Below are 64,841 nucleotides of genomic sequence, written 5' to 3' on the forward strand. Positions count from 1 at the left end.
ATTAAAAATACACATCAAACCTCAATATAATTGTTCTTAAATTCATAACACATACATACAAGTAAGAAAACAAAATGTTAGCTTCTCTTACTTGAATTTAGTAGGTAAACCTTTAGGTTTTGTTCACTTGAATGGATTTGGGAGAGAGTGATTGAATGTATTTGAGAGGATTTGAAAATAATTTTTGTTGTTGTTTATTTGAGTGGATTTGGAGGTAAGTGAAAGTGGACTTGAAAGTAAATTTTTTTAATCTGTCACATCAATCAAATCCTACACTAATTCTCAGAAACGTTGCTTCCAAATTCACTCTCACTTACCTTCAAATTCACTCAAATAAACAACAACAAAAATTATCTTCAAATCCTATCAAATCCACTCAATCACTCTCCCCCAAATCAATTCAAGTGAACAAAGGGTTAAAGTTTTTCCCTATGTCACATTCTTTCTTACCAAACGTAACACTTACTTACACATTTAGTATGTATATATATATTTATTGAATGTATTGAATTACAAAAATTTATATAATCTTATAGAGAATGTTAGTTGATTGAATGTACTGAATGCCATTTTATTGTGTTAGATTTTTTTTGTCCTCTTAAACTTTGAGAACTCTCTAAAGATATATCAACATTTTGAAAGTTTCGTGCATAAATACCCACAAACAAGAAATACAACAACAATTATCTAAAAATGTATAAATATCCACAAATAAGAAAGGGCTTTAGACGTCCGTTCTTTTGGCTTTTTGACGTCCGACCTACCCCCAACGTCTTTGTGGGTGACGTTACTCAGACGTCGGGGGGTCCACAACGGACGTCTATGTAAACGTCCGATGTGTCAGCCCCGACGTCTACGTAGACGTCTGATGTGTACCCTCGGACGTCCACATAGACGTCCAATGTGCACCCCTCGGACGTCCACATAGACGTCCGATGTCTCCTCCCCCCGACGTCTACACAGACGTCCGAGGTGTATCCCCCCGACGGCTATATGTCTGAATGGTTTTGTGCTAGGGATTGGGTTGGACGTCGGTTTGTGCAATGCCAGACGTCTATAGACGTCCGACAGTGCACTAACAGACGTCTACTAGGCGTTTTTTTTTTAAATTAATTTATTTTTGCAATAAAACCACACCTGAAAAGCAGAAAATTGTCCCAGAATAATATAGTATAATATATATATGCGTTTCATATAAAGAAAGTTCTACTTAATGTAAAAAATAATCTAGTACCAAAACTATCAAGATTAAACTAAAACTAAAATTAAGCAATGTTCAACAACAAATAAAACTATTCCTAACTCCATCTTTGCAGAAGATAAGCGGTCCACTCCTGCCTTATCTGCCTAATTGTGTCCTCTGGTATAGGAGATGTACTCTTGAAGCGTTGCAAAATTCAAGAAAGATTCATTATGGTTTCATATATGTTTGAAGATGAATTTGATTTGTAATGTATTCAAGGTATACATCATTACCTCATTCCAGTCATCTGTAATGACAGCTCGAATGATGGTCTTAATCCAACACATCACATAGAAGCCACATTCCCATGAATCTAGCTGCTGGTTACACTAAAATGACAAACTAAATAGTTAAGAATTTAGATCATTCAATAACATAGAAAATGAATTAGAACTATAAATGACTTACAACCTTTGGATACAAAATTTGAACCAGTTGACCTCGAGATTTACCAATAACTCTATACAGATTGAAAACACAAAGTATAATTAATATGACTATATTTATCATAAAAGTTGAAGGTGAACATCAAATTCAAAGTCATTTTTGGAGAAACACTTACCCTTGAAGCATTGTTCTCAAGTCATTTTTCATCTTCCTATGCAACGAACAAAACCATATAATTTTACATTGTTTGGGAATGATGACCATCAGCTGCCAGTGCAACCTATCACAAAGGACAAATAGTTATTTAACTAATTAAGGAAACTATAATAATGAACTTTTACATATAACAACACCTACCCATCAATGTATGACACAAGGTATACGTCTCTTTTTGACTCATCCATCCATGTTTGCAAATAATGTTGTCTGTTTTCAAGTGTGTTACCAGACGGTTGAATGCTCTAAGGTTCAACAAATCCGTACATGGAAGATCGACCTTGGTCTACAACGATTGTGTCCATGTACCTAAAACAACAAAGTTCAAGTGTGTTAGATTTTTTATGTCCTCTTAAAGAACTCTCTAAAGATATATCAACATTTTGAAAGTTTCGTGTATAAATACCCACAAACAAGAAATACAACAACAATTATCTAAAAATGTATAAATATCCACAAATAAGAAAAACAACAATTATCTTAAAATTCTCATAAGAAATAATCTTTTTCTAAAAACTGTACTCTTATATTGTTAGAAATGTGAGAATAACTTACTTTTAATTATTTAAGACACAAAAAAGTGTACAATTTGTAGAGGTTACATCTCAAAGAACATTTGATAAAATTGTTAGGAGAAGTCAAGTAAAATTAATAATTAAGTGTTTTGCAAAAGATAGCTTTGAGAAATACGAATTTTCTTAAACTTTGAAGTTTTCAATAGATGGATATAGTCTCGTTGAAGTGATCTAGTCTAATAACATGTGTCTTTCTTTCTTATTCTTTTGTGTGAAAGAATTTCTTTTATTACTTTAGAACATTTTCTTTGAAAATAATACAATTAGTGAAAGAGATTTAATAGACAATTTTACTCCCTTTTATTTAATTTATTCTTAAATGAACATGAAGGAAGAGAGTGTGAACCTAATAAAAATATATGACATATTATTATAATGCAAATAATTAATTGAGAAGAACTTGTGAATTTTGATTAAAAACAAGGAGAAGAGTGAAAAATCCTCTTATTTAATTTTAATTCGGATTTTATTTCACCCTATATTAGTTTTAATCTTAATCTTATTTGGGAGATGAGTGGTATGATTATTATAGTTATAATTCTTATCAATTATACATTATGTAATATATATATATATATATATATATATATATATATATATTATCTATTTTAGTATATATTATTTATATATTTTATTTTACCTTTAGTTATATTTAAAAATTAAAATAAATATAAATTACTCAAACGTTAAAAGTAACTATATAATGCACATTACAAATTATGTATCACTAACTATCATCATATTTTTCATTTTAAAAAAAGTTATAGAGATTTAGAAGTAACTATTTCATAGAACTTTAATATGCGTATATATGTGTCGTGTGTGTCTTACATAATATATAATATATATTTTTCTATTATCTGTGTAAGCGTATAATAATAAATCATTTTTTACTTAATTATGTTTATGTTTTTAATAAATTTAGGAATTTTTAATTAAATCTCTAAGAAACTTATAGTGATTATTCAATAAATTTATATTTTTCAATTTAGTTTTCGCTGTTAAAATAATTTTTGTTAATTAAATGGCACGACTGTTAAGTGATTAATATAGTTGTTATTAATGGATTGTTCATATGTTATTTTATGATTTTAAATTTTTTTGTATAATATCTTCGTAATAGGTAATTATTTATAATAACAGATATACCATTTGAAAATGACCAAAATGTGAGTTTATTTACTAACGAAGTATAGTTTTTCAGGTATTTACTATCAAACAAAGAATTTCGATGGATCATCCACAATAGCAATGATGAAACTGAAAACATCCCAAAACAATAATAGAAATTTAAATTTTTATGAAATTAACTACATTTTATGAAAGGTTTGTTCTAAAAAAGTGTACACTCAATTAATTTGCAAAATAATCAGTCATTCACTTTGATAGATGGATAACAACAAAGTTTCAATAAGACAAAAAAATGTATGACGTGTTAACTGTATAAATGATTAAAAATTTCCAATTAAAAAAACTATACAATAGATAATTATATAAACATATATATTTTTAATTCCTGCAACGCAAGTTTTTTTTTTTTTTGAAATAAAATGTTTTAGTTTTTTAATAATTTAACTGAGTTTACTTTACTATTTTTTCAATTTAATTTAGCTTTTTAACATCCCAACTTCCAAAGTAGGAGTAACATTGGTATTCAAAGTGGGTGAGTTAAGCAATAAAGACGGTAATAAAACTTTCACAATTCCATCACTTGAATATGTTATATTTTATGACAAAATAAAATAGTATTTAATTTAATTTGTTTTCTTACCCTCTTAATCTAGAAGAAAAAGAATGGTAAAATAACTTCTATTATATTTCATTGATTTAAACAAAAAATAATACATATTTTATTATTACTTATCTAGATGTAACATGGTTTGGAGTGCGAGTCCAGCAATAGATGCGGCCCACAGAAAAGTATCATATCAACAATAATTACATATATATTTTTATTATCAACAAAAATTACATATATAATAATTAACGAGTAAATAATGCAATTATTAGCAATGTGTTTTCACAATCATTTAGCTTTTCTATATTAATTTATAAATGTTTTAATTTACATATAAACTAAATTTTATTTATAGATAGACTGATTTTATTTTTTTATTCTTCCTCTTAAAATTATAGATAGATAAACTTTTTAAAGTACAGACCGTAACCACTACGTTGCATCCAAGTTGGAACTCAGAGCTGGAACTTTGTCGGTGACAACCTAAGTAATTTTCTTCTTCTTACACGTGCTAAACACCATTTTTTTTTTTCAAGTTTAAGACAAAATTTAAGATTAAGAAAAAGCCATTTTCGTTAACCAATTATAATTTTTTTGGTTATGTTTCTTTCCTCATGACTTGCTTTAACAGGAATAATATGTAAGTTATGAATAAATGTTCATCTTTTTTGCATATGAAACTTTGTTTTCATGAGAAGTGACAACCCAACCTAACATAACATCTTGAAAGATGTCAAGATCTCACCATAAGTAATTAGTATAATGTAATGTATTATTTTAATTATATGATGTCTTGTTTTTTGTTTAGGGAGTGCATGAATGAACACATTCCCTATTGTTTTGCCGACAGCATGGTTTTAATAATCTCATCGTTCTAATAAAACTACAATAGTTAGGGTCGTTACAAAACTTGCTTCCTCATCAACCTCTATTATTTTAATCAAATTACCGTCTTCAACATTTGCTTTAAGAAACTTTCAGATCTCACATTTCATTTTTCATTTTTAAAAACAAACTTTTTTTTTCTCTAATAAAATTTGAAAAAATAAATTTGTGTTGTATATTTTACTTTTTGTGAAGAAGGAACATAAAAGTAGTGTTTACCATTCCTACAGATCTGGGTTGAAGAAGCATTGACATGTTAATAATAATAAGTGACTTCCTAATTTTCCCTCCAATCAACAATCTCATAAAAGACGAAATTCCGATCCTGCCCTCGCTTCTAGCCTAAGCAGTGACGTGGCGACATCAGTGAGGAGAATGAGGTAATAACCGTACCAGGAGTAACCGGAGAAAAAGCTTCACCTCGTTCTTCACCCCCTTGTTATATTACTCTCTCTGCTCTCAACGAACATAACAATACGAATTCGAAAGACCTCACACAGATCTATCGTTCTCTTCTTTTTCTCTCTGTCGTTTCGGTCTCAAACGCTATGGCGTTTTGGAGGTCCTTGGCGTTCTCCGCGATTCTTCTTCCACTCTTCATCCATGGCGCACTCTGCTTCTACCTCCCTGGCGTTGCTCCACAGGACTTCCAGAAGGTTCACTCCATTTGCATTTCCATTTCCATCTCACATTACACGCACTGGTTCATTTTTCGAAATTTATCTTTTATTCGCTTCATAACCGCTTGATCTGCGTTTGAATCTGAGATCTGAGATGAATATGACCGATGTTATATTCGTTTTACATTGTTTCTTAATTTTCTTTTTATTTAGGCTGTGATTTTCGGTTTTTGTCTGCATTTTCTCAGTCATAGTTTAGCGACATTGTGGTGTTAGTGTCTCAAGGCCTTTTGTATCTGGAAGTGTTGTTGTTGATATTGTGTGTGTTAATTTAACTTCGATCTGGTGTCGGTGAAAAGGTTTAGTTGCTTCGGTGCGGTGTGTGAGACGCATTTTGATGATTTGATCCGTTCTAGTCTCTGTGATAATGTAAGACTCTGTTGTTGAAATGGTGTGTTCAGTTGATGGAATTTAAGCTCAGTTTGTAATGTAATAAGCATGGAGACTTCTAAATGCTAGCTGTGTTGGATACGTGCTCATGTTAATTGTTAGATACTCAATGGAAGCTTCAATAACTAAATGAGACCTTTTGGTTCCCTAGAAGATAAATATTTAGATTTTCTTATGCCTCTACTCAACAACCACATCTGGCCTACTACTGTGAATGTGCTAATAATGTACTTTGTTCTTTCACTTTGTTGTTTCTGGTTATATTTCTTTTCTATTTGTATCTTTATGGACAATCGCACATTTAAACTTAATAATTATTCTTCTTTGGATGGTTTTTGTTGTCCCCTGTTTTCTTTTAACATATAACAACCCATCAAATGAATTGGGTGCACACAATTATCATGTAATTAAGCGTTCGGTCTTCCTGGTTTATCTTGTTAATATTGTTTTCTACCCTTGTATTCTTGCTGTCCAGTTTTGTCTTTTAAATTAATAATAACGGATATCCAGAAATGCATGGATAGATATATTTATTTACTGACTATCTATTTATATGGTGCAGGGAGATCCATTGCAAGTAAAAGTAAACAAATTAACTTCAACGAAGACTCAGCTTCCATATACATACTATTCTCTTCCGTACTGTGCACCAGAGAAAATATTGGATAGCGCTGAAAATCTTGGAGAAGTGCTTCGTGGTGATCGCATTGAAAATTCTCGATATGTGGTATGTTTCATATGGCATTTTTAATTCTTGCATGGCTAATTATGTTATGGTTATCAACTTAGTTACTGGACATATTTGCAGTTTAAGATGCGTGAACCACAAATGTGCAATATTGTGTGTAAGCTTAAGCTTGATGCCAAAACTGCAAAAGAGTTCAAAGAGAAGATTGATGATGAGTATCGAGTGAACATGTATGGCATTCAATAATTTTCATATGTTTTCATTCCACATCTCTGCCACAATGTTGACATCTTGTAACCTGCCTTTTACTTGCAGGATCCTAGATAACCTTCCTCTAGTTGTTCCCATAAAACGGGTGGAACCGGACTCTACTGTTTATCAACTTGGTTTCCATGTTGGACTCAAAGGGCAGTATACTGGGGTATGCTCTGCATCTTTTAGAACAATGTTTATTGTTGTGAGTGCCTTGTGTTTTCTTGTTCTTACTTTGTTGAAATACACAGAGCAAGGAAGAGAAGCATTTTATTCACAACCATTTGGCTTTTACGGTCAAGTATCATAGAGATACACTTACTGAATCTGCTAGAATTGTGGGCTTTGAGGTTAAGCCTTTCAGGTCAGTATTTTTGTGCTTGTTTTGTTTGGTTAAGTTATTCCATTTAGCAGTCGTGGTTTGTATGTAATATTGATTTTACGAATGTTTCTGTGCAGTGTTAAACACGAATTTGAAGGGAAGTGGGATGAACAGGCCACCCGTTTGACAACCTGTGACCCTCATGCTAAACACACAGTTGTGAATTCGAACACTCCTCAAGAGGTCGAAGAGAACAAGGAAATTATCTTCACCTATGATGTTGAATTCCAGGTGAGGTTATTTTGATTTAAATAGTACATGTATACTTTCTTTGGTACTCAATGATGGGTATTGGTGGATTAAGCCAAGTAGTTCAAAATATTCTTTTATGAATTATGTCCTAGTAGATATTGTTCATCGCTCGTTAATGGGCAGTTTATCTAGTTTAATATAGCTTTTCTTTCTTTCTTGTAGCTTAATTTCTTCATTTTTTCTTCTAACCAAGGGAAGTCTTCACTCCCTCTATTCTCATCTTTTGTCATCTTCTTTGACCTGCTTTTACCTTTTCCTGCATTTAGGAGAGTGATGTGAAGTGGGCTTCAAGATGGGATGCCTATTTGCTGATGAGTGATGACCAAATTCACTGGTTCTCAATTGTTAATTCATTGATGATTGTTCTCTTTCTCTCGGGCATGGTAGCAATGATAATGCTTCGTACACTTTACCGTGATATTTCAAAGTACAATGAATTAGAAACCCAAGAAGAAGCACAGGAAGAGACTGGTTGGAAGCTTGTCCACGGTGATGTTTTTAGGCCACCAAACAACCCAGATTTGCTATGTGTTTATGTTGGGACGGGTGTTCAGTTTTTTGGAATGATACTAGTAACAATGATGTTTGCTGTCCTGGGGTTCCTTTCTCCTTCAAACCGAGGTGGGCTAATGACGGTCATGCTCTTGCTTTGGGTTTTCATGGGAATTTTCGCTGGTTATGCCTCGGCTCGCTTATATAAAATGTTCAAAGGAGCAGAGTGGAAGAAAATTGCCCTCAAAACTGCAATCATGTTCCCTGGAATCGTTTCTGCCATTTTCTTTGTATTAAATGGTCTGATATGGGGACAAAAATCGTCTGGAGCAGTGCCATTTGGAACAATGTTTGCCCTGATCTTTTTATGGTTTGGGATCTCGGTTCCACTTGTTTTTGTTGGTGCCTATGTTGGGTTTAAGAAGCCTGCGACTGAAAGTCCTGTGAAGACAAACAAAATCCCAAGGCAGATCCCTGAGCAGGCATGGTACATGAATCCAGTCTTCTCAATTCTGATCGGAGGAATACTTCCATTTGGAGCTGTTTTCATTGAGCTTTTCTTCATCCTCACTTCAATATGGTTGAATCAGTTCTACTACATCTTCGGCTTCCTCTTCTTGGTCTTTACCATCCTCATTGTCACTTGTGCTGAAATAACCATTGTGCTCTGCTACTTCCAGTTGTGCAGTGAGGATTACTTGTGGTGGTGGCGGTCTTACCTTACATCTGGCTCATCTGCTCTTTATCTATTTCTTTATGCAACATTCTACTTCTTCACCAAGCTTGAAATCACAAAGTTGGTATCTGGGTTATTGTACTTCGGTTACATGCTTATAGCTTCCTATGCCTTCTTTGTTGTAACTGGATCCATCGGATTTTACGCATGCTTTTGGTTCACAAGGCTCATCTATTCCTCGGTCAAGATTGATTAGTTATAGCAATCAGTGGGTTGGATTAATCTACTATACTTCTTGAAGGACGAAGACCATTTGTGTAAGGATTTTCAAATTCAGGTACTGATGTCATGTTCAGAATCAGATGTAACCTATTCTATACAGTTTTGAATTGTGACAACACCGTTATTCTTTTGTTTCAATATCTTTTACTTGCCAGAGTTGTCGAAGTGTAGATTTTAAGGTGTACGCTGCAGTCTTAACTTGGCGTTTTCTGTGTTACTTTCGGAGAATTACAATTTGGCTCCTTGTCAGATGATTTTTTATTATTAGCGGTGTAATAAAAATGATATCCCAACAACGTAGTTCGAACTTATGAGCCTCTGCTGAATTGAACCACTTTTATATTGTTATTACGCACACCTATTTCTTTTACTTACACATATATGTCCATATATGAATTGATATTTTTTTCACATTTGATAAATGACTGAAGGTTGCCTATTTTAGATGTTTGTTCTAATCGAAAATTTGCCAGGCAATAGGTGCTACCATTGTATTCATTGTCTGATGACGTTTGAGGTATTGCTTTCGTGCTTCCCTTTGCAAGCAATATGATATGTCGTTCACAAGTACAGCAGGATTGAAGAAAAGTTTATGCATTTCAAAGCAACTATTGAGTGTCACTAAAGTGTCACGGAATTTGCTTAGCTTGCGTCCTAAGCATCAAAGGAGAAAATACAAAGTAAAGGAATATCAAGTTCTAAACAACTCCAGTGTCAAAATAGTTGCTTAATGTTACCAAAAGAAATGCTTAGGCAGCGAATAAAGTACAAAGTAAGGTAATAAAGTTCACCGTTATCTTTAATTATACATCATCTGTTAAATTCTCAGAAAAAGGTACAGGATAAAAAATGGAACTAACCTTTAAGATTTGCCCATGTTTTTTCATTTTTAAGCTTCTATACTTGATAGATTAACTTTTCTCTGCATTTAACTCATTTGTTAAAAATTATTTTTAATCATTGTACGACGGGCTAATATTTAGAACTCGTTTTTATAGAATTTGTAGTCATGACAATGGCAGGACTGAAATGGAACTGAAAACCCAAATCACGAATCTCTGACAACACTAACAAACGTATCAGAACCAAATGAAACATATCACGAATTCAATGTTATATTTGACAATTTTAAAGAGTAAAAAAAAAAAGCGTATGTACTAAATATTTGAATTTAAGATGGAAGCACGAACAAAATTCTCTCTTACAGTAAGTAATTAAGAATTTATTACTAACATATGTATGAAGTAGAAGAAAGAGTGTGGTCCATTCTACATTCCCCCATACAAAGAAAGAAGATATGAAATGAAAATGCAAAGAGTAGTGTGTGATATTGAGAGTTTGACAGAAGTGGTATACTAGAACATGTTAACTATTTGTTAGGGTGAGTGTCCTGAGGTTGTGCAACTCCAGCAGAAACCTTTGCCACATCCCTAGCATTAGCCTCGGGCTTCTTCTTGGCATACAAGACAGTGTAGCCAACTGCAGCCGTAATAAGCAAACCAGCTATAGCCATTTTTGTGTAGCTGTAAGGAAGTGATTTCCTCTGATGAAGTACTTCAGTTGCACCATGACCTGGGGGTCTCTTTGAGGCCTCTGCTTGTGCTTTTTCTCTATCCATTTTCCTCTTCCTATCTTCCTCCACCACTACCTCTTCTCTATATATATCAAGTCCTTATTATTACCACCACTTCAGCCATGTATAAGACTCCAACTTTCATGTCTCAAATAAACCGTTAAATGTTCTCAAGCCACGTAACACCCAACTCTTATGTCTTCCCAACACGTACCCACTATGTGTCGTTGAAATGGCCTCTTGAGTTCACCAGATTTACCATGCATGCTGCTTCACGCACACATCATGCTACCACTTTTCAGTTCGGAAATTATTATTTATACACATAATGCTAACTTGTCCGTAAGTAGTAATGTGCTTCACATCAATCTATAATATATATATATATATATATATATATATATATATATATATATATATATATATATATATATATATATAATTTTTAAGCATCCCAACACAAATTTTATAATAAAAGATTAAGATTTAAAAAAAAAGCAGTGAGAATTAAACAGAAGGTGGAATAATTAGGTTGTAAATTAAGAATGAAAAAGTGAGTAAGTCGAGTTGAAGTTTTCAATCTGATTTAATTCATCACTTTAGGTCAAGTTGAAGTTTTCAATGCGTTATCGCTTCGTCTAATTCATGAAACTAGCAGGTTAAAGACGGACTGGACGTGTTGATTCTTTAATTTTTAAATTAAAAATTAAAATTAAAATAATTTAAAAGATAAATTCTGATTTAACTTTTTTATTATTTATAAAGATTATTCAATGTGATATCTTACTTTTTTATTTATTCTTAATTTAATTTTTTTATTCAATAAAAGAAATTAATGTGACATTATTTGAAAGATAACTAGTGTCAATAATGTATTTATTTATTTTTTAAAAATTTTGGACTAATCCAACCCTCAGTCTATCAATTTGTACTCACGCCAACCTCTTCTTCCCTTAGTTCTCCAACGCTCGTCTCTACTACGACAACAACCTCGACGAGAAGTGGTTTGCCATATTTCTCTGACCGTAGCCAAACACAGCCTTCTGTGATGATTACCTTCCCTCTTGTGATGACTACACACCCAATTCTTGACTCCTGATAGTCTCAACCCGATTTTTTAAAAAAGATTATAAGATCTCATGAGTGCTTCTATTTTATAAATGATTTCCTACCCTTTCAAAGAACTTATATCAATAAAATTTATTTTGAAATAATGATTTGATTGTGATGCTTAATTAAGTTTCATATATCTCGTAAATTTAAAATTTTTTAATTGAGAAAAGATCTATTAACTACTTAAAAAACAATTATATTTTTCAATTTTTAATGTTTAATTTTTATGTTAACTAAATCATGCTGTGATTAATTGAATGATATGATTATTATATTTTCCATCACATTTCTTTTATAATCTTTTAATTTTATAATATCATGTTTGATGATTTTATTATTGATTTAATTGTTTTTTTTTTTCAGTGTAGTGTGTTAAAGTTGATCTTACATTTTAAAAAAGTTTCAATTATAATCAAACCTGATAAAATTTACTTTAACCGTTACGTACAAACAAATGAAGTTAAGTGTTTGATGATACGGTAAAGACAATGCTAACATGACAAAAGAGCATGGTAACGTGAAAAAATCATTCCAACAAAATTAAAAACAAAAATAAATTATAAACTTAAATATAAAAACTAAATTATTAATTAAATCATTATAAAATTATAAGTTTACATGTAATAAACAAACTATATCATCTAAGCAATTGTCACATACCTCAGTTATCATAGATATTAAACAGCTTGAAAAATATATTCCTTTTGATAAAATAGTGGTATTGAAAATGTTATTAACAGGCTGTGTTCTGAAACAGAATGCACCGTTTGAATCCTCCATTTTTTGGATTCAATTACAGAAGAAGAGTGATTCGTATTCCCTTCCTCACAATTTAACCACTCAGATCCCATGCAGAGCACAGACACCCTGCACTACCTTCCAAAATTCCAATTAATTTTATCATAATAAGTGTTTTTGACCGTTACTATTCAGAGGGCACCCAAACACGTCACAACATAAAACAAAATTTAGTGGACCCCACGTCATTCTTCTTCCCAATGTCACTAAACGGCTAGTTGCTGCTCTCCGCAACCATAAATACGACACACTCAGAGGTTCTCTTGCTTCAATCCAACACACTACTTCCATATTCATCGTCTTTCTTATTCTCTTCCTTTTTTTCTCTCTAACTCTGAGACATCAAGGGAATAGTAATAAGAAGTTATGGCTGTATTTTCTTCAGTTTCTTCTTCTCTTTTGCTCACCTTCTTCCTCCTCTTCGGTCTCTCTGTAGCTAGGGAAATACTGGTTGGAGGTAAGACTGATGCTTGGAGGGTTCCAGCCTCTGAATCAGGCGCACTTAACCAATGGGCCGAAAGGTCTCGGTTCCAAGTTGGCGACTTTCTCGGTAACTATTTGCTAGCTTTCATTTCCCAAACTTTTTCCTTTTTAGTTTCTAATGATCTTGATGCTATGTTTACCTTGGTATGTTTTCAGCACATAGCTTAAATTTTAAACATTTTCTGTTGCATGTTCTTGATTCAGATCAATACTAAGATTGCAAATATTGCAATTTTTCAATAAAATTAATCATGGCATTAAACTTCTTTTAAAAAAATGACCTTTTGTTTTCTTTCTTGTATAACCATTAAAGAATGAAGGTTTTTTGTATTTTGAATCAAAACAGGGTATGGTTTTTGGGTACTTATGATAACAATCAATTTAATCAAATGACTTTTGAACTTGCTTGTTAATGTGGGGAGTGCCTAATCTTCTGACACTAATATAAATTTGAAAATTTTGTGTGGTCAGTTTGGAAATATGATGGTGGGAAAGACTCAGTTTTGCAAGTGAGCAGAGAGGAGTATGTAAACTGCAGCATCTCAAACCCTATAAAGGTGTACAGTGATGGAACGACGAAGGTGAAGCTTGACCGTCCTGGGCCATTCTACTTCATCAGTGGGGCAAAGGGTCACTGTGAGAAGGGTCAGAAGCTTGTGGTGGTGGTTTTGACTCCAAGGGGAAGGTCCAGTGGCATTGTTTCTTCACCAGCACCTGCTCCTGCACCTTCTCTTGCTGAGTTTGATGGTCCTGCTGTTGCGCCTACTAGCAGTGCCAATGCTTTGCATGGGGGCATTGTCATGGTGGCTCTGGTTGCTATGTGGGGAATTTTTATGTAAAAATAGCTTGAGTTCTTTATTTGTACGTTGTGTTTGTGTTACTCGGTGTGTCTGTGTGTGGGATGAGACAGTCACATTGAGGTGATTGTCAGTTGTTTTTTTGCAGGAAATATATGATTAATTTGTACGTTGTGTTTGTGTTACTCGGTGTGTCTGTGTGTGGGATGAGACAGTCACATTGAGGTGATTGTCAGTTGTTTTTTTGCAGGAAATATATGATTAATTTTTTAAATTTATATTATATGCCCATTCAAAATGACGTTGCACATACAAAATGACGTGGCACAAAAGTAGAATAGAGGTTGAAAACAAGTGAACTTTATTAAAAAAAATGTTTTATATCAAAATTTCTGTTACAACAACTTGAAACAGCAGCGTATTCGAAATCATAAAATCCAACTCTAAATTCGAACTTTTCAATCTGGAGATTGGAACTGTGTAGATGCTAATGAAAGGACCTTTTGTGATAGTCAAAATTTGAAAATTAGCATTCCTCAGTCACTTGCAGTGTCACCAATCCAAAAGTCTCCATAAACACAGCTCCTTTATTCACATAAACTGCAGAAACAAGGCAAAGTCATAATAGTAATGAAAGATAAGCAAGTTGAAATTTATTGTTACATTTCATTCACATAAACGCCATTTAATAATTTATTGTTACATTTCATTTTACAAGTTGAATTCATATAAGTCTGTCATACGAGTCTTTAAAGTTTGACAACTTCGAATGGAAGTGAATTTCAGTCATACAACTTCATGATGTATATTAACAATAACATATATCATTATCACACTTTGTAGTTTTGTGATACAGATTGTTCAAATTAACATAGAACTTATAAAAATAAAATAACCAAGAAGAAACTATCATTTATTATTTTACTCGCATTACATGAGGATTGCATCCCCTAAAATTAATGATTTATTGATATTCTCAAAAAAAACCAAGGGCTTAGCTAAAGATGCACCTAATTTTCAGACCTAATTACTCAAATTTCACTCCCTAACGAACAATTACTTATCATCAAAGAAATGTCTTCTATGAATTCATAAATATTTGTCTTTTACCGGAACAAATTCACACTTTCATTTGTTGCAGTTTACTGGTATATGAATGCTTAGATTACTCATGAATAAAAAAATAAAATACTTTCTTTTCTTCATATGCACACAGAAACAAAGTAAAGTTAAATGTGTCACACATACCAATTCGCTTCAAAACCAGCCAGGGAACAGGGGCCTTCATATATACGAACCAGGAATCATATTTCAATCAGTCACATTAATTACTCTAAGTTGTAAGTCACAGAAGAATCTCCAAATATATATATATATATATATATATATATATATATATATATATATATATATAGGGAATGAAATTCTAGTCGCAATTACAGAGGAAACTATTTTACCAAATATAACATAATGACTGGTTTCAAATACATTTTAAAATGTTGAAATTTTATTCTGCTTCCACATTCAAATATATAATCTATGATTTTGAATCCGTTGCTCTAATTCAAAAAGTACAAGACTATGAGTCCACCTTGGACGTTGTTAGTAGTTTGAGAGGATAGATGTTTTTATGTATGATTACTTGTAAGATTGTATTAGGTTACTATTCTGCATAAAACTTCCAATAACGTTTAAAAATTGAACTATACAATGCAACTTGAGCAAAAATAGACACATGTTGCATCAGTTACACTACTAACAGTTCAGACAAGATTAACATGTATTCCAACTTACCCCGTGTTTCTGTGAACTGGTAAGTTTTAAAATTGAAATTATCAATTTTTAACTTGCAAAAAAGTTTACTTATGAGAATGATCTACACATATGAAGACATTTGAAAAACTAAATATCGAACTTCGACCATTAAATATCAGTACAAGTACAAGGTCACTCCAATAATTAACTGCAACAAACAAATATTTCAAGCTGCTGGTTAAAATTGTGTACCAGCAGTGCATCTGCGAATATCCAAAACCCCCCTAATATGTGTGTTGGTTCAAAATTCCTTATTCTAATGACAGAAAGTAATTCTTAACAGCCATTACAAATCACAATGCAGTTACGCCATTGAAATATATAAAATTTGAGAGACAACAAAGTTGCATAGTAAACAAGGACATCATAGAAACTGCAAGAATTTGAGAAAACTAAGGTTCAAGTACCTCATCATCATCTGAAATATCAATTACCATCCCCTTAACATTTCCACTATTATAACCAAGATGTTCCTCCTTTACTTTCTCCAGGGACTCCATATCATCAATTTGAATAGATGGCTCTTCAGAAGATGGATACTTCCTCTTTTTACCAGCCTGCTCCTCATAGTTCATCTCCAGTTCCTCCTCTCCATTTATGTTCCTAATGTCTTGCTCCTGTGCTGCAAGAAACAACCAGTTCTTCAGACAGACATGAGATTCAAAATGAAAGACACACACGCAAGGCGACATAAGGAGTGTTAAAAGAAGAGACTATTCAAAAACCAAATCCTCCAGTGCAATCATTTTTTTTATAGGTACAAAACAAATTAAGGGGATGATGCCTCATTCGGACACAGGAAAAGTCTCCACACTTAGAATACCAGCAAGACTCAAATCTACATTGTCAAATGTGTAATCCTGTTTGTTTCAGTCAATTATACCCTCCAAGTTAATACAACCAAATTCTAAAATCAGACAACTGGAACAAAGAAAATAGCCAACCCTGATAACGAAACCTTAAAACCCCAAATTGCTATTCTCAAATCAATGCAGCATGGATCACTCATTCTCAAGATGAAAACTCAACAAATTGCTAAAAACCACGTGAGGTACCTTCACTCAACAGCGGAAGTCGCTCCAGTTTCTTCTGCAATAAGTTTAACTTGTCCTGGAGGAACAAAAAAGCAAAATCATAAATCAAGCAACGCAGCACAACAGAAATCAACAAAGGCTGAAACTTGAACAACTAAAACACCATGCAAGACAGTTTAGAACATGTCCAGAAGAGAAAAAAAACTCACAAGCTCGGATTTGACAGGATGATCATTTGGGTTAACTCCTCTGCATCTCAACTTCACTGAACACGAAAATGAAAAAAGAAATTGAATTGAAGAGAAATAACTATATTAACAGAAAGGAGTGAGCGATTATTGTTTTAAGGGGAGAAAAGAGCAGACATGAGTAGAGGGTGGAAGTGAGTTTGGCCAGTGAGAAGAGTGAGTGAGCGCGTTCGAGAAATGGCAGTTGAGCGAGAAGGTCAGGGTCAGAGAGAGCGAGGAATTGGGGTAACTCAGTCTCCAGCTGTTGAAGGCTTCCCAAAGTGCGGTTCAGAGTTTCCATCACTGCTTCTGGTACTTCTATGCCATCAATTTCGTTTCCATTCACCATTTTTTTTCCCTCTTCAACAATTCATCTACTCATGCAATCACAGAAGACGGAAAATGAGATACAAAGGTTAATCTACTGTAGTTAACTCGTGCATATATATTTTTTTTTTCAAAATTGAATTTGTATTTCTATGGTATACTTGATATAATTGCTTTCAAACATAGTGGATTAAATAACAAGATTAAGATTCAATTTAAACGTTTCAACTAGAATGGTAGCCTAATAAAAGATTAATTTTTGAGGAATTCTACAAATTAAATTTGAATTAAACAATATGTTATCTGGTTAGTAAAATGAGACTTATCAAAACAAGAATGGTATTTTCTTTCTTCTAAGATATTACCAAACTTTTGTTTTTTGTTTTTTTTTTTTAATTAGATTGTGTCCGATTTCAAATATGAATGAATTTATCTTTGATTTAAATCAAAATTGAAAAAAAAAAGAATAGAAGACACATAAAATAAAAAATATATAAAATCCAGCTCTTCAATTGAAAAAATAACGTAAGTAGAAGGAATGATGAAATATTATAAAATGTTGCATTAATTTAATTTTTTATGTTGTGTTTATTAATTTTTAATATCTATTATTTTTATTTTTATATCATAATTTTATTTTAAAATTATAAAAGAGTGATTATTGTTAATGCTCAGTTAAATAAAATTCGATATAAATAAGGGTTATAGTAGTTTTTCAATAAAACACAAATTGAAATTTGAACTCTAGTAGTAATCAACTAAGAATTACTTCTTTAAAATGTAACAATATAAAATTATAAAATATAAGAATAAAATTTTGATGCCCCGTTAAATATTAAAATACTACGGGTTTAATTATTTAACATACTTTTTTAATTAACTCCACTATTTGCTAAAAAATACTGAATATCGATTTATTAATAAATTCGCTCAAATTTTATCCTTTTAATGAATTTTATACAAGGTTAAAGTGAAATTCAAAAATGGTCAAAAACAGTGACAAATAGTTGTGTCCGGAGAGAATATGCACTGTCAATAACTTCGATCAGTGCATTCCCGAGTAGATTTAGCTACTCAATTTCAACTACTTCCTGTAACGAGTTAAAGAAATATTAAACCATGATTTGAACACAATTGCAGTCAGCTTTATAAATTTAATGCTTCTGCTGTGAGAAACCAAAATTTAATCTTGATTCGAATATATACGAAAGTAAATTAAATTACACCATGCCCAGTTTTCCAAAGCTAAAGTTGAAGTGTTTTCAAGAGATAATAAGATTTATGATTTAGTGGAGAAAGATGGACTTTATAAAACTGGGTCAATTCAATACACAAAGACAGTTACAGCATGTCAACATTTTATCATGATAAAATTAAATATCAGCTCCAAAACTGCGAATTTAAATAATGTTTCAGATTAAACATAAAAAAAAAACTGAAAGACTGAATGCTTGAGCAACTAACTGTTGGGACATAACATTATCATGGAGCAATCCTAAGTGGGTCACGAGGGAAAAGCGATGTTTTGCGAATGTTATTCAAGCCACAGAAAAGCATCACAACACGTTCCAACCCTACTCCGAAGCCACCATGTGGCGGTGCACCATATCTGGAAATTATCAAAATCAAGCAATTGGTTTTTGCTAAACAATTTTTTAATTACCAGAGGTAAGTAGCAGGAGGCACAAACACATAATATGAGAAAAGAGTAAGAGGAGAAAAATAATACCTGAAAGAATCAATGTATGTAGATATTGTCTTCACATCAATGCCGCAAGCTGCTGCACGTTGTTCCAAAAATTCTGGTACATGAACACGCTGAGCTCCTGAAATTATCTCCTCACCTAAGGAACAAGGAACCCACAGTAATTCAAATCAGAACAGGAACAGAAACCACAGCCATATATATATATATATATATATATATATATATATATATATATATATATATATATATATATATATATATATATATATATATAAGCATGACAATTAAACCAGACATACTAAATCAGTTGGACAAGATTGTCATGCCAATGCAATTTATGACAAAAAATCCTTGCCTACCTCGAATAAAGACATCAAACGAGTTGCTGTATGATGGATTGTCATAGCAAGGCATTGTATAAAATGGTCTTACAGCCAACGGATATCGATGAAGGATATAGAACTCTGTGCCATACCTACATACAGTAGCAGCAAACTAGCTTAAATAACAGGTCACGTTAAAGGATAATATTTGGTGGTAAAAAAAAGGTAAGAAAAGGACTTACTTCTCCAAGACTAGTTGACCCAATTTCCTTTCCGCTTCAGTATTCAAGTCACCAAAAGGTTCAATTTCTACTCCAACATCCTGCGCATAGCAAAACAAGCAGACTGAAAACTCCCACTATTCTACAGCTTAAGTCAACTTTGGGTTGAAGTTACGTTCAACGTGACTGAAATCTAACCATCACAACTCAGACTTTTTGGTGGATCTCACTTCTAAATCAACAGAGGTCCTTAAATGGGAAGTAGAACCCATCAAAACTAGTAATTTTCAACCAATTCTGGCAACTAGTAGATAGTGATAGAGAGGGTGTTCCTAGCAATTATTTTGAACTAAATAGAATTTCAACTAGTAATGAAAAAGTGAAAGGATGAGCTTGAACAAAAAATAGCTTAATTATTTAGGTTTACATTACCATGGTCTCCCTGTGACATTTATTTATAATATAATTTTAGAATTGAGGTTAAACATTATTTTAATGTTCAAATATTGAATTGCATGACTTTTGCGAATTGTTTGTGCACTAATAATAATATACAGATTAAAATGTGAGATATACTTAAAGTAGCACTTTAAACACCCCTTCCCTTCTTCTGTAGGTGTTATGAAATAGACAATAGAATAAAGATGTAAGATTCAGGCATCACCATCATCCTATCCACTTCTTTTATATACCACTTGCTAGTAAATTAAGTTAGGAATTTTAAACATACCTTGAGCATCTGAATCCCTTCTTCATATGTTAGGCGTAGTGTATTCCGCAGATACTGCACATTCGCAGGGCTATTGTCAGATCAGAAACAAGTAGCACAATATCTATTTACATCTCACATTGCACACTACATAACAATCGACTACATAAGATATTTATGATAATACAAAATAACCACCTTTAAAGGTTCAAACGGGTACTGAGACCCCACAGCTTCCAGATCTTTCTTACAATGTTGGTTCAAACTGTCAAACATTGCAACAAATAATCTATCAACTACATCCATAACCTGCCAAGAAACTCAAATCATCAGCAAATCATTCTAGTCCCTCAAATGTTTCATCAAATTTGCCAACAAGCCAAATATACCTCAAAATAATGCTTCTTAATCTCCATTTCAACATCAAGACCTGTAAACTCACACAGATGCCTGTGAGTGTAGGAATCTTCTGCTCTAAATACAGGACCAATCTCAAAAACACGGCCAAAATCTCCACATATAGACATTTGCTTGTGAAGCTGAGGTGACTGGGCCAGGCATGCAGGTTGGCCTTTGTAGTCAAGTCTGAAAACAGAAGCTCCACCCTCACTAGATCCAGCAATCAACTTTGGAGTGTGGATTTCACAAAAACCTTCAGATAATAAGAACTGTCTAAATGCCTGCACAATTAAGCAATTAAAAGTTAATCAAACCATTCGGCTCAAAGTCCAACTACAATTGCATAGCTTAAGTGAGAGTCTCAGTAATCAGTATGAAATTTTTATTTCAATAAACATAAAATTGAAGACCACTGTAATAGCTAAAATAAATTTATAAAGTCTTCAGAATATCATCGGAGATACAAAAAATAAATTAATACATTAGCAACGTGAGACTGAACACGGAAAATTCCTTGATTAGCTGGTGTTCGCACGTCAAGCACTCTGAAGTTCAACCGTGTGTCCTGATTAACCCGAACAAGTTGCTCACCAGCCTGCAGCCATTAACAAGCACATAAAGCAAGACCGAAACAATGACAACGCATTCGTCAAACAAAATCAGAGACACATAAACAGGAAACATCTTTAGTAAAGAGAACCTGAACAGCCTTCTCAATTTCAACCTCACTCCGAGCAGCATCCTCAAGATTGATCGGCAGAGTAGGCACAGCCCTACTGATACAATACAACTTCCTCACTTGAATTTCCACCTGCACCAACAAACCAAGCCATAAACACCACAAACTCCAAATTCAACCATTAATTTTAAACCTACAAGAAAAAGCAAACATGAAAATACGTATCTTCAAGTAACAATATTTTCAATTGGCAATCACAATCTTCAAATCTAACCACTTATCTTAAATGTATCAAATCTTCAAATAAACAGAATTATAACATTATATACCGAAAAATCCCATTCAATATTTTTCATTTTTCATACTAAAAAAAATGCGTGTCTTCAGAGTCTCTGTACACCTGCCACTACAGAGAGCATTGAATCGAAGAGGAACCAACGTAACCTACAGACTTTACAAACCCTAATAACTAGACAAACCTGCTGCGTGGCGCCTTTGATGGGAGCGGCGGGGATCGAAACAAGGCCTTCGACATCGACAATGGATTCGCGGTTGAGCGCGGCGGCGAACTTCACCATCTGCGGGCTCACCGTATCGGGCTGCGCCTGCACCAGACACTGAACCGTGTAGCCGTGTTCTCTTATGACCAAGAATGCCATCTTCTTCCCGACCGGTCGAATCGTCTGTGCCCTCCCTCGAATAAGCACCGTCTTGTTCTCCAGCGCAGCGCCGAGCGCCTCCACGCGGGTCCACTCGCCAACATCAGTGGGCGTCTTGGACTGCAGCTCGACGAGCGGCACATCGCCGTAGTTGGCAGCGAGGGGGTCAGCCTCGTCGACGGAGAGATTTGCAGTGGCGGCAGACGCGGCGGCGATTTCCTGGCGGCGACGAAGCTTGTCCTGCTTGGCGGCCTCCTTCTTGGCTGCCTTTTTGCTAATCTGGGCCTCCGATGCAGCGACGGCCGGGTCTTGGGACTCGGAAGACGACATCGTTTTGGTGTGCGAAATTCGGGTTTTGGGTTTACTAAAGACTTAGTTATAAGATTAAAATGTTGAGGCGATGAAATAAAATTGATAGGTTTGTGGTTTTTTTAACTGAGGAAGAGAATATATATACTACGAAAGTGGATCGTATATTTATGTAATTTGAAAATGGAAATGCAAATCCGTGGTATTGGCACGCAGGCTTCATACTTTTTTTCTTCTTTCTAACACTTTATAAAACAATGTCTTGCTCTATTATTTTCTTTTCCTTTTTCTAAATTTTTCTTTTTGTCAATCCCTGTTGGCTAGGTTTTTCTTTTATCAAAAACTAATTAATAAATCCTAACCACAACATCAAAAATTACATTAAAGTTAAAACTTTGTAGTCAGTATAAAAAAGATGATGTTGAGTCGATTTTTTAACCAAACTACAAGTACGAATTATTTCTTTCCTTTCTAAGATTTATGTAAGCAAAAAATATGTTGAAAAACTACCAATTTAATTCTTTTGAGTGCTTTATTTTTTATTTTATTTTTGTTATAATTAACTCAACTGTAAATTTTTAATTTATAAATGATATTGAGATGAATTATGTGCAGGAAAATATAACGAATAAAAAATAATTAAATAATATAAGTGTTTTTTTAAAAGAAATTTGACATGGCGTATAAGAGCAATTACTCGATGTTATGTTTATAAAGATATTGATAACTAGGTTGATGTTATTAGGGGTGATTTTAATCAAATCGAACCCTTACAGTATTTTGCATAAGGATAATGATATTTTGACAACATTTTAACATTATTTACGTGTTATTCTGTGATTGGTCCAAAATTACTCCACAATCAATAATAATAATCATAATGTTGGAAGTCTCACATCGACTAGTGATAAGGCCAATTTATAGTTTATAAGTGGGCAAACCTTACCTTACAAGCCGATTTTGTGGGGTTGAGTTAGGCTTTAAACCCACTACTAACATGGTATCAGAGTCATGGTTAGAGCCTATCCTAGCGAGTTGTAAGTGGGCATTCTATTCTTCTATTCCACCCACTATCGGACCGTTATCGGACCACCCAATTTCTACTATCACGCACGAGATGTCTATACCTCGGCGTGAAGGGGGTGTGTTGGAAGTCCCACATCGACTAGTGATAAGGCCAATTCATAGTTTATAAGTGGGTGCAAACTTCACCCTACAAGTCGGTTTTGTGGGGTTGAGTTAGGCTTTAAACCCACTACTAATAATAAACACCAACAAGGACCAATCACAGAATGACATGTAGATGATGTTAAAATGTTGTTAAAGTATTGTTATCCTTTGCATAATTGTTTATGCATTTAATAGTTGTGTCGGTAAACTATAACGATTAACAATATTTTAGAGTTTTGTCTTACTTGGTGTGCACAGAATAATATTGTAGAGGACTATAAGCATTCATTAACTTATTGTTATTCATTAACAATATTTTAGAGTTTGTATCACAAAAAGAACATCATCGATCAAAGTTATCTTACTTAGTGTATACAGAACAATGTCGTTACATTATTGCATAGGACTAGAAGTATTCATTAACTTATGTCATCGACTAAAGGTAACTAAGTTGGTAAGTGATGGATTTCAATACATTGTTAAGGAATAAGTTATTAAATTTCTTCATATCATTAGACAATAACGTTAACAATCGAATTGTTTAATTCTTTTTCTATCCGCTTGGGGAAATTGTTTCTCGACATTTTCATAATATGTTGAATGCAATTTTGATGTTGGAGAAATAATTCTTCATTAAACTATTTAGGATCGAAGTCGAACCTCATTTTAAACAAAAGTCAATTTTTTCCATAGTTGAAGGTAATATTGTACGAACTATAGTGTAAGTTGACATGCATAATGTATTACTTCTTAATCTTATGACCATTTTTTAACCCTATAAGATTGTTTAAGTGTCATAGATGACACTCATGTACATGTAAAGGTCCCACGTTCAGATGTCCCTTATTTTTGCGGAATAAAAGATTTGCAGCTTGTGATTTTGATATTAAATTCACATATTTAGGAGTGTTGATCATGTCATTAGACAAGAAGTAAGTACAAGACATCCGACAATGTATCCAAAGACAAAGTTACTATTGATTTGAATGATGACATGGAATACATATTAGAGTATTAGGAAATAACACAAATTTCCTATATTCAAATTTGTGGGGAACAACAATAAATGCAAAATAATTACACACAATATTGACAATGGAATTCAACCAATTATGCCTATGTTTTCGAGTTTTTGTAAACCTTTTATTTGAAAGAGAAAATTATAAAATAGATGTTTACAAAACACAACTCACAACCCAAATAAACCTAGAAAAATAGAATATTATTCTTCATTTTCTCTATCTTACCTCTCTTTTGTTTTATATTGGAATGAGTAATAAACTTTATGCACAAGTATTTATACATAATGAAATGAATATAATCTGCACATCTTATTATCTATATTTATGTAGTATTCTCAATTAACTGAGTTTTAATTTCTCTCTCTAAAAACAACATGCTTTTCTATCAAAACTATTTTGTTGACTAATTCCAAGAATCTCACACTTGAAGACTAACTTCAATTTGTATGTTATTTTAGCAGTCAATTGAAATTGAGCATAACTTCAATTTGTTAATGGTTACTACCTTTATTGACAATTACTACCTTTGTCAACATATTTATTGGATTCTTATTTCCTATAACTTTTATAACCATAAAAACCTCATCTTCAATCAAAAATTTGATGAAGTGATAACGAAGACTAACATGTTTTGTTCTAGAATGAGATATTGAATTCTTTGTCAAATGATTGCTCATCAATATACAAAACACTATTCTAGATAAATCTCAACTCTATTAACAAACATTGAAGCTATATTAATTCTTTATTGGCTTTTGTTACTACTATATGCTTAACCTTTATCCGGGATAAAGTAAAAATCTTTTGTATTTATGACATCCAACTAATAGTTGTTATACTAACTCTCAAAATGTAACTAATGATACTTCTTTGATGATCAACTTCATCTCCAAAGTATGCATCTATGTAGCCTTGTACTTTTAATTCTTCCTTACTAAAGTACAAACAATTTTTTGGTGTCTCTAGATTCCTTAAAATCCATTTGACTACTTCCTAAAGAGTTTTACCAAGATTTCACGTAAACATGCTAACAAATTTATAACATATTTGTTAATGTGATCAAATTAATGCTACTTTACCATAGCAACCTCAGGACTTCTAAGTCAGTAGTTAACAAATTAGTTAGTAAAAAATCAATCATAAGTCGTCTCTCAATGAACATTAAATTCATTCCTAATAAATTATTTCTTATAAAAGCTATACAAAAAGGTTAATAAAGTAAAATAAAATTAATATAAGAAGATAAAGATAACCAAAATAAATAAAATATTAATTAAGAAAATAATAAATGAAAGCAAGAAATAAAATGATAAAAAGAGAAAAAAAAAAGAAAATAAGTTGATTTTAGTGCTTTTTTTAAAATAGGATTCATTATTGGTTATTTAAATTATCTTTCAATTAATTATTGTATTAGATTTTTAAATTAATTATTGTAAATTCTCAATTAATTTGTTTACAATCTCATTATTAATCAAAGTATATTATCAATTAAAAATAAAAAGTTTGCATATTAAACATAGTAAATTTAATCAAAGTAGATTCTCAATTAAATATTATTATTAATTAAAGTACATTATGAATTTGTTCAAAATTGATTTCTAAGAAGATAAAGATAAATATAAAATAAAATAAATATAAGAAGATAAAGATAAATAAAATACATAAAATATTAATTAAGAAAATAATAAATGAAAGCATGAAATAAAATTAGAAAAAGATAAAAAGAGACAAAATATAAGAAAGAAAATAGGTTGATTTTACTGCCTTTTCAAAATAGGATTTATCATTAGTTATCTAAATATTATTGTTCAATTAATTATTGTCTAAATATTATTTTTCAATTAATTATTATGTTAGACTTTCAAATTAATTAATTTAAATTCTCAATTAATTTGTTGACGTTCTCACTATTATTCAAAATATGTTCTCAATTAAAAAAAAACTTTGTAGATTAATCATAGTAAATTTAACCAAATTACATTCTTAATTAAATATTATTATGCTTAATCATGTTTATTCTTTTACCTCTTATATTAACTAAAAAGTTAATTAACCAAAGTACATTATTGATTAATTCTTGTTAAAGTTTTCATCTTTAATCAAAGTATATTATCAATCATTAATAAAAACTCTTCAATCACATGAAAGTTTCTAAATTTAATTAAAATAGTTTTTCAATTAAAATTAAAAACTTTTGGATTCATATGATTGATATGTTATTATATTTAACACCATGTAAACTTTGTTACAATGTAAAAATTGACGTTTACTTGATTAAGAATCAAAAGACATAGATAAAAAAAATCACAATTATAATCAAATGAACAAATCAATTATTACATTTATAGATAAAAAAAATCACAATTATAATCAAAAGAACAAATCAATTATTACATTCTAACATCAGAATCCATTAAGAATTTATATGAGAATCAATCCCAAAAGTTTAGTCATCCATTGAATTTATAAATAATATAAAAATAAAAAAATAAAGGGTGGAGAACATGAAAGATGAGACCAAAGACGAAATTAGGCCACTCAAAGGGTTTATAAGCTCCCTTAACATGTTTATTCAAGTATCTTTATATAGAAATTGAATTGGATTTTGTTTCGGCTTTTCTGTTGTTGTAATATTCTTTTAGATAATGTAATCTCCTCTAATTTATCTTCTAAATAATCCAATATCTTCAATATATATATTTTATTATCCTTGAGATCTAAAAATATTTAAGATTTTCGCTAGATTAAAAAAAAATTGACAAATATTATGTTTTTATATTTACTCATATAGTTAAATAAGTTAATTATTTTAAAATATTTAATAAACTATCTAAAGATATATTTTCTCCAAATTATCTTTTATCATACACATGTATCAATTATTGTAGCCATTTTTGTAGAAAAAACAGTAAAGTCCAATTTTTGTTGCTTGTTCCCTCTTTTTTGGCTTAGCCAAATTTCTTGACTTTTCCATCACTTTATTGTCTTCTTCATGTAATGTTTGACTTAGATTTTGTGGTTTTGATTTTTTCATATTCTTGGATTTATCTTTAAAGTGTCATGAAATTTTAATCAATTTATTTTGGACACCTCCATGAGCTCAACTTAATTGCAGTTACACTAATATACCTCAAAATATTAAAAAAAAATTATGCAACTAAAAAATTGTTTTTAACATGTTTTTCTATCTCATGCTCAATAAATCTAATTATAAAAAATCATAATTAAAACAATCTTTTAAAGCATGAGAAACAATTAAGAATCCAAAATTAAAGGCTAAATAAAGGCATAAATATGCACTAATCACAAATCTCACTACATAGCTAATGTCTGGCCTTATATAGACCATCACATATATCAAACTTCCAATAGTTGAAGCATATGGAACCTTAGCCATGATTTCTATTTCTTCATCTATATGAGGTAATTGAACATTGGATAGACGAAAATGACTAGCCAATGGTGTTCTAACTAACTTGATATCTTCCATGTTAAATCTATGTAAAACATGGTTGATGTACTATTCTTGAGATAGTCATTGAACCCTTTGAAATATTTTAATAATCTTTATGAAAAACTATTGTATAGCCTTCTACCGCCAATTGACTTAATGAGGTTAAGTTCCTTTTAAGATAGAAATATGAATAATATTATTTGATTCACATATTGATCCATTTAACTTAATCTTAAATGCACATTTACCAATAATCTTATAAGATTGTTCATTTTTAAGGCAAACTTTACCATGAATTTTAAGGACATAATTCTAAAATAATTCTCTCTTTGATGTGGCATGAAAGGATGTTCCAAAGTCTAACATCAAAGACTCTTCCTTATTCTCTAAAAAACATATCAATGCATCATCTCCTCCCTCTTCACTTTCAACAAATTTCAACTTATTACCTGTAAGGACCTCATTTTCTTAGTGGTGGGGACACCCACTTCTTGCATGATTGGAGTGGAATTATTGGGGGAAGGGAGAAAAGGAGAGGTGTGCATTTACGGGGGAGGGCTTGGCAAAAGAAGGCTCTCATTTTTGGCATGGAGGAGAGCATCCAGAGGAAAGGAACCCTTCCTTCCTTCCATTTTCAACCGTCCAAAGAGCACCCAAGGTAAGTTATACCAACGTTAGAAGAGCTGAGAGGAGGATCTGGGTTGGGCTTCTTGTGAGAGTGAAGTTGTTGCATCAAGATCTGGGAGAAGAAGTGGAGAACTGTTGGAAGTTGCAAGGAGATCATGATCTGCACGTCTGGGGGAAGATAGATCCTAAATTTTACAAGGGAAGTCTTCAAGAGGTAATGAGAGTTTGATTTATTTCTTTGATTTTTGAGATATGTTGTGGTTGCTGCAAATCTGGGTAAAAATTTGGGAAGAAGGAGATGAAGATAGGGGTTTCTGGGTTTTCTCTGCATTCTGGGCGATTCTGCAGAATTCTGCATAATGCACGTTCGTCCAATTTTGGTGAGTCAAAATTGGACGTTCGTCCAATTGGTGCTCGACCAAATAGTGGTCGGCCAAAGTATATGAGCGTTCGGTTTTGGTGTTTCAAGGTAACGAACGTTCGTTAGTACTATATTAGACGCTCGTCCAAATCGTATTCAAATAGTGAATTTATGACTTTAGGCGTTCGTCCTGAACTTAGTATTCTAGTGAAGTAATCTCCGGCGTTCGGTTTTGTTAGATTAATGATAGTGAGCGTTCGGTTTTGGGTATAAGTGAGCGTTCGGTTTTTGGGTATAAATGAGCGTTCGGTTTTTGGGTATAAGTGAGCGTTCGGTGTTTGGATATAACTGAGCGTTCGGTTTTTGGGTATAAGTGAGCGTTCGGTTTTGGCTATTAGTGATTGTAGACGTTCGTCCTTCAATTGATATCATGAGGAATAATCTTTAGCGTTCGGTCTTCGTGTATTACAGATTGTAAGCGTTCGGCCTTAAGTTAGCATTCTTAGGTTTGAATCCTGAACGTTCGATTTTGATGTATTAGCATGCATTTGGTCTTAAATTGATATTCGTGAATTTAGATCTTGAGCGTTCGGTATTGACGAATTAGTGATTATGATCGTTCGTCCATAATTTGGATTCTCGGATTTGGATGTTGAGCGTTCGGTTTTGGGTATTAGTGATTACGAGCGTTCTACCGTACTTTGATATTCTAGGTTGGAATCTTGAATGTTCGGTCTTGATATCTGTTAGTGACTGTTAGCGCTCGATCTTGATAACGTTTTCAGTTAGTGATCGTCCATAGTGAGCGTTCGATCTTGGTGATGTTTTATGGTTAGCGATCGTTCATATGGAACGGTCGTTGTCGAGGACGTTTGTCCTCAGGTGGTACCAGTCATAGGTAGCGTTCGTTCATGATGAGACTTGATCTTTGTGCGTTCGTTCAAGCAATAGTGGATTCAATATGATGTTCGGTTTTAACGTTCGGTTATGGTTGTGTTGAATCTCTTTAGCGTCCGTCCAATTAGCATAGTGGCGTTCGTTCAATTAGCAGTGGCGTTTGTCCAATTAGCATAGTGGCGTTTGTCCAATTAGCATAGTGGCGTTCGTCCAATTAGCAGTGGAGTTTGTCCAATTAGCAGTGGCGTTCGTCCGATTAGCATAATGGCGTTCGTCCAATTAGCAGTGACGTTCGTCCAATTAGCATAGTTGCGTTCGTCCAAATAGGAAGTTCGGTGTCTTAGCGTTCGACCCAGTAGCGTTTAATCAATAGCGTCCGACCTATTAAAGTTCGATTTAGTATGGCGTTCGGTGTTGAGCGTTCGTTCTAGTGTTTGATCTCAGTGTTCGTTCTAAGAGTGTTCGGTCAATTTGTTCAGAGTTTTAGCGTTCGGCTCAATAAGATATGATTCCCTAGCGTTCGTTCAAATAGGATCCAACCAAGTAGTGTTCAGTGAATAACGTTCGGCAGATAGCGTTGTCCAGTAGCGTTCGTCTAGTAGCGTTCGACCTGTAACGTTCGTTCAGTTGAGTTCGGTGAATAGTGCTCGTTCAAATGTATTTTACTAATAGTGTGGATTCTAGGTTGAATGGAATTATGCGTATAGATGTTTAGAATATATGTTGTAATGTGATATGTGTGAATGCATGACATTGATATGAGATTATGCATTTGCTCATGATATGAGTATTGTGGGGAGGTTTTGTAATGGTATAATGTGAGTTGTGGTATATGAGTATGGTATGAATCTCATGGAGAGATTCTGAAATGTTATGATATTAGTGTCTATGTTGATGTTGAGGGTCCCGCAGTTGGAGGTTATCCGGATACTCTAATAATCATCCAGTCTCATGTAGAGAAGGATGAATTATGTGGTGAGAGGAGCAGGAGGTCCTGGTCTATGTGCCGGTTTTGGACATAGTGAGGGGACTAACCTTGTGAATAGTATGAAGTATTTTGGAAGTGAATATGTAAGAAAAAGTAAAAGTTATCATAAGTGCATAACCTCCCGTGACCACTCATCAACGTATCATCCGGATGAGTGTCTAGTAGGAATTGTGGTATGATGATATATGAGGATGTCTGACATAAATTTTATATGATGTTTATATCAAATCATTTATGCATGTTTTATAATTGTTGTGTTGCATGTTAGCTCACCCTTACTTATTTGTGCATGTATCGGAAAAATCTTATTTTTGCGATGATCGTATAACGTATTTGTTATACGGGAGCAGATGAAGGATTGTTGCGTGATCCTGTGCAAATGAAGGAAGAGATGAAAGACCAAATTAGAATGATTCAATGATATCTTTGCAGTTAACTCTGAACTTAAAACTCATGTATAGATTTGTGTATGAGGTTACGGGGTGTTACCGTAAATGTATTATTACCATATTTAAATTTTGAATTTTAAAGGGTGAATTTTTGGGATGTTACATTAATGGTATCAGAGCAGTTCATCCTTAGGATGACCTCTGTGTTGTGGGTTTGTCATGTTTTCTCTCTGAAGAATTGAGTGTAAATGATATGATTTACCATTTCCTCCGAGTCTATATAGTAAGGTGTGTATCTAACTAGAGGTTTTGAGAACAGAAAACGTCTTGATAAGAGTAATGAGGGTGCACACTCATGACTTTTACCATAGATGATTTTCCTTTCTTAATTCTGAAGGTTAGAGATAAGAAAGAGTTAGAATTTTAGTGTTATTTCCTGTAATAATTCCTGTCTTGCTCTTGTTTTTGTGGTAGTGTAATGTGCTCGATAGTCGTAGAGGAATGCAAATTCAAGGACAACTTGAGTTGTATACCTTTATTGGTATTGGTTTGAGCCTTTGAGACAAGTTCTTGCCTCGAAGATAGGAGATTGAAGACTAAAAGTTAAGCTTCGGTGGACAGGTGAAGATATTGGAGATTAGAAGTAATGTTATGGGTGAAGAAAATTTCAAGAAACAAAGTCAGAACATCTTATATCATACGTTCGCAAGAGGTTCAGAAGTTAGATTAAGAGAAGCTTTAGATAAGCATGGTTGTAGTAAGGTTTGAGAAGTGAGTTGGGTTTAGTATATCAGTAACGTCAGCAGTCAGAAGAAAGGGAGGTGTTGGTGAGAAACAGAGTGGCATTGTGTGAGATTGGTAACATGGATCAATGTATCAGTGATGGTTGGAATCTGAATAAGAAAGTGGTGGACGGCCTAAAGTTCAAGTTAAGAAAGGAATAGGAAATTCTAAAGTGGACTAAGGGGAATAAGTATCAAGAAAGGAAGTAGAAGAAGAAGATTTTGAGAAGCAGTCAGATAAGGCATAATTTTCAAGTTGAGAGAACATAAGGTCTTTGAAGAAGAATGAAGTATTGTAAGGATCTCAAGTTAAGTGAAAAATTTGAAGGACATGATCAAGTTTTATCAGCAAGTGGATGACTCAGAGTCAAGTTTAGTTGGATGTTTCAAGATTAGTAGTTCACATAGAAGAAATGTTTGAGCTTAAGCTAAGATGAAAGGTTTCAAATGATGAAGGAAGAAGTACCTCAGAATGTCGGTTTGGTAGGAAAAGTATAAGATTAGAGAATTAAAGAGCACAATAGAGGAAGAAAGGAGAAGAAAAGGGTTTTAGAACAGTTGGTAAAGGGTGGTTACAGTATAAGTGGTGAAAGAGGGCATTGTGAATGATCAGAGTATGGGTTGGTTGAGACATTCATAGTTATGAAGCTGCATGTGGTGGTAAAGTCAATTTTCATCAGGTGTGGTTATGGTTTTAAAAAGAAGTGTTGAGTTTAAGGAGAATAAATGATTATATATCAAAAGAGGATTAAGTTAAAAATGTGTAGATTAGGGATTGTAAAGTCAAATAGAGTTTAATGAAGATAAGTGGAGAAGAGAAGATTTCTCAAGGTTTTTGTGAGGTCATTGAAGTTTTGAAGAAGGTTCTTCATGGGTGAACATTTTTCTGGTTACAACAGTCACAAGGGAAGTGTCCCTTGATTCAATTAGTGAGTAAGGGAGTTTGAGGATCAGAGTAGCGTAGTGGATGATGGTGAGCATGTTATTGTCAGTAATAGGCATTCATGAAGAGCTTTCATAATGGTGGATTTGGTGGTTTGTGAGGGACGAGTTCTTTGAAACAATATTGGTGTTGTTATATGAGAATGAGTTGGGAGGGTTTGGAAATCTTTAAGAGTCAGAAGTGAGTTTAGGTATGGAAGAAACGGGTATCAGGCAGATAAGATGAGTAAGCCTACGATTCCTCAGGTGGTACCAGTCATAGGTAGCGTTCGTTCATGATGAGACTTGATCTTTGTGCGTTCGTTCAAGCAATAGTGGATTCAATATGATGTTCGGTTTTAACGTTCGGTTATGGTTGTGTTGAATCTCTTTAGCGTCCGTCCAATTAGCATAGTGGCGTTCGTTCAATTAGCAGTGGCGTTTGTCCAATTAGCAGTGGCGTTCGTCCAATTAGCATAGTGGCGTTCGTCCAATTAGCAGTGGAGTTTGTCCAATTAGCAGTGGCGTTCGTCCGATTAGCATAGTGGCGTTCGTCCAATTAGCAGTGACGTTCGTCCAATTAGCATAGTTGCGTTCGTCCAAATAGGGAGTTCGGTGTCTTAGCGTTCGACCCAGTAGCGTTTAATCAATAGCGTCCGACCTATTAAAGTTCGATTTAGTATGGCGTTCGGTGTTGAGCGTTCGTTCTAGTGTTTGATCCCAGTGTTCGTTCTAAGAGTGTTCGGTCAATTTGTTCAGAGTTTTAGCGTTCGGCTTAATAAGATATGATTCCCTAGCGTTCGTTCAAATAGGATCCAACCAAGTAGTGTTAAGTGAATAACGTTCGGCAGATAGCGTTGTCCAGTAGCGTTCGTCTAGTAGCGTTCGACCTGTAACGTTCGTTCAGTTGAGTTCGGTGAATAGTGCTCGTTCAAATGTATTTTACTAATAGTGTGGATTCTAGGTTGAATGGAATTATGCGTATAGATGTTTAGAATATATGTTGTAATGTGATATGTGTGAATGCATGACATTGATATGAGATTATGCATTTGCTCATGATATGAGTATTGTGGGGAGGTTTTGTAATGGTATAATGTGAGTTGTGGTATATGAGGGGACTAACCTTGTGAATAGTATGAAGTATTTTGGAAGTGAATTTGTAAGAAAAAGTAAAAGTTATCATAAGTGCATAACCTCCCGTGACCACTCATCAACGTATCATCCGGATGAGTGTCTAGTAGGAATTGTGGTATGATGATATATGAGGATGTCTGACATAAATTTTATATGATCTTTATATCAAATCATTTATGCATGTTTTATAATTGTTGTGTTGCATGTTAGCTCACCCTTACTTATTTGTGCATGTATCGGAAAAATCTTATTTTTGCGATGATCGTATAACGTATTTGTTATACGGGAGCAGATGAAGGATTGTCGCATGATCCTGTGCAAATGAAGGAAGAGATGGAAGACCAAATTAGAATGATTCAATGTTATCTTTGCAGTTAACTCTGAACTTAAAACTCATGTATAGATTTGTGTATGAGGTTACGGGGTGTTACCGTAAATATATTATTACCATATTTAAATTTTGAATTTTAAAGGGTGAATTTTTGGGATGTTACATTACCTCCCAATAAGCTACTCAATTGTGACAGTAGGATTCTAACTTTCTGGTAGGAAAGACAAAAGTATTAATGCTCATACTTCATCAAATTCTATTCCATTATATTTCAATTTAGTTGTTACTATTGAGTTCTTTAAGATATTGCGTTGATGTTGTATCTTTTGTCATCCATAAATTATATGTTGTGGTTGTTTCTTTTACACTATTGAATGTAACATTGCAAGATAATGTCAAACGAATAACTCTTAAGGCTTACCTATCAAAAAACACCCAATCTTCATCTTTCATGACTTCTAATTGGTTTCTCGAAAGACATTGATATACATTTAGATACAAAATAATCTTTAATTTGCATCTTTCAAAAATCAAAGTTCCCATCTTTAAACTTTTCAATTATCACCTTTCCTTGTGTAATCATTGTTCTCACTCAAATATAATTCCTTTTAAATCATTTATAAAAATAAAACTTATTAATAATTTAACTATGATTCCAGTTGTTAAGAAATAACATGTATTTTCTATATTCATATTTGTGAAAAATAAAATAAACATAGAATAATCACAGACAAAATTAATAACGATGTTAAATGCCAATTATGTTTACGTCAAGGTTGTTGCAAACATTTTATTAGAAAGAAAAAAATTATAACAATTATGCTTACACTTTCTAATATTGTTTTCTTAATGCCAAGAATACTATTTTCACTTGTCTTTTTCCTTAAATTCATATTTTTTTGCATTTCCTCAAATTCTTCACCAAATCCATACAAGGATAGTTGTACACAACCACCTTTTCATCCCATGACACTTTCTTTTTACTCTTCTTTTCATTGATGGAAAAGTTCATAGGCACTGACTTTCCCACCACTTCCTCCTCTCTATCATTGCTTTCTTGCTTCAAGTCAGTCTGCATCAAATAATTTAAAATCCATTAATTTTATTTTCTTTCATTCAAATAAACTGAGCACAATTATATTCTTGGTTGAAGATGAATATTAGTTTGTTAAATAGAAAATTATTAATAACACATTGAATAAAATTTGTCAAAAAAATATAAACTATATTTTTTGCCACTGTCATTTGTTATTGTGTAAAATTTACCGCTTAATAGTTGTTCATAAAGTTTAATTAACAATAAAAATATTTGTTTTATAAAAATAATATATTTAACACTTATTTCATATTATAATGGTACACAAGTCCAGTCATCATATGTCTAAAGATTGAATAATAAAAAACATGAGTGAAATTCACATAAAAAGTTAATATCACCCTTAATAAAAAAAACTAATAAATATACAGAAATTATTTTTTATAAAATATTTAATTTCTCACTTATAAATAATATAAGAGTTAAATATATTTTTAGTCTATAAATTTAGACATAAAATTAAAACTTCTTTTTATTTTAAATTTTGTTACATTTTAATTCTCATATTTAAAAATCAATGAATTTAATTTTAATTCTCATATATATAATTTGAGTTAAAACATATAAAATTATGTAAATAATTTAAATACAAACTTGAAATATTTAACATATTAAAAAAATTAAGTTAGAAGAAATATAATAAATTCATTTTTAATGATAGAGAACCAAACTCTGTGAAAATTTAAGACTATAACGATTTCTAAATTTTTCTCTAAATTAAAAAATTTTAAAACATATTTAACCTATAATATAAATAATATAAAATTTAAATTCACACTTAAATTTTCTTACTCATAAAAAACATTGAGTTAATATTTTGAGCAAAGACAATACCTCAATAGCAATGCAATTAATCTCCTTCCCAATGGGCACATCATGAATATCTTCTTTGTTTTGGCCATTCCTATCTGTCGGTGTTTCGGTAAAATACTTATACTTTTGTCTCAAAAATCTGAAATCAGAAAACATAACATTATTCAATAAAATGTAAGATATAACAACAACAAAGATACTAACTCCAAGGATTCATACCCAACTTCTTCTACAAGTTTGTTTCTCTTACACTTTTCTGTTTGCAGTTTCCTTTTCTTAGAAAAATACTCCTGTAATATTTTCATAACTTTATTAGCAAAAACATCCTTCCAAATTTAATATTTTCTACTCGTATAAGAGAAAAATATTCAATGCCATTCAAACATGATTTATGTATTCATATTTCCCATGTAAACAGGTTAACTTTTTTTAATTAAAATGTTACTAAAACTTTTAACTTAGCACATACGTCAACGATTTTAATAAAAATAATATAAGTTACTATTTCCAAGAATTATGAATTTTTGGTATAAATTTTTTTCTATTCTACCGATCTTTCAAATCATGTTTTTAATCATAAGAGTGAAATTAAGAGTTAAGTATGGTTTTGATTTCTTAACTTTCAGTAAAAATTATAACTAATTTTTCTTTGAAACTTTGATTCAATTTAATCTCTCAACTTTAGAAATGTGCAGATTTAATTCTATTAACCAAATTTTGTTAAATTTATTTAACATTTTAAACATTTCATGATAGTCTATGAGTTGTTTACACTATTTGATGTATTTTTTTCTTTAATAATAGTTGAGAAACATGTTTAACACCTCAAATAAACTTATTAAAATTTAATTAGAAGAACTAAATTCACACTCTTATAAAGATGAGACATTAAATTAGTCTAAAATTTTAAGAGAAAACTAATTATAATTTTCACTAAAAATTAAAGGATAAAAACATATTTAACCTTTAAATTAATTGGAATAAAAAATAATTCTAACCTTTTGTATATGAAAATAATCTTCCAATAGCGATTTGTATTTAAGATTGTTCTTCGCATCTTCAATGGAGACACTAGATTGACGACCCTTTTTCATATTTGAACTTCAATTTGAGTTTTTAATTCAAGAGGAATGAATTTTGTATGAAAAAAAAAATCACAACCTTCTGCACTTCTTCTTTTTGCTGAAAATGATCTGCATTGATAAGGTTTAAACACAATAATTAAAATTTGAATTGAGAAAAAAAAGGGATTAAAAAAAACATGAACAGTACAACGATCATAACCCTAGACGAAGAAGAAGAGAGTCTTTCTGTGCTACTTACTGAAAATGAAGAACACTTTTGTGTTGTTTTTGATGAAAGTAAAAAACTTAAATAGATACTCGAAATCATGTTGAAGATAAGAGATAAAAAAAAAAGATAACGATAAAAAGTGATAGAGGGAAGAAAAAAACTAAAGTATCATATTTTATGATTCTTGTTTTTATTTTTGTGTTTCTTTTAAATTAGTAAAATAAAATAAGTTTAGTGTAGTTTTGAAAGTTTGTAATTAATTGTAGAGAGCGAGCGAATGAAAAAATAAAAAATAAAAGAGAAAAAGAGGTATCTATATTATGTCATATCTTCTAATAAATTCTTTTTGATAAATATCTTTCAATAATTTTGGTTGAAGATATATTGAGAGGGAAATTAAGGTGATAAACGGTTAAGAATATTGTTGGTGGTGAAGTTTTTTTATTCGAATTTTAAACATGTGTTACATATTCCGAAAGAATTTTTTATTTTATTTTGTGATATCTATGTAACTAAATTTACATAATATTGTTTGGTGTTAATATAATATATAATTTAATTTTTTCTTTGTTTTCATTAATTTGTTTTTCATTAATGTTATTATCCTACCGCAGAATAATAATTGTAATTTTAAGGTAAAGGTAATCACGTTATATTACATTTATTAATTAGAATCAAAGACGTCAAAATGCATCATTCCATTTTGTCTATCACATATTTGGTTATTTAATAAGTTAATTTAATTTGATTTATTTATTATTGTGTTTAAGATATTTTAGTCAAGTTCGTTTTATCAAAGGATTAAATGAGTTAACTCGTATAATTAAAAAAAATATATATAATTTTTTAATCTAATATTCTATTAAAAATATTAATGTTTTAATGTATAATAAAAATTTAAAAAATCTAAATAATTTTTATTTTTTTAAAATAATAAACAAATCATTCATTCCAAAACTAAATTATAATTTTATATTATGCTTTATTATCTTAAAAAAAAGAAAACAATTAATCAATGAAGTATTATAAACATGAATCTTTCTTTTTCAAAATTTTAAAATATAAAAGATTTGTTTAATAGATCGGGATTATGTAAATCTGTTTGATTTACGGACTTTAACCTATTTTCAACGCTATAATTAGATTGTGCCATAAATTTTAAATATTATTGAATATTTTTAAGTAAAAATAATTACATTTTTTTAACCACAATATTGGGTAGAAATTATTTATTGTTGGATATAATAACTTACATAATGAAGAAGTAGACGTGTGACTTGATATTTTTTTCCCTGAGCGGAATTAAAATTGATTTTCTACCATTATTTTAAAAATGACATTTTGCTTCTTTTAAACTTAAAAGGTCATATATATATATATATATATATATATATATATATATATATATGTGTATATATATATATATATATATATATATATATATATATATATATATATATATATATATATATATATATATATAAACCAAACCTAATTAATAAATAAATTACAGTAAAAGTCTTTCTCTCGGCGATTCAAAAACATCAGTTATAGGTATAAAGAAGAAGTAATGTTTTGAGAATTATCTAACACCATATACAAAGAAAGTAAATTATTTTGTATATATTAGATTCAACCAATGATTTATAAAAGTTGAAGAAAGAAAAATAGTAATATTATAAGAAAGACGAATATTTTTAGTTTAATAAATTAAAACGTACATAAGCTGGACAATGGGATCTCCCTATTAATAATATTTTCTCATTTTCTTAGAATAATTACTAAGAATATATTTGCACCATTATGATAATTAATAAGAATATATTATTTGAAAATTTTCAAACTATCTTTCTTTATTCTTTTTATATATGCATATTTTTTTAACTGGTTATCCTTTTCAGTCTACCATCTTTCTATATTTAACTCTAAACTGTGTCAATATTTTTTAATAAATAAGCATTTAAACTGTTTACTATAAATCCAAAATATAATTGACATGTTTGAAGATATTTTCTTGTTATAAATTGTGTTACAGCATAATTTAAATGCTAAAAAAAACTTAAATTTTTTTAATGTGTACAAATAAATAATTGTCCTATACAATGTACAAACTAAATCACCAGTTTAAAAGAAAATAGATTGATAGAAACTTTTTATTAACATTTTCTTGTCTTCTTCAATAATTTATTTATATAAATTAGAATAACCATCTTAAATAGATAATCTTTTCGAGCAATTCTTCAACGAAAACTATTATAGAAAATTTTCTTCAATCACATTTTCAATGTTTTTTTTCTTGGTCTCTACTCTTTTCTACTATTAATTTTAATTATAAATTGAAGTTAATGTTTCTTTAAAAATAATAGCAAAAAATAGGTTTAATTATTATTATTATTATTATTTCTAATGCTTATTTACAAAATTCACTTCGATCTTTCGTTTTATAAAAAGTAAAGACAAATTAATAAAAATAATGCATATGTATACATATTTCTCTTAGGTAATAAAAAACAGTTATAAAAAAAATAACGGTTAAAAAGCATTATCTAAACCCTTAAGATAAAATTGTAAAAAAAAAATACACATAAAAAATAGTTATCAAATTGTTATCTTTTTATATGTTAGTATAGATAAACAAAAAATGACATCATTATACAATTAACAATTAACACACTTTTTAATTTAATTATTAAAACATAAAAAATTACAACAGAATAAAAGGCATGAAAACAAAAGGTATATTAGATAGGAGTATTTTACATTAGAAATGTAATCATTATTTTTTTAATATGTTCACACTAAACTAAAAATACCATAATTTTGAAGCAGAAAGTAAGATTTAATTATGTAAAATAAATATTTATTTTATATATTGCATTTAGTGATTTAAAAAAAACCAGTAAATAGCTTAGTTGCAGTGATTTTAGGAACTATTTTTGAGCTAGAATATTTTTAAATTTTCTTTTTTCGTGAGAGTGATTTCGATATTTTCTTAAAGTGAGATTAACTATTCTAAAATTTAGCTCAATTAGAGATACAAGCGGATTACATTATCATAATAAGAGAAATTTGAATTAAGTTAAGATTAATTTTGTTATGTAATTGGACGAGTTAATGAAAAATGACAAATAAAAGAAAAAGATGGAATATTGGTAAAAGTGAAAGTGGCACAAGGAAGTGTTATATGATTTTGTTCCCATAAAAGGAGAAAGAAAATGCAGTGAAGCAATGAAGCTCATCCACCAATGCTCTAAGAATAGGAATCAGATTCTACTAATAATTTTGAAAAGCCAAGAAGCAAATCTCTGCTGCTACCTCCTTAGAGCCAACAATTGGAACCAAATTAAAGTATTCATCACCACACCCATAAAATACAATATACAATACTAATATATATTTATGCTTTCATTTAATTTATAAATTTAATTTTTTATTTCAATTTTGTGTTTTTAAATGTTGTTCTAATTAAAATTTATTCTAAGATAATTAATTGAATTTGAAATATAAAACCATATTAAATATTAAAAATAGTTTTTTAAGTTGTATATATATTTGTTTATGTAACTATAAAAAAAATAAACTAAATTTAAACTAAATCTTTTCAAACATTGAAAGTAGCATAATTTTTTTAATATCTCATAAATATTAAGAAATTATCTATATAAATCTCATTAATACAATTCATATTCATAGTCAATCTTAAATATTCACACCAATAAAGTTTACAAATAGATCTCTAGTCTAATTTTATAAAAAAAAGACTAGGGAAGACATAAGATGGTCCACTCTCTTATATAATTCGTACAATCATTGTCCTTCTACGTCTTAACTTTTTTTTGTCGTGTTATTTTCATTTTACATATGTTTTTTAATACCTTCATGGAGTGTTAAAGCCTGCAGGTTAACTTTCTTTTAACTTCAATAATGAATTACTAGGTTTCATTCTTGTTATCTTTATTAAAACAAGATTGTAGACAAGATCGTCTAGCCACTCGTGTTTTGAAGTTTAACAAACAGTGTTTAATAAAATAACATTTAATCAAATAAACCATTTAGGATAAGATTGTTAAACATTGTAATCATATTAACATTATCCTAAACGCTTAACGTTACTCTAAAAACAGAATCCATTTAAACTAAGTATATTTATCTTACCTAAATGCTTAACCTCTAATGTATTAAATGCATGTACGGATAATACTTGTTTGTGTGTTGTTGTGTTCTCTTTATTTGTGCATATCACAAAAGTACAATTTTTTTTCAAATGTTCTGCATTGAATCAGAAGAACATTAAGAGATAGAAAAATATTCTAGGAATGTTTCTTCAAGAGTTTTATGCTTTGCTAATCTGTACAAGTTATCTCTACAAAAGCACATAGCATTTGATTTCGTACCAAAAAGCTACCTACCTACGAGAAAGTCAATGCTTCTGAGTAACATATTTTTTTTCTGAAGAAGATTATATAAAGATGATTGGATGAACAAAAGATAAGAAGAATACGCTCTAAATTTTTATGCTATTATTTTCTCTCAAGCTTTCATCGTCTAACACTATCTTTGAAAAAAAAGTTTATTACAAGTCTTCAGATTTATTTTTATAGAAATTTTATCCTTTCTACGAGAGTTATAATTTGTACTTGTTTTCTAAAAACACCTTTGTTGTGTTTGTATATTCATAAGTGAATTAAAACTCTTGGTTGTTTAACTCAGTGGAGTTAAATGGTCTAGTCAGTTAGACTAGTGAGATACCAGAAGTGGTGAATCTCTTCTAACTAGTGGATTAGATGTAAAATCAGGAGTGGTTAAACCCGTTGTAATCTTTTGAAAGATTAGTTGAATCACTTAAGAGCGCTTAAGGAAGAACTGAACATAGCTCAATTTGGAGTGAACTAGTATAAAAATAAGTTTTTCTTATTGCTTTTGGTTTTAAAAGTTTTTCTAAATGCTTTTAGAAATATTTAAGTATTTAATACTTATTGTAGACTGTCTAACTCTACAAAAGCACTTAAACACTTATTTATTTGCAAAAAGTTTTAAAAATTCTATTCGAATCCCTCTTTCTAGAGTTTTTATTGTGTTTCAATATTGAATGTTATTGATTTGATAAGTCAATTTTATTCACATTTATCAATACCAATCTTAAAAGCAACAAATAGAACTTAAGATAAAAAAATCAAAACAAACTCAAATAAATAAATCAAATGAATAACTCATCACTTCCTTAAAACCTTGTAATTCATATTGAAATTACAAGAAAATCAACTCCAAAAACTTAACACTTGGTGAATGTATAAATTTTCACTCAGCATATTATCATTTCAATGATATCATATGTTTAAAAAATATATAAATATATATATATATATATATATATATATATATATATATATATATATATATATATATATATATATATATATATATATATATATATATATATATGACTTTGCTAACTTATGTAACCTCTTAAAGTATATCAAATTTTAGTTGACAAAAATACCTTCATATGGATTCTAAGTTTTAAGATTAAGAGTATTTGAATAATTTCTGATTTTTTATATTTTATTTTAAATTAAAAATAAAAATTACTAAAATTTCCATGTGTTTAAAGTGTGTCTTCTTTTATGCATAAGGATATTTTTGTCAACTAAAATTTGATACACTAAGACATTACATAAGTTAGCAAACCCCATATATATATATATATATATATATTAAATAAATTTTGACATGTTCATCACCAATACAACATTATATCATCATGTATAAATGCTTTTAGACTCGTTTTCTTTGAGCAACCTTACTTCCCTAACATGGTTATGGTTTGAGCAAACTCTTTTTTTTAGCAACCTTACTTCCTTAACAAAGGAAATCTTCATTGTTTAAGAAATCATATACCACTTGAACAATATCAACTTTAAAGGACAAAGAATATATTTGACATCACTCTTACTTGAGCTACCATAGGATTGGTTCAATTATTCCCTTGCTCAAATTATCACTCATCATTTAAGTGTCCACCTCTTGAGCATTATCTCAATGCTTAATCAATAGCTCTTGGCGAATAATCCAACAAATTTTAGAATCATCATTTACACCACTTATTCAATAGTTAAGTGACCACATGTCGCATCAGCTAAGATACCAGCTATATTATCCAACAAGTTGTAGTAACCTTATGAACCACTAACCCATTTCAATTCTAAATAAATAAATAAAAAACGCAAACACAAGAACAAAACATGACAACCCACCCATCCAAAACCACACAATAGAGTAGACCCAATACAACTATTCAATATAATCAAAATCTAAAATCAAAGCACAGCGCAAATGAATTTGCGAACACCAATCGAATTTAGGATTCAAATGAGTTGTTCACTGTAACCTTGGGAAGCCTCGTTGGAGATGAGAAGACACAATGATGGTCGTAGGATGACAGTTCTGTCACCTGATAAAAACTGTGTGAGCTCTAGATGCCAACGAACTTGCAATGAGCTCGAGTGGAGGTGGTTCCAGAGAAGGGTCAATGCAGAGGAGGCGCATAGGTACAAGCTGAGTTTCAGGTGATGGACAATGCAAAAAAAGGTGCACGGTGGAGGCTAGGGTTCCAAGGGAGGACCAATGCAGAGGAGGAGCACGCAGTGGAGGTTAGGTATTAGAAAGTGGGTTTAAGCCTAACTCAACCCCACAAAATCGACTTGTAAGATGAGGTTTGCATCCACTTATATATTATAAATTGGCCTTATCTCTAGTCGATGTGGGACTTCCAACACACCCCCTTCACGCCGAGGTATAAACATCTCGAGCGTGATAGTAGAAATTGGGTGGTCCTATATTGACCCGACAACGGGTGGAATAGAAATGCCCAAGAAATAAGAAATATCGCTAGATAGACTCTAACCATGACTTTGATACCATGGTCGTGGGATTCCAGGGAGGGCCAATGCGAAGGAGGCGCATGATGGAGGCTAGAGTTTCAGGTGATGGCCAATGCAAAGAAGACATGTGCGATGGAAGAGCACACAATGGAGGTTAGTGTCCTAGTGTGGAGGAGGCACACAGTAGAGCTATGGTTTTAGGTGATGACCAATGTAGAGGAGATGCGTGTGGTGGAGGTTATGGTTATGCAAGGAGGAGTACGTGGTGGAGGGCTAATAAGGGGGAGCGCAAGAAGAATGACTCTTCTTCTTCTCTACGAGTGAGATTTAGCTGGTGAGACAACAAAACTTCTTTCTTCTTCTTTATGAGAGAATTTGAGTGAGTGAAAAAAAAAGCAACACTAAACATTATTTTAATTTTTAATAATTAATTATTTTTAAATCCATACGTAAAATTAATAGGTAAAAAAAATTCACTTACCTACATATCTTGTACTATTACCTACAGATAATATTTTTTGCAAAAATTCTTGTTCTAACGTGTCAAATGTAAATATATATTTTAGATACAAAAAATTAGTAGAAATTTTGTTTTACATTATTTATGAAAAAAATTCGTATATAACTTTAAAATTCGTATGTAATATTTACTTTATCTATGAATCTAAATTTGTATGTAGTTATGTGTAGATAATTTAAATTTGTTTTTTTAGATATCTTTTCAAAATAATGACTTAGAAGTAGTAAAATGACTTATAATAAATTCAAATACTACTAGACGTTTTAAGAAAACATGTTCTAACATAATAACACACACTTATTTATTTATTTATATATATATATATATATATATATATATATATATATATATATATATATAACTTCGTTTATTATTAATATAATCGCCTTTTAGAATAAAATTATTAGCTTCAAAAGTATGGTACATGAGAAACTTATTATAACTTGGTGATAGAAAAAAAAATACTAACGTTATAAGGGAAAAATATTCTATAAAAAATAGCAAATTACCTTATTACACAAGTGAATAGATTATCTAATGAAACTATATCTTCAAATAGTAATGTTACAAGGAAAACATATTTTATTAAAAATTAAAAAAAAAAACAAATTTTAAATAACATGCCTAAAACTAAAAATGTTAGGCAAAAAAATTAAAATAACTTTTATAAATAATATTAGATTTAATAGTCTTCCACTTAAAGATGTATGCTATCTTTTAGTCTATCCTTTAAAACGTCAAAATTAAAAGTTACAAATATCCCATAAAACGGATGTTTCGCATTAGTCATCTGTAACATTTAATTTACACCAACTTTTAAATTTCTAAAGTCATCTTACAATAGTCTCACTATCATATTTTATTTTACGTTAAGAAAATGATGGTTCAACAACTTTTTTCTACATACACGTAATTGACAGCCTTTTCGTAATAATATAACAGTAGGAACATTTAAATTAATCAGAAATAAAGTAATTAAATAAATGATTGTCAAGTTGCTATATAAATAATACTGGTTGTCAATACATTACTAGTCTCTACTTTATGTAATTTTATTACATCAAATATTTTTAATATTTTCTTGCAACTTTTGTTTCAATCCAATAATCATATTAGACTTAAGCTTTAAATTTTCGTATTAACAAATTTACTTTTCAAAACTTAAAAAGTAAAAGTTATTTTTAGGTTTAAACCCTCAAATGGTCCCCGTATTTATATGGGAATCTCAAATGGGTCATCATATTTTCAATTGTCTCAATTGGGTCTATATATTTGCAAAATATCTCAATTGGGTCCAAATATTTGTAAAATTGAGCCAATTTTGCCATAACCGTTAAGTTGTCACAAACTGTGTTAAAATGTGTTGAGATGGATATACTGAGGTGGATATTTTATTAAAAAAAAATATGCTGACAGTGATGACATGGAATTTAATAAATTAAAAAAAATAGAAAAATTATATGCAAGCAGAAAAAAAAGGGGGAAAATAGCCTGCATTCAGAAAAATCACATAGACCCAATTTGAAAAACCATTCGAACCCTCACCACTGCCCTCATCATCCTCGTCGTCATCTCCTTTGCAAAACTCTAGTCCCGGAAAGCCGCTGCGAAGACGCTACCACGGTCGAATCGCGCCACTAAAAAATCCTAAGTCGTGCTTCCATGACCACAACCAGAACGCTCCGCACCTCCATCAAAGCACATAAACCTAATCGCGTTTCTCCTTATCAGGGCACCATGCCTCCGCCATTAAACACCACCGCGAGACATTGCACGGAGGCAGCACTAAACTTATCTAATCCAATGACCTCCACAATTTCTCCATCTTTTAGCTGCTGTAAATGTTACAATAGTTTTTTATTTCTATCATTTAATCAATTTTAACAGAGAATTGTCTCTGAATTGGAAAACCTGGAGTGGAGTCGAACGAAAATTTTAGCAGAGAATTCCTCAATTTTATCATTTAATCAATTTTAGCAGAGAGCCTTATTACATTTAGAGAGAGCAACAACAAACTTGGTATCAAAACCCACAATAAGAGTGAGCATGGGAACGAAAATGCCACCCCCACCTACCCCTCCAACGGTCCCAAAAGCTGATCCAAGAAACCCAATAACCGTGGCCAACGCAACTCTCCACCCCACCTTCAATTCCTGCACCCCCAATAAAGAAAGCATTAGTCTCTTTTCCCAAAACGATATCGTGACAGATAAGAGATGAATGTGTGACATATAGGCCATTATTGTCGCTACATTAGGCTTGTGATTCTCGCTTCGAACAAGCTTGAGAAAGAGTCTAAACGCCTTCTCAGTCCAACCTTTCTTGCACAGGCCATTAATCAAAGTCGTGTGCGTGTACACATTTGGCTTCCAACCTTGCCTAACCATCTCCTCCAACATCTCAAACCCCTGTTTCACGCTACCCCTATTGAAATCTTTTTTGCAGTCGAGGTCGGCGGACCAGCAGCTGGCCGCCGCGGCCAGTGGGGCGATTCTGGAAAGGTTTCTGGTGGCCGTAGAAGAAGTAGGAGAAGAAGCCGCCACATCGAATTGTTGATTGTACAACAAATCACCCATTCAATTTAATATAGAATGTCACTTCATGTAAAAAAAATACATCTCAGCACAGTTAAACGGCGTCAGTGAAAAGTTAACAGAGATGGCTTAATCGGCTCAAATTTACAAGTTTATGGACCCAATTGAAACCGAAAAAAAAACAATGACCCATTTGAGATTCCCATATAAATATGAGAATCATCCGAAGGTTTAAACCTTATTTTTATAATAAAATTTTGATCTGTCTTAAATTTCACATTAGACTCCAATGAGGTCTGCACCTTCATAAATTTATTCCATAAATCAATTTCAGACTAGCAAAACATTTAAAAAAAATCATTTAGCGAAATACATAAAATCTCCAGTATCACAACATTCTTTCTACACCTCTCAAATTTTTTTATATTTTTCAAAAATATCTTTAGATTAATTTTTCTTTTGCTCACTCCTCACGAGAACTGTTAAAACCAAAACAGATATGAAAATTCGTTCGACTTTCAGACATAAATATTCATTGACGAATACATATTCATTTAGTCTTCAACGAATGTCCGTTAGCGGATGTCGATATCCGTTGAAAGCTCAACAAATCTTCCATTTTTGTTTATTTTTTTAATGGTTTAACCATGATAATTCAATTTTCACTTAAGAACAATCATGAAATAAGATGATACAGTGATGATGGTGGAGGAAGAAACTCTCAAAAATAAGATAATAACACAATATTAGCATCTATTTACGAGAAACCACGACATAACATGACACGATGATATTTTTTAAATTTTTGTGAAAATATATGTTTCAGTTCAATAATAACCAAAAAAACAATAAAGGATATATAATCTCGGTGGTTCCATAGAGTCGCTTATTGAAGAAGCAAAACAGACTCTAGGAGAGTTAAAAGTAAACACAAATTTGAAAATGAATGCTAGTTAAAGTGAAGATATAACTCTAGATTGAGCAGAAAGGAGTAGTCCACACTATATATACAGTACAAGTTGTTGTGCAAAAGCCTAATTTCAGTACTCTCAATTCTCAGTTCATTTGAAGATCATTGTTCTTATGTTGGTGCACTGGACTGGCTCGGTTTTTTTAACTGCACTAAAATCATGGTCATGTTATCACATCCATCACCAATAGCTATTGTTGGTGCCAAACATCGATCCAACACTCTTTCACAAACCGCAGAAAGTTTTGTTTCCTGTCAAACAAAATGGTAATCAGATTAAAATCCTAGTGCGATAAATAGCAACATAGGGTCCATAGCTCAGTGGTAGAGCATTTGACTGCAGATCAAGAGGTCACCGGTTCGAACCCGGTTGGGCCCTTTTTTCTCTAATTTTTGTTATTAACACTGTAACTAATTATGCATCCCCAGTTTGAAAAAACTGCCAATTCTCTCTAACTTATAACAAGTATAAACAACAATTGATATTCATGACAGTACCAAACACTGCATTAAATATCATCAAGTATAAGCAACGATAGTACATTATTCATTTAATGTATGTTAGGAAATTTTATAACTTAGAAACTCACAATGAGAAGTTGTTGGCGTACGAAATCAACCAATTGCTGGCTTGACAAGCAATCCCTGAAGCAATAAGAGCCAAAAATTTATTATATGGTTCGGACCACCAAATGTTTATGGTCTTGGTTAATCTTAATGTCACACATAATTGAGTTTTTGAATCATAAAAAAATCAATAAACTCGTTTTAAGTGTCATATAGAGATTGGTCAGGAAGTGTAAATTCTCAAGAACATATAATTCTCCCCAAAATAAATAATAGAGAACATTCAGAACTGAAACGGGGATTGAAAAGTATAATAGAATAAGAAGTATACCATATGCCATCACAAGCTAGCACTATAAATTCATCTTCATCAGAAAGTTCAATCTGTTATAAAATGACAAAAATAATACTCGGTCAAAAGTTGAAAACTTAAGATGGTAGAAAATACTTAGAATCTTGAGTTTTAACCAAGCATTTCATTTTTGGTTATTCCATGTTGCAACCATGAAACTGTGGTAGAGTTGATCGATTTAATGTATCACACATGAACAAACTTACAGTATTTATGTCTGGATTGGCTGTCACCATTTGTTTTTCAGCAGGAAGGAATCTATTCTGCTTAAACTCCATGTCACCTGCAGAATAGTGAAACATAATGAATGGGAACCATATAAACCATGACCCATATACACCATTACCAAAAATCCTCTTAAAATTTCACATCGATTAGAGATAAGATCAATTCACAGTTTCCAACTAGGTGCAAACCTCACTTATAAGCCGATTTTGTAAGATTGAGTTAGATTTAAAATTTACTTCTTAAGATGGTATCGGATAAATGAGTTAGAGTCTATTCTAACGAAATTTGTTATTTATTAGATTTGTTTTTCTAGTTGTTATAGACCGGACCTGTTTCGTAAGGTTGAGTTAGACTTAAAGTGCAATTCTTAACAAATCCAAAATAAACTTATATTAACATGTCACAAAGAAATTACCATCCAGAAGAAACAAATACAAATATATGAAATCTTCAATTTTCTATTTTAAAACCAGCTAAAATTGGAGGAAGCTTTAATAAACATTCATAACAGCTCACTTGCTAGTAAATAAGTACCTATAGCTCTTGCAAGGCTTAAACTCCCATTAACTCTTCCTGCATGAATAAAACCACCGGCTTTTATGATTCTTTCCTTCTCAGTATCAAGATCAGGTTTATGATCTATAGACAAATCGTAAGCCTGCAGATAATATGAACAATAGTCAGAAAATTGTTGTAATAATTGTACACAAAATCTGTTATTTTAAAGATGAGAATTTCCATCTTGAAGTTACCTGACCCTTCCTACATATTACACAACGTGAATCACCAGCATTTGCTACAAAAAGTTGGTTGTTTCTAATAACTGCAACACAGGCAGTGCTTCCTGAAGTTGGTCCAGCAAAATTAGAATGAGGACCCTGCTTACAATACATAAGACATATTACTGAATGCAACAAAAGAGACACCAGAAAACAAAAATAGAGGTGCAGAGAAACTATAATTTCACACACACAAAACCAACACACTTGGAGAAACACCACTCTAAATCTATGGACACTATACTCTTTACAAGGTTTCAAAAACTGGTCTGTGATCACCATTTCGGCCAAAAAATCAAGGTTTTTAGGCTCTCTGATATGGCATTGCAACTTTAATTGTGACTGCATTTATCCACAGTTTCCTTCAATGTCAAGAATTGCAATAAACCCATAGTCTTGACCACAATTTAAAACCTTACCTCTTTACTTAAAAAGCTATAAGGGATGTATATAACCCACTGATGAGTTTTTTCTTTTTTTTTTTCTTCCCAGAAGATTTATTAGAGAGAGATTATATATCCTAGACTTGAGCCCAACTCTTAAATTAAAAGGGATTGACACTACTTTTAACTTAGAACCTCAAGGTATGAATCTTTTTTTTTATATGGTATTTAATTTTATCATTTCTATCCAATGTGAAACTTAGACTCACATGGATTATTCCCAACACCCATGAAAGTTATGATGTTAAAGAAGGACCTTCAAATGTCATACCTACCTCCTCAAAGGCCCAACTATCCTCTTGAGCCTTATATTCTCTGCTTCGTGGAGACCAAATCAATCCTTCTATCTTACCATTGAACTTGTTTATCTTATCACCCAAACTTGCCAATTCCCTCCAGCCCCTTTGACCACGCATCATCTCATCCATCCTGCAATTATTACAAAAATGCTATCTCATTACTCATTTGCTTTATTTCATTTTATTATGGTGTTTTGCTTTAAGGATTAGAAGAAAATAATGAATGCATATGGAGCTAGTGAACATTTCTTTTTTGCCTATATAGGGTTAAATATGTTTTTAGTTCCGCGAAATTGGAATTTTTCCCTGTCCCAAACTTTATACATTTTGATCCCAAACTTTGAAAATGAATAAATATAGTTCTCTAAACCTAACGACGTTAATTTTTATGGGTTTGTTAAAGGGTGTTCCAAGCTGACATTTGAATTAGAACGTGTCAAAATTGTGTAATTTTATGGGTTTGTTAAAGGGTGTTCCAAGCTGACATTTGAATTAGAACGTGTCAAAATTGTGTAAGCAACTCAAACACCGTCCTAAGAAGTAGACACCTCAAAAAATTCTAACACAGCTGGGTTAAGAAGACTATGTCCATTCATTTTTAAAGTTTGGAGACCAAAATATATCAAAGTTTTGGATAAAAACAAATTCCAATTTCACGTCCAAATTTAGGGACTAAACATATTTAGCCCCAAATTTTAATCGCACATTTCCTATGTAATCTTCACTTCTATAATTTTAATGAAATGCAGTAAATTGAACGTATGCTATACTTTATACAGTGAAAATATAAAACCAGCATCAGTCTCTATATTCAGAAGAATCCCTTTTAGTAGTTAGACATAAAGTTCACTTTTTTTCCTCTAACCTGAAAAATGATTCCCGAAGAGAGGTTCCTATATCTCCAGCTATGTATGCTTCACTCTTGACCACCTGTTGGTGAAGATACTTAGCACAAAACTTGGCAACCACCTTACCTGAAAATTTTGATCTTAATTTAGGATCCATAACATATTTCTGGGGTAAATCACTCAAGAAATACTTACAAGAGTAGAAAAATGAAAGAACCTATTATGAATGAATCAAACTCCTGTCATAAGTTACAAGTTAATATAATTTCTGAACATCAGAATATGGAAAAGTTCGATGAGACAAATTGTCAAAAATTTAAGGAGCAAAGTTAAATTTAACTTATGCAAGAACTTCAGACCCATATTACCTTGTTCACTTATTTTCTTTTCTTTTTTCGTGAATGCTTACCTAGAAGTATATTAGTCCACTTACATAAATTAGAGTATGATAACAAAGTATCATGAAATAACTTTTATCTGTGGTTCAAATAAAAGTATTGAAATAAGTGGCAACAAGAAACTAGTCACCCAAAGGTTAACTAGATGATATCTATGAGAAAATAAGAAATTTTGCTCTGAAAATTGTACCATTTAGGAAAATAATTTCTGCAGAAGTCTCTCTTTTAACTGATCAGAGAAATTGGAGAGTATTGGTGTTTCCATTTTCTGCTTTTCAGGGGTTTATTTAATAACTTGTAGTAGCATCTCTTTTCTTCAAGAATATATCATATTATACTTATCTTTTTTCAATTACAGGGGTTAGAAGGGTAAGATAATGAGAGAAAAATGAAACAGAAAGGGTAACAAAGTTGTAAAACTGAAAAAAAAAAATTATTGAAACAGCAAGTCCTTTTTAATATGTACAGAATACATCAGTAATAAAATTGTAAAACTAGTTCTAAATACTCAAACTTGTTCAAGCCTTACCTCCATGACCATCATAAACTCCAAAAAAGGAAGTGGATTCATCCAGATCAAGATGTGCAGCATGCTAGCAAAAGAAAAGAGAATGGAAAAACTTAATAGCAGATTAATGTTCAACTAAAGCAATCTATGCAACACAGATAATTAATGATACATACATTCATTCCAGAAAACATAATTGACCAGACCAAAAATCTCATTGTCCCTAAAACATGAGACTGAAGATAAAATTGCATCTTCAAATGAAGTCCTTTTTTGTGCAGACAAAATTCAGTATTTCTCACAGACAAGATAATGAATTTAATAAACTAACTAGCAACTTTTCCAGAGACAACTCACTGCATCTTCCATTGATGCACGCCAGCCTTGCATTGATGATAAACCATATCTAAGATGATCATTTTCTCCATCATCGGAAGACTTTTCAGTTTTGGGAGTGCTGAGATTTGTTCCCATTCTTTCTGAACAAAACAAAACAAGCATTAGTTTTATTTCTTCAAGCATGAAAAATACGAAAATAAAACATTGAAAAGAAATTTGGATATCATTCTATAATAGCTCTTACAAAGAAAAGAAAAGCCATGATGCTCAAAGACAAATCTAATGTCTACATTAAAAATTACGAATAAGCTGTTCTCAAAGGGGAAAGTAGAAAGAGTGAAAGAAAATGTCAACTGAATGACACTTCAACGGGGAGAACAGTTAGAAGCATAACTTTTGCAGTTCTAGTACATGGCAGTAGTACTTCAGAAGAAAGATAAGGATGAGGTAATGATTTTCAGGCATGGCAGAGGAACTAAGAAGAAGACTCCAGTCAGCAAAAGGGTTTTTTCTTTTTTTCCTTTTTCTCAGTGGCAGGGTTAGAAAATAAAGAATGATCTGAAACTAAAACAATGCAACACAAGAAGGAGCATAAAATTTCAACCCAAAATAAAATATAAAGAGACAGACCAAACTGAATTCAAGCTATATATAATGAAAGCTGAATAAAGAAGAGCCAGTGCTCAATATGGAAAAATGACCACAAGAAAAATTGGAAATTCTTGAAGTCTTAATTGTGTTGAGAAATGTACAAAAAGTAATGAAGATCAAGATTAATCAACAGTAAAGAGAAAAGCAAAGAAGCAGTAATCAGAGACCAACAGAGGGTAGAATCCATAATCAAGGAATACCCAGATGATAATATGAACAATAAATTAACAGTAAGAGTTCACAGCTCATAATTCTGTGTTTTCTAACTTGAAAGTTAAGAGAAATATCTAATGAGCAACGGTGCACAAGACTTTACTTTTAATTCTTTCTTCCTTTTTTAAACTTTTGAAAAGTATGAACAAAGTTCAAATGGGAAGATTCAAGAGCGCTACTAACATAACAGGTCAGAGGTATGAAGAGAGTGAGGTGTTGGGTTTGGAGTTCGACAGAGAGGTGAAGGAAAGAGAATGAAGAAGAGAACACAGAAACAGGTACAATTACTACCGCTTCTATTATAAAGAAAGAAAAGAAAAAGAAAAGAAAAAGAAAAGAAAGAAAAAGACTTTGTGGCAAAGAATGATATTTCTTTATTCTGGTTTAGAGCCTCTGAATTTGTCAGACACTGTTCATCCACCGAACACTTTTTTTACACAATTTCATGTATTCTTACAACTCAGTCTCTATTATTATTATTTCTTATATATTATAAGGCATTCTTTATTTCTTATAGATTATAAATTAGAAGATATATATTAAAAAGTAAAATTGTAAGAAAAGAATCTCCTTTACATGAAATTATTGATTGATATAAGGAGTTTTGGAGTCTCTGTTGTTTTGGTCTCCTTAAAAAAAGGAGTGTCTGCAATTTACACACTTGTACTGTTCTTAAAAACGAGACTTACAGAGTCAAGATGAGAAAAAGCAAGCTTGGTTTCAATGAAATTAATAATTGCTGCAGAATTTAGGAAGAAGTCATTGACGAGGAAAAAATCTGCAGAAGACAGTGACATGTAACAATATGTAAATATATTTATTATGAAGAGGAAGATAATAGAAATTTGAATGGGTGGAGAAAGATAGAGATAAAGCAGAAGCGAAGAATAGAATATGAAAAAAACATAAGAAAATTGAAAAGTGTGGGCACTATAGTAAAGGATGTGTGGTATGAGTAGTTGCTATGGTGTCATTGTTGTTAATGAAGGACAAAGACTTCTCTTAGTCAAAGTCTTTGCCAAGCTGAGGTATGCTGCCTTCACCATAACATTTCCATCAAATATTTTAATCCTTTTTAAAGTAAAAATCATTTCTTTTCTTTGAGACTATTTAATAAATGCATGACCACACCATGTCAAATTATATATAAAAAAGTTTGATAAAAAAATATTATTTATGTTTAGGAGTTTTTAAATGATTTTTTTTTAGGATTAAATATGTTATTAATTTTTAAATTTTGAAGTAAAATTGGAATTTGTTCAACATTTTAGTCTTTAAATATTAAATTAAGATAATTTTCTTATTTTAAAGTTAATTTTTTTATGTGTTAAACGATTTTTGAAATTAATATTTGAACATATGAGTTAAAGATGTATTAAAAGCCATACACAATTTAAATGTTAATTGAAGATGCTATTTGGCTGTAAAAAAAATTTAAGACAATTGAGTTAAAAAAATTATTTTTATTCATTTTTTAAGTTTGATAATCAAATTGTATCAAAATTTTCAAAAAAGACTAATTTTATTTTCAAATTAAAATTTAAGACTAAAAATATATTTAATTATAATTTTTAAAACTAGATTTTGAATTGAGAAATAATTTATATATATATATATATATATATATATATATATATATATATATATATATATATATATATATATATATATATATATATATAAGGTTTAATAGTCATACATTATTTAAAATTTGAATTTAAAGTTTTAATGAACTTGAAATAGATGATTGATATTTATAAAAATTTATATTAATCTAAAATTATTTTATATTTATTGTAATGTAATGTATAATTTTCAAAATATGCTAAAATATAAATGACTTTACGATCTTATTGTTTTTGTTCAGTGTTAATACAATTTAATATGAATAATTGTAGTGAGTGGTGTTTTTAGTGTGTTAATTGTGTGAGACAATTCAAAGATGGTAATTAAATTTGTATTATGTTTAATCTTTGATTTGTTTAATGTGGCGACAATGGGTGGTGTAAATAGTTTTTATTTTTGTTTTGGTAGAAGGTTTTATGAATGGTTGGGTTTGTTTTAGGCTATAGACTATTACTTCCTCCACTCCATCAGATTTCTTCCTGCACCCTATCATTTTTGGAAATTATTTTCCGAAACACACTAAATATTTCTGGATTTTTTTTTTTAAAGCAATCTTCCTCTTCTATTACAGAATTTTTTTTTCAGGAAAACTTCTTAATTGGGTGGATGAGAAATTTGATGTGATGTTAATAAGAAAAGTTAATAAATAAAAGAAAGTAAAAGTTGAAGTTTTATTATTTTGGGTTAAGAGTACATAGAAATCAAAATGAATAGAATGAGTGTTTGAATAAGTGCATAAAGATTAGTTGAGTTTGGGATTAGATATTAGGTATGGATATTAAATTATTTGATTGGACTTTAGTGAATGTTGGGTCTTTCACTATGTGATATAGATTGAGTGATTATATGAAAATATGATTTAGTTATAAGTTGTTCTTATATCTATATATTTTATACCCAACGATGGTTTTAAATTGAAATTCTTACCTACAAAAAATTGTATAAATATGTTTTGCATCACTCATAATTTAAGTAGATTAAAGTAGGGGTTGACTCGTTTCTTTTTACAACTATACTAATTTTATATATACATATAAAAGTGTTTCGGCAGGATTTAGAACCCTAATCCAAAACATTCAAAATTGTCTGCTCCGATATCCAATTGTGCTGTCTTCTCTCTTCTCCTTGTCCAAGCCGCGGGGAGGGTGCCTGCAAAAGACACTCCGACGCTCAAGTCAGTGACTTCGCGTCGTAATCTTGTAATCAAGATTTTTATCATAACTCTAAGTTCAGTTCAATACCTCTACCCTTTCCGAGACAAATATTTATAAATTATAATGAGCTTACCATTGGGTCTGACTCATTAACCACCAATGAATGACTATTAATTGTCAATAAATGACAATTATTTTCATTAACTTCCCGATAATTATTACCATTAATTACCTTAACAGCTCTTTTTACCGATCGGTTCGACCTGAGAGGTATCATCGGTCGGGCTGACTCTTCTGCACTTTTACCGTTCGGTCGACTATGAGTCCATAGTAACAAAAAGTATATATATAAATTTGATTTTATTTTCCTTTTTAATAGCATTTTTTTACAATATGTTTCTTTTATTTACCTATAATAAATAATAAATTCTTAGTTTGTAACTTTTTTAAATTATGTTTAAATTAATAATTTGTTTTTATTAAGTTGTGAAATGTGAGATTAAAAAGTTATGATGTAATTTTTAACTTTTTTAATTTATGTGGATTGGTATATAAATGTACAAGTCAAACCAAACTTTTTAACTCGTAAGTTTTATGTGGTCGGTCTGCCTCAACTCATTTGATAGAAGAAATGGAGCACGGTTCAAAACGGGATCATTCCTATAAATTAAGTATTTGATAATTATTTTGAAAAATAGAAGTATGTCATAGTTAAAAGTATATTAAATATATTTAAAAGGACTAAAATTTTATTTTTAAAAATTCATCATTGAACAACCATCCAAAGCAAGATGTTCCGAGGAAAGAATTTGTGCAAATTGTTAAAGTTTTTACATCTATAGGAAAGCTATGCAAGTTATTGCATTCACTCAAACAACGTCTTCTTGCATCCTCCACCTTTATTTTGCTCATTTCAATCATTTTCCATTAACTAAATCCAATATTTATCGATTTTATAGTTAAAAACAAATCCTCAACAAATTTTAATTTTATTGAAAATCTTATATTGTTTTAAAAATAAGATAAATTTATAGTATATAAATAAGTATAAATTTTATTTTACTAATATATTTTGTAAAATTAAGTTAAACTTAAAGTTGAGTTCTTAATATAATGAACTAAAATCTATTCTAACTATATTTATTATTTATTAGGTTCATAATATTATCATTGAAATATTCATTAATATCTAATTCTATGTTTAACATCTACACGTTTGAAATGTGTTAGAAATTCAACCTAAACAAGAAATAAAAAAACGAATTTGTATTGAAATCCTCGTTTCAACAAATATTTTTATTGAGAATATTATTCTAGATAATAATTTTTCGAAAAATATAAAAGTTTTAAAGATTATTTTCGTTATTCTTATTATAATAAGAGGTGGAAGAAACAATTATAAAGTGTAAAAAGTAAAAATTCGTCGAATGTTTTTTCGTTCCCAATTTGCAAAACAATAAACATGCTAATGGGTGCAATGGTTCTGTCTCACAAACCTTCATAAAAGAAACCAGCTTGCATAGGCCCACATTTACATGGATAACTTTCACTAAGTAGAGGTCCATAAAATAGAAACCAGAAACTACATTTTTAGGGTTTTGTCACATAGTGTTTTTGGATTGTTGTTTAGGTGTGAGTAGTGAGTTTTTGTCACATAGTAAAAGGCTAGCTTAGGTGCAAGTGTTATTATGGTGGAACAATAATATAGATTTATGTTTTTAGTATCTATTTATATGTGTAGTGGGTGTTGGTCACATAGTATTGAGTTGATGTGTGGAAGATGATGTGTTGATATGATGGAAAGACTAAGGTGAATATAAATTTATGGAATCGTAACTTTAAATTGTTCACGGAGGAATTTTCAGTTTTTTTTATGATTTATTTATTAAAAGACTGTAGATTTGATTGTATCTTTATATAAATAGGAAAATTTTAAAAATATTAGGAGAATGAATAAGTCATATATATGGAATAAACTTTTTCTCCATTACTTTTTTTTTTTTGCTAAAGAAGTTTTGAACAGGGACATTTCAAATATTTTATGTAAGAAGCTTATACTTTCCATAGTTGATTCGAGAGGGATACAATATTTTTCTTATACTCTATATGTTGATGATATATTTGTTTTCTATAATGAAGATACTAGAATCTTGTAATATTTTACATCTTCTTTGCAAGCATATGAAACATTCTCTGGTCAGTGGGTGAATCTTGTTAAAAGCCAATTTTACACTACTAATGCTTATTCTTTTGATGAACATTTCAAGAGGCTTCTCTCTTGTAATAAATTATCTCTTCCTTTTATTTATTTGGGTGAGCCAATTTTTGTGTAGGCACCAAAAGGCACATTTTTTTTCAACCTTTGGCTTATTAGATTCGTAATAAGCTCACTTCTTGAAAAGAAAGGTTACTTAGTATGATGAGGGAGAATTCAACTTGTGAATTCGTTGAATGTTGGTTTGTTGTCTCATAACTTTCAAGTTTATAAATAACGTATTAGACTACTTTTTGAGGTGGAACAATGGATTCAAAAAAATTTTAGAGTGGGGATACACAAAAATGGAAACTGCTCATTATTCAAGTGTCTATCTGGTGTGATTCTAAGGTGAACGAGTTTGTAGGTTTCTAATATTCAACTAGAAAATAAAGTCTATATGTTACATTTAGCTTGAGAGTTTGATTATGACAAAATGAATTGGATTGAACCCATGCGTATTCGATTTCTTAAGTCTAAATATAAAAAATATATGTTTTTTAAATCATTGTCAATTTGGCTGGTATTAAGGTTGTATATGATGTTCTTCTTGAAAATACATTCTAGACGCTAGGTAAGGATGATTGTATTAATCTTTGGAATGATTACCGATGTTTTGACATTTGTATATCCAAATTCGATACGCTTCCTTATTTTGATAAATTAAGGTTATAATATGTTGTTAGCTCGGCTTGGACAATTACTCACAGGAACTATCTTGCTTTTATTGCAAATTTATGTGCCTTTTCTTTTTTTATGGTTAATGAAGATAATGATATGTCTAATTGAATTTTGGATGATACTAGTGTGCTTTCTTAAAAAATTGCAAAAAATGTTTACGCTTTTTGTATGGAATGTGTGGTTTAGGGAATTTGATTTGGTTGGATGTTGTGCCATCAACTAAAATTTTAGTTCTTTTAAAGTTGTTGTATGATAGTTTGCCAATTGATTTGGAGGTTCAACAAATAAGTGTGATTTTATGTTGTACATGTTATTTGTGTGGGAATAATGTAAAATATTTCTCTCATTTAACATTTCACTATTATATTGTTATTGTTAAGCGGTTGTGAGAATGATTGAAGGAAGTTTTTTAGGAGTTGCAATTTTTCTCTTTGGATTTGGTTGTTCAGTTTATGATATGTAGTCCTTTGTTTAAAGCGATTAAAATGACTATCATTATTGTGGTTATCTGGATGATTTGGAGGATAAGAAACCATAATAGATTTTAGGTTCCAATTGCTTTTAGTTTAGTTATTTTTCAAATTAAGGAGTTGGTGTATATGATTGAGAATAAATTTAATAAACATATGAGTAATACATCTCTTACTTTTTTGCACTAAAATTTTTTAATATTCAAACTAGACAAAGTAGGATGGTTTCATTTACTTGTTATATGGCAAGATTCATATGTTATTTGGCTTAAGATAAATATTGATGGTGCAATTAACAATTGTCTTGATTTAGCTACATGTGTTGATATTTTTAGTGGGAGTCGAAGTGAATATATTAATAGTTTTCTAGGGTTGCAAACTTTTATTTATTCCAAATTCATGGGGTCATTTATGTGTTGGAGCACGCTCATAAGAAAATTTTTTGAAGGCTTTGGTTGGAGAGTGATTATATTTTAGTTTGTCATGGTTTCTTGGATCAATGAGTGATTTCTTAAAATCTTAAAGGGAGAGGACGTTGATGTTTGCATTTTTGTAAGTATACGTAGTTCAAAAAATTTCATGTGTCTTTCGTGAGAAAAACCATTGTGATGACAAGTTAGTTTATTTGACTTTTATTCATAAAGGTAATATAAGTAGTTTAATGTTTTACCTCCATGTATTTATTTAATTTTTTTTTCATAATAGATAAAATTTTCCCATATCTCATAAAATGTAATTTTCTATCATGGGTTTGATGTGATCTCCCATATTTTGTATTCTCTTTTTCTTTTTCTTAATAATATTTCACATAATAACAAATGATTGATTAGTTTTAAAATGCCAATTAAGTTCATAATCATACTTAACATGAATTAATCTAAAATTGATTGTGAAATTCATGCTTATCGAAGAACAAGTTAATGTAAGTCTATTTATGCAAATTTATTTTTGGACATGACACGTTTTTATATAATATTTTTTAGTTAATGTGATTCTAATTATATTCATATTCACTAGTGCAAAAAAAAGGCTTATAATGCTGCCAGTTCCACATTACTTGACTCAAAATTTGACGTTAAAAATGCGTGCTGACATTTTTATGAATATTTCATTCAATTTGACGTTGGACCCCAAGACGTCAAATTAGAAATTGATGTTGAACCTAGGGTCAATAGACATTAAATAATGTCGGATTACCCTATATTCAACATCAATTTTCAATTTGACGTCTATTGTGAGGGGTCCAACGTTAATTTGTGTTTTAAAATTTCAAAAACAGCACCAGAGCCCTCACCTTTTTTTTTCTTATTGCATGAAACCTACCACGAAAGTGAAGCAACGATAATGTCAAACTCTTAGGAGGAAGTTTTTCAACCCATTTCACTCCATCTTGGCATTATGGTGCTCCTTTAGGTTCAAACTTTCATTCTCCTACTTTTATTTCGCATAAAGGTTGGTATTTAACCATTATGGTGTGTCATAAAGGTCACGTTTTTGCATTTTTGGGTTAACTCTGATTTTATAACTGATTTTATAAAGTTTACAAAAAAATAGTTAGAAAATTATTTTTGACTCAATTTTTTTTGTGTGGAGACTTTTATTAGGTCGTATTCAAATATGGAGTGTTCAACTTTGAGGTATTGATCACAAATTAAGTGCTGTGAAGATTTGGTGGTGAAAATTTTCAAATGGTCATAACTATTGTTACAGACCTCGGATGGAGACGCTAAAAAAATGAAAGTTGTTTGAAAGGGAATGAGGTTCTGAAATTTTCAAAAATTCATCATTTAATGTATTTTTGTTATAGTATTTTTCACCAATTTTTCATTACTTTACAACTATATTTGAGATACTCATGCAACTTATAAAATTCTAAGAATTGTTGTGGTGTATTCTTGGTTTGTATTTTTCATGGTTTCAATGGAGGAAAAATTGACGATTTTTTTGTTTTTTTAAAATAGTCACAAATTAATGTATGTTGTACATGAAATACAACAAAAGTTAATTAAAGTCCGTTATAAATGCAACAAACATTAGTTAACATCTGTCGAGGAACAATAAACTCTAATTTGACGTATTCTACTATATTGTTAGACCTTCAATAGACGTTAAAAGCAAAAATATAACAAACATTAAAGGTCTTTTTCACTACAAATAAAAATTGTTATTTAGTTGGGGTTATTTTGTAGAGGTTATAAACACCCTTCATAACATTATTTAAGATGGTTAAAAGAAGCTCTCTTAATACTGATAATAATGAAAGTTTTAATTGTTTTCTGAAGAGGTTTATGACCTCCATAAATTAACTACACTTTTCACTATTGTACCTTCCCTCCTTACTTAAATTTTCCAAAACATAGCTTTCTTCCTCTACTCTCACATTCCCGCCTTTCTAAAGAATTTCCCAATTTTCTAAACCTAACTTACATTTCACACATTTCCCCCCTTTCGTAGAAGCCTTTCCCCTAACGTCAAACCTAATTTCACGGTTCATTTGGATTTTTTTTCCCTGTTTGCAAACTTTCCTTCTTCATGCAAGTTTTTCCTTATTCGTGCAATTTGTTGTTTTTTATTTGTTGGTTTCTGCAAGCTTTCGCTCTTTGCGTAGATCTTCAGTCATTGTTTGTTGGTTCGCAAAATTTTTTCATCGTTGATACAATGGTCTTTGATGACTTGGGCCTAAGCCCACAATTAATCAAGGTCCAACTACTAAAAGAATGGCAGGAAGACTTTACAAGGACTTAAGGAGAGTTACTCCCTCCACCACCCCACATTTCTCCCTATACCTCCACATTTTCTAAAAATTCCAAAACTATCACTTATATTTATAAAAATCCTACACCCCCACTTTTTTCTTCAAAAATCCGTTTGGACTTGAGATCCGTGGGCTTCAACATCATGCACCAGATCTTTCAAGAGCAGACTTCACAACTTTAATGTTACACATGATGTTGAAAATCAATTTGCAGCAAAACTGAAATCAATTTGTCCACTAAAAAATCAGGCAAAAAATGCAGGCACCACTATGGATCCTTCTTCAGCAACTTTCAACAATACATATTACAGGTTGATCCTCCAAAATAAGGGCTTGTTTTCTTCTGATCAAGCAGTGCTCTATCGAGGATCCTAGGACCTGTAAATCTTGTCGCGAACCCTGCTGCTATCGAAGCGGTAAATCTTCATGTTTAAATAGGGGAATGTGGACTTGATGCTGGAGAAGAGTTTGAGATTTTTCAAGCAAGTTAAATGCTGGAGCATGGAGAGAACCGCCGCCATGGTGCCGCGGAGGTTGTTGGCATGGAGGGTCATGGCGACGATGATGACGTGGTCGGGGATAGACGGATGTCAAGATGAAGCCTAAATGGATCTTCACATTCGTTGAAGTCCAAACGAATCTCCCATGTCCGTGATCTGCAGGGTAAAATGAGAATGTGAAGGTGTAGGAAGCAACACGTGGTGGTGGATCCGACTTAAGTCATCCAAAAACCCAATGAGCTATTTCTCCATTTTAATTGAGAGCTACTGAAGCAGCCGAAGCCCATGAAGATTGGAATGTAAGTTTTTCATGATCTTAATTACATGACATTAGGATCTTAAGAATTTATGATTCTCACTAGATTAAACATAATTACATAATTAGGATAAGAATTTACTAACCTTGATCCATGCTAATTGGTTCTTGATTTCCTTGCTCTAGATCTTCAACTCCTTACCCAATCTATCCCTTGATGCAAACTTAATTCTCTCAAGACTTTCTTGATGGTGGGTTTAATGGGAGAGAGCTTCATACATTAGATTTGTGCATCAGGGACAGAACCCTTCAACCATTCTTATACAACTTCCATCAAGTTGTAATTGCCATTAAGTCCCTCAATTATATTAAATCACATTTTGACCCTCATTTATTTTCACATGAGTCACTTAATTGTTAGGTAATTTTAACATTCTCCCACTTGACTCTTGTGATGTCATAACATTCTGTGATTTAATAAATAATCATAATGCGCATTTGAGGACTTTACATAATTGGCTTCATCATTATTCATAATTAAAGATATAGAAATAATAAGAGTCATGGCGGTCGCACATCATTCAACCGATATGTCTCCTTCCATGTACTACTGTATTATCTCTTTCTCTTTAATATGACGTTATAAAACTTAAATACATAATGGGTTCAAACATAATGTCATTTTAATAACTAATATAATTTGTTTCTTTTTCTTCATCATAATTTGTATACATAACCATATAGAAGAAAATACAAATACAAATTTCAGAAACTTATACATTAAAGAACTCCAGTGTCACATAAGCATTAATAACATTAACATTCAACTTTCAGTGGTAGACATAATGCCCATATTCTTTACATGATCAACAAATAATTTGGGCGGTAACCCTTTTGTTAAAGGGTCAGAAATCATAAAATCAGTGCTAATATGTTCTATTGACATTTTATGTTTCTGAATTTCTTCTTTAACGACAAAGTATTTCAATTCCATATGTTTAGCACCTTTGGAATACTTATCG

General features: G+C 31.1%; 6 protein-coding genes and 1 non-coding gene across 8 annotated transcripts; 3 read left to right on the forward strand and 4 right to left on the reverse strand.

Annotated features, from left to right (window-relative positions):
• The first annotated feature begins 5,447 nt into the window (after positions 1-5,447).
• LOC108338697 (transmembrane 9 superfamily member 8) lies at positions 5,448-9,449 on the forward strand. The gene is made up of 7 exons (XM_017575743.2): positions 5,448-5,700; positions 6,677-6,841; positions 6,923-7,032; positions 7,118-7,223; positions 7,306-7,418; positions 7,514-7,667; positions 7,955-9,449. The coding sequence occupies exons 1-7, from the start codon at positions 5,593-5,595 to the stop codon at positions 9,110-9,112; spliced, it is 1,914 nt and encodes a 637-aa protein (XP_017431232.1). The 5' UTR covers positions 5,448-5,592; the 3' UTR covers positions 9,113-9,449.
• Positions 9,450-10,291: 842 nt separating this feature from the next.
• On the reverse strand, positions 10,292-11,070 carry LOC108337841 (uncharacterized). The gene has a single exon (XM_017574444.2). The coding sequence runs from the start codon at positions 10,754-10,756 to the stop codon at positions 10,508-10,510; it is 249 nt and encodes an 82-aa protein (XP_017429933.1). The 5' UTR covers positions 10,757-11,070; the 3' UTR covers positions 10,292-10,507.
• Positions 11,071-12,872: 1,802 nt separating this feature from the next.
• On the forward strand, positions 12,873-14,180 carry LOC108338513 (early nodulin-like protein 3). Its single transcript, XM_017575430.2, has 2 exons — positions 12,873-13,172; positions 13,577-14,180. Exons 1-2 carry the CDS (start codon positions 12,989-12,991, stop codon positions 13,942-13,944), a joined length of 552 nt encoding a protein of 183 aa, XP_017430919.1. The 5' UTR covers positions 12,873-12,988; the 3' UTR covers positions 13,945-14,180.
• Positions 14,181-14,246: 66 nt separating this feature from the next.
• Positions 14,247-17,778, reverse strand: LOC108338514 (uncharacterized). Of its 2 annotated transcripts, XM_017575434.2 has the most exons (5): positions 17,117-17,772; positions 16,961-17,016; positions 16,773-16,827; positions 16,125-16,339; positions 14,247-14,502 (listed from the first exon to the last, which is right to left on the reverse strand). In XM_017575434.2, the coding sequence occupies exons 1-5, from the start codon at positions 17,325-17,327 to the stop codon at positions 14,494-14,496; spliced, it is 546 nt and encodes a 181-aa protein (XP_017430923.1). In that variant the 5' UTR covers positions 17,328-17,772; the 3' UTR covers positions 14,247-14,493. The 2 variants fall into 2 exon arrangements, with proteins under 2 accessions (XP_017430923.1, XP_017430922.1); XM_017575433.2 differs by lacking the exon at positions 14,247-14,502 and having other exon boundaries at positions 14,509-16,339; positions 17,117-17,778.
• An 812-nt stretch (positions 17,779-18,590) lies between these two features.
• On the reverse strand, positions 18,591-22,449 carry LOC108338671 (aspartate--tRNA ligase 2, cytoplasmic). Its single transcript, XM_017575700.2, has 10 exons — positions 21,824-22,449; positions 21,366-21,476; positions 21,147-21,260; positions 20,656-20,946; positions 20,465-20,575; positions 20,288-20,341; positions 19,579-19,658; positions 19,373-19,488; positions 19,035-19,149; positions 18,591-18,914 (listed from the first exon to the last, which is right to left on the reverse strand). The coding sequence occupies exons 1-10, from the start codon at positions 22,331-22,333 to the stop codon at positions 18,788-18,790; spliced, it is 1,629 nt and encodes a 542-aa protein (XP_017431189.1). The 5' UTR covers positions 22,334-22,449; the 3' UTR covers positions 18,591-18,787.
• A 25,913-nt stretch (positions 22,450-48,362) lies between these two features.
• Positions 48,363-54,188, reverse strand: LOC108338428 (probable protein phosphatase 2C 60). The gene is made up of 11 exons (XM_052880412.1): positions 54,111-54,188; positions 53,278-53,399; positions 52,942-53,005; positions 52,032-52,140; positions 51,143-51,296; positions 50,398-50,523; positions 50,180-50,303; positions 49,624-49,700; positions 49,397-49,449; positions 49,089-49,143; positions 48,363-48,750 (listed from the first exon to the last, which is right to left on the reverse strand). The coding sequence occupies exons 1-11, from the start codon at positions 54,157-54,159 to the stop codon at positions 48,610-48,612; spliced, it is 1,074 nt and encodes a 357-aa protein (XP_052736372.1). The 5' UTR covers positions 54,160-54,188; the 3' UTR covers positions 48,363-48,609.
• TRNAC-GCA (transfer RNA cysteine (anticodon GCA)) lies at positions 48,806-48,877 on the forward strand. The gene has a single exon. It is a non-coding gene; the product is annotated as a tRNA-Cys (tRNA).
• Positions 54,189-64,841: the final 10,653 nt, after the last annotated feature.

This window comes from Vigna angularis, chromosome 7 (genome assembly GCF_016808095.1).
Source record: "Vigna angularis cultivar LongXiaoDou No.4 chromosome 7, ASM1680809v1, whole genome shotgun sequence".
Lineage (NCBI taxonomy): Eukaryota > Viridiplantae > Streptophyta > Magnoliopsida > Fabales > Fabaceae > Vigna > Vigna angularis.

Bases quoted from the DNA above. Each gene is read 5' to 3' on its own strand.
- LOC108338428 (XM_052880412.1), bottom strand. From the start codon at position 54,159: ATGAGCTGTGAACTCTTACTGTTAATTTATTGTTCATATTATCATCTG. The intron at 51,297-52,031 runs GTTAGAGGAAAA...TAATAATTGCAG, and splicing joins CTTCGGGAATCATTTTTCAG to GATGGATGAGATGATGCGTG. The intron at 49,144-49,396 runs GTATACTTCTTA...TTATTGCTTCAG, and splicing joins CTAGCTTGTGATGGCATATG to GGATTGCTTGTCAAGCCAGC.
- LOC108337841 (XM_017574444.2), bottom strand. From the start codon at position 10,756: ATGGATAGAGAAAAAGCACAAGCAGAGGCCTCAAAGAGACCCCCAGGT.
- LOC108338697 (XM_017575743.2), top strand. From the start codon at position 5,593: ATGGCGTTTTGGAGGTCCTTGGCGTTCTCCGCGATTCTTCTTCCACTC. The intron at 7,224-7,305 runs GTATGCTCTGCA...TGAAATACACAG, and splicing joins TCAAAGGGCAGTATACTGGG to AGCAAGGAAGAGAAGCATTT. The intron at 7,668-7,954 runs GTGAGGTTATTT...TCCTGCATTTAG, and splicing joins CCTATGATGTTGAATTCCAG to GAGAGTGATGTGAAGTGGGC.
- LOC108338513 (XM_017575430.2), top strand. From the start codon at position 12,989: ATGGCTGTATTTTCTTCAGTTTCTTCTTCTCTTTTGCTCACCTTCTTC. The intron at 13,173-13,576 runs GTAACTATTTGC...TTGTGTGGTCAG, and splicing joins CCAAGTTGGCGACTTTCTCG to TTTGGAAATATGATGGTGGG.
- LOC108338514 (XM_017575433.2), bottom strand. From the start codon at position 17,327: ATGGTGAATGGAAACGAAATTGATGGCATAGAAGTACCAGAAGCAGTG. The intron at 16,828-16,960 runs GTGAGTTTTTTT...TTGTTCCTCCAG, and splicing joins ATCCTGTCAAATCCGAGCTT to GACAAGTTAAACTTATTGCA. The intron at 16,340-16,772 runs GTACCTCACGTG...TGTTTCTTGCAG, and splicing joins ACTTCCGCTGTTGAGTGAAG to CACAGGAGCAAGACATTAGG.
- LOC108338671 (XM_017575700.2), bottom strand. From the start codon at position 22,333: ATGTCGTCTTCCGAGTCCCAAGACCCGGCCGTCGCTGCATCGGAGGCC. The intron at 21,261-21,365 runs GTTCTCTTTACT...TAATGGCTGCAG, and splicing joins AAATTGAGAAGGCTGTTCAG to GCTGGTGAGCAACTTGTTCG. The intron at 20,342-20,464 runs GTGGTTATTTTG...GCGAATGTGCAG, and splicing joins ACCCGTTTGAACCTTTAAAG to TATCTGCGGAATACACTACG.